General features: G+C 40.3%; 2 protein-coding genes and 1 long non-coding RNA gene across 3 annotated transcripts in view; 2 read left to right on the top strand and 1 right to left on the bottom strand.

Annotated features, from left to right (window-relative positions):
* The window catches only part of slc35f2 (solute carrier family 35 member F2), a 12,164-nt gene extending 4,639 nt beyond the window's left edge, over nt 1-7,525 (top strand). The window contains exons 4-9 of the mRNA XM_042009368.1: nt 2,145-2,272; nt 5,358-5,517; nt 5,828-5,984; nt 6,588-6,640; nt 6,720-6,874; nt 6,954-7,525. Coding sequence (XP_041865302.1) covers nt 2,145-2,272; nt 5,358-5,517; nt 5,828-5,984; nt 6,588-6,640; nt 6,720-6,874; nt 6,954-7,154 — 854 coding nt within the window. The 3' untranslated portion in view covers nt 7,155-7,525. The remainder of the gene's footprint in view (nt 1-2,144; nt 2,273-5,357; nt 5,518-5,827; nt 5,985-6,587; nt 6,641-6,719; nt 6,875-6,953) is intronic.
* A 1,492-nt stretch (nt 7,526-9,017) lies between these two features.
* Nucleotides 9,018-23,581, top strand: elmod1 (ELMO/CED-12 domain containing 1). Its single transcript, XM_042009284.1, has 11 exons — nt 9,018-9,147; nt 9,543-9,613; nt 14,455-14,600; nt 15,301-15,329; nt 15,430-15,527; nt 15,731-15,860; nt 16,014-16,147; nt 16,332-16,400; nt 18,925-18,975; nt 19,297-19,430; nt 22,029-23,581. Exons 2-11 carry the CDS (start codon nt 9,597-9,599, stop codon nt 22,202-22,204), a joined length of 984 nt encoding a protein of 327 aa, XP_041865218.1. The 5' UTR covers nt 9,018-9,147; nt 9,543-9,596; the 3' UTR covers nt 22,205-23,581.
* Nucleotides 23,582-45,703: 22,122 nt separating this feature from the next.
* On the bottom strand, nt 45,704-63,390 carry LOC121654563. Its single transcript, XR_006012974.1, has 3 exons — nt 63,380-63,390; nt 59,279-59,286; nt 45,704-45,786 (listed from the first exon to the last, which is right to left on the bottom strand). It is a non-coding gene; the product is annotated as an uncharacterized LOC121654563 (long non-coding RNA).
* Between the last annotated feature and the right edge of the window lie 8,699 nt (nt 63,391-72,089).

Below are 72,089 nucleotides of genomic sequence, written 5' to 3'. Positions count from 1 at the left end.
TTTGACCAAACCAGCACATGCACAAAAATAGATACGGCAAGGAGGAAATTATTTGCAAAGAGGCACAATGTGCAATCAATCCCTCCAACCAAGGCTGCCCTAGAAGAGCATGTCAAGGGAGCAGTATACCAAGGAGGTTACGTGTGGGGTCAAGTGCTGATGTCAACACCAGGACTACCTTCACCGCACACATGGGGCTGGTCAAAGACATCTGAAGGGTACTATGAACCCTTCTGGACATGCCTACCAGATGCATGCCAGTCCAGTTATGAATTGGTCTCTTGCAAATTCAAAAAGGGTTGCGTTGGGCATTGCAAGAGTAAGAAAGCTCAGTTACAGTGCATAGCCCTCTGTTTATGTGAAGGTGAGTGTGAATAGTCTTCCCTGTGATAGACCCTTGATTTGGCCTCACTTAATGTAAGTCTTGTGAGATGGAAGGAAGCTTCGTATAAATTCTAAAGTTTCTAATTCAAATTTTGCATAAAAAATGTATAATTTGACACGGAGAGCATCCATATCTAAAAATGGCAGCTAATTGGAATTTTCAATGAAAATGGTCAGTTATCCAAAAGACATTTACCAAGTACTATTTATTGTAATAGTACAGCTGCTTAGCTGTACTATTACCATATATACCACCCCCAACAGATTGTCTCCAACACGTCTATAAAAATGGCAACATAAATGGGTATCTGTCATGGCACCGATGAACCGGGTGAGGAAACAATGTCCCATGGAATCCACAGAGGTAATCACCAGAGAAACTGCCCAGATCAGAGCAGAAAGGAGCCCAGACCCTGCCATAAGGCTGCAGTGCAGGGCCCCCAGCCACCCAGACAAGGACCATCACCATGGCAATGACTCCACAATCAGAGCAGGCCTGATAGTGGAAGACCCCTATGTGGAAAACACTGGAGAAAAAAATAAAAATAGTTAACATAAAATAAAAAAATAAAGTTAAATAAAAATAGTAAAAGATGCCTTTGCCTCGACATTTCAAGTTTAAACACTTCTGAATCGTGATGGTTTTAACCTCATGGTGACTGAGTGTTTGAGTGGAGAAACAAGCTGCTAACAAACCGACACACGAACAGATGAAGTGATCGGTGTTTTCCTGCAGCTCTGATCTGGAACAAGTTGTCTCCGGCTTGTTTTTTTTTTTTTTTTTTTTTTAATGCATTTTCATAAGAACCCAAGATGACAGAAAATACATGGATAAAAAATAAATTGTACTCATGTCACAGGACAGTCTTCTGGTATGTCATGTTCCTCCATCTTCACTTCCCAGTGAGAATCTTCCTCCACATATACAGGTTCAGCGAACATACACACAAACCCAAATACTCCTAAAACTACAGTTTTCTACCTCTTCTGTCTCACATTTCTAAAATGTGAAATATATACATCAGGGGTAGCCAACGTTGGTCCTCGGGGGCACCAACCCGGCAGGTTTTCCAGATTTCCGTGCCCCAACACACCTGACTTTCACTAACGAGTCATTGTGGAGATACTTATAGGCTGTTGGATCCATTTAATTTGAGTCAGGTGTGCTGGAGCAGGGAAATCTGGAAAACCTGCCGGATTGGTGCCCTCGAGGACCAACGTTGGCTACCCCTGATATACATTTTAACTCAGAGAAAGTACTATTTCCATTTGAGAAAAAAAGACAGGGCTTCATGGAAAATCATGTAAGCGTATAAAATCAGCTTGTAAAGGGTTTATAAATTTAATCCATTTGACCCAAATTTGGTCGAATTCAACGTTTTGAAATCTTGAAGAATAGCTCAGCTTTAAGTTTTTGTTAATAAACTGAATCTAATTTGGTTTTTATGTTGCTTGATGCTGAGCTGCTGACTCAGAGAAAGTTTATAGAAAGTTTTTTGCAGAAAAAGTTCCTGATGGGGGAGGTAAAAAAACCCATCATTCTATATAAAATAGCAACCTAAATAAAGCTGTACGTATAAGTATGCTCATTTTAAGCTATATTGTCTCTATGAGTTTTTTTTTTGGGTTTGACCGGCCTTCTGAAAAATAGCTGTCCAGGTAAGAGCAGGCAGGCTGAACACTGAGACCTTCTGACCACAAGGAGACATGAAACACTTGGAAGCAGCTTTTCTTCTTTCTAAAGTGATTTTCTTCCACAGGTGACAGCAACATCCTTCAGATTTTAAGAAGCAAGTGGTGGAAGTATCTGGTGATGGGTCTGGCAGATGTGGAGGCAAACTATGCAGTTGTGAAGGCGTACCAGTTCACCACCCTAACCAGTATCCAGGTATGAAAAACTGTTGAAATCCATTAAATGAAATGAAAAATAAATTTTGCTTTAGGGTATAAATAAAGTTATATTGTTTATTTTGTTAATTTTTTGATTGGAAAAAAACACAACTTTAAGTTGGAAATAAAAATATGATCAAATATGATATAAAATATTTTATATTTTTATTTAACTCTTTATTTCTTTTTTATAAAAAAAATAATACACTGCTTAGAACAATAAAGGGAAGACTTTTTCAGCACATCTTAGATGTTGATGAATGAAATATTGCAGTTGAGAATCTTTATTCATCACATAGTGAAATGTGTTGAACAAAATAAGATCAAAATGTATAATGGAAATCAGGATCATGGTGGTCTGGATTTAGACTCAGAATAAAAGTGGAAAGATCAGATCTCAGTCTCACCCAACTTCTGTGGAAATTACCTCCAGACCAATCAGAATGAGGTTCAGTAGGGGGCGTGGCCTCCACCTGCCTGTAATCACTCTACAATGTCTGGGCTCCTGATGAGACCACAGATGTTCTCCTGCTCTCATCCGTGAAGCTCACAGTGAGCCGATCTGCCAATCCTGGTAGATGCTGATTGGGCTGCACGGTGTTGAGCTGTATGAGGACATGGGTCCTCATATCACCTTATTGAGTCTGTTGCTGACAGTTGATAGAGGTAAATTTTTAGGGCTTTAGCATTGCTTCTCTTGTTGCTGCTGTCGTGCCAAAGCAGTAAACCCCAAGCTAGCCGCAGTCGAACCAGACAGGAAGTTAAGACCCCGATGTTCGTTTTTCAAAACGGAGTTATGTGCAGAGCAGTGTGACATTTCCTGAGTACAATTTCACACTTTTATTATGGTCTGTAAATGTACGTAAATGTAGGCTTTATGTTTTTTTTTTTTTTTTTAAATGAATCCACTCATACAATATAATGCAACATTTTATAAAAAATATTATAATTCTGAAGGAATGGCAACATCATTTACATATAGCGGAAACCCTGTATTAAGTATTAACACTGCTTAGAAAACCCTGTATCTTCAGCTGTATCTCAATAAATCACTTTTTATTATCTTTTTTATTGGTTTTCAATAAACAGCCAATACAGAACAAGCATTTTAACAGAATAAGCATTAAAGGGCAGGAGCAGAAAATGGGATAAAGACTTGTACATATATAGCATCAAACCAGTGATTACCAGTATAATAAACCATTGTTGCTCTCATTACCAGCTGCCACTCAGAAGTTTGGGATCTCTTTCCACCAGTGTTGTTTTTGGCAGGCATCTCAGTTTTAGTCTCAGTTTTAGTCTTCAGGACAAAAATGCTAATTAGTTTTAGTCACATTTTAGTCATTTCTAAGTTTGATAGTTTTAGTCGAAAACTCAAAAAGGTTTTATTCTAGTTTTAGTCAGAAAAAGTATTAGTCTTTTAACAAATTAAATTAGATCAATAATACGTATTAAAAAGTGGAATTAAGGTTGACAGTTTACAACAAGAATTGCAATTCATAAAATAAGTTAACCTTAATGCTTTTGCATAATAACCAGATCCTTTACCAGACGGATAGCTTTAGCCGAGACTTTCCCATCAACAGGGATGTAATGCTGCCGTGTTATACTTTACTGTTGTTAGGCAGAAACCTTTTATTTCTGTATTTCAGCTTTTTTTCATGAATTGATGCCCTACTTCATCATACAAAAATATCACACAAGAAAATAGCAGATCTATACGTTCAACATAAAGCAACACATTGTGAGCTTGTTGTTTGGTTATTTTCATCAGTAATTACTAAATTTAAAAAGAATGGTTTTAGACTTGGAAGGTTTCCCAACCAACAGCAAATACTTTCTGATCTAGAATGATGCATTACACAGATAAAGTGCTAACTGTGGAATCAATTACTCCAAAAAGGCAAAGAGCAAGAACATCCTTACTTTGGTAACTGTGGCTTTTTTTCTGAGAATTTTCTGAAGTGAAATACTCCACCCTGAACATACACATGCCCAAAATATGAGCAATGGATGAGGAATACATGCTCAACTTGACCTGGTCTGCCAGTAAAATTATGATGGATTATAGTTAAAATTTGTCTATAAATCGTTTCATTGCTTCCGATCACCTTCGTCAACGCTGCCGTCATGATTTATCTATGAATGAATAAACTGCTGGTCTGTGTGGGCTGCACGTCAGGTGGTGGGTGTGGCCAAGGTGCAGCAGCATTGCTGACTGACAGATTGCGCTCACAATAGGCAGAAATGTCGTACATTTTTAATGTCAGACAATCAGCCCTTGAACATTTTCTTCTCTTCAACGAAATCTTACAAACGTCTCGTCATGTTTTTGTCATCAGAGAGCCTTTTTTAGCTCGTCACCGTCTCGTTACCGTCATGAAAAAAAGGTTTGTTAACGAAATAAATTCGTCATTGTTGATGAAAACAAAACTGTTTTCCACTTGGACTTAATGGGAAAGTGATTCCAAACTTCTGAGTGTAGTGTATCTCAGTATGATTTTTTCTTGGTATGTGTTTATGCAAGAGGCCACTGTCACGTTTATCCCATTACACGCATCAGTAATCACATTGAGCTGGAAATCAACTACCTCAACTGTCTCTGCTGTTAGAACAGCCTCTACCCTTCATAAGATGTTGCTGGTCATCAAATGTTTAAAAAAAAAGACCCTTTTGTCTGTCATGAAATGAGAAAATTTTATACTTATTTATTTAATTTATTTATTTATTTAATCAAATATACAGAGAGCCTTATATCCAGCAGCTTCTTAATAATTACTATTATAAATCCCCAGAAACTTCCAGGTATTTGACATGCATGCAGCATATGTATAACTGAGTTTCCGGTCTTCTCACTTCTCCAGCACACATCACAGTCTTGTAGTTTTGAGCAGTCCAGTAACTCCAGGGAACTCTGGACAAATACCCAGTTTTATCTTTAGATGTTTGGAGCAGTGAATACTTGCTGTTGGTGTTTTAAAGTCAGAAGCTTCTGTTAGCAGAATTGTTTCAGTTGAGCAGATTGTAGGTTATCTTATCTGACGTGTGGTCTCATTATCAGTGTTTCTGCTGCTCTGTTCCAGCTGCTGGACTGCTTTGTGATCCCAGTGCTGATGCTGCTCTCCTGGTTCTTCCTGAAGACCCGCTACAGGCTGGTCCACTTTGTAGCCGTGATGGTGTGCTTGTTGGGGGTGGGGGCCATGGTGGGAGCTGACATTTTGGCCGGAAGAGACCAGGGATCTAGTAAGGACTATTTACATCTTCAGGTTTCTTTTTTTGTTCATCTTAACTTCCAGTTTAACTTAGACACATCAGCTTCTTATTGAAATCACATTTTCATTCAGGAATCTGTGGTTAGCTGATAGCCATGGACACTGTGGATGAGGAAATATTTTTCCTGCTATTGGGCTGTTAAGATGAAGGACCCCCTTTAAATGGAAGTGTGCAGCCAAAACCAGGAGGGGGACAACCTTCCAGCCTCTTTATGGATCTTTATTAAATCTTCTAATGAATGAATGAAATGCCGCTTGTACCTTCCTTTCTCTCTGTGCAGCCAGTGATGTTGTGCTGGGCGATGGTTTGGTTCTGCTCAGCGCCGCCCTCTACGCCGTGTCCAACATGTGCCAGGAACACACGGTGAAGAGCCAGAGCCGAGTTGAGTTCCTGGGCATGATGGGCCTCTTCGGGACCCTCATCAGTGGCATACAGCTGTAAGTTAGATTGTTTAACTTCTCCACCGCGACTGTGGAGTCAAAGGTTTGTGAAGTCAGAAGTCTCTAAATATTTCATGTCTTTTGAGTTCCACTTGAAAGGGGCTGAGTCCAAATATGACTGAAAAGTCATCCTGTATCAAAAACATCTTCTTGGCTTTATTCCAGCCATAGAGGAGCATTATTTTTTTCTTTTCAGACGCACATAGAATTTTCTGATCTTTGGCTGCTCCTGATTGGACATTACTGTCAATCTAAGCTCTCTGATTGGTGGAAAGCTTGACAGGAAGTGGCTCCACCACCATTTCCAGGTTTAAATAGAGGTCTCTTTGCATCATAGTAGTGACAGTGATCTTTTTATGATGAACATGTGATAAATAATGCTGTTATCATGGATCATTGTGGACACTGAATAAACACTATATTTAGTGGCTGGATTGTAAACCTCCTGGACGGGATAAAGTCTAGCAGAGTTTTGAGGGTTAAAAGTTCTTCTGTCTTCATGTCTTCATCTTAACTTTTTGTTTTGAGAATTTGTGTTTCTGATTGAAATGAGAAATGTTTTATTTATCCCAGTTGGAAACATGTTTTTTTTTTTTGCAGAGCTGTACTGGAAGCTCCAGCTGTAGCAGCAATCAAATGGGATTTTCGTATCGGTAAGTCTCCTCGTTCTCAGCAGCTGAGGATTTCCTCACTGCGCCACCCTCTCTGACCTGCATCCGTTGTGCTCTGCAGCCATGCTGTTTGTGGTCTACACCTTGTGTATGTACGCGCTGTACAGCTTCATGCCCGTCGTGGTGAAGATGACCAGCGCCACGGCAGTCAACCTGTCTCTGCTCACTGCCGACCTCTTCAGCCTCTTCTGTGGCCTCTTCCTCTTCCAGTACGAGGTAGGTGGAGCATATGGCATCCCAAAAATATGTTTGATTATTGTGTGAATAACATTTTTGTCCCGTGTGTCCTCCCCAGTTTTCTGCCCTCTACGTCCTCTCGTTTGTCATCATCACAGTGGGTTTCATCATGTTCAACACTGTCCCAACGTACTCGGCACTCCCTGACAATTCGGCCGAAGAGGCCGCCGACCAAACGGTCGAGAACTCATCAGACCGCCTGTTGGGCGCACACGCAGACTCTCAGACACACACGGAGATGGTCTTCACTGCTCTCTGACCAGAGAGAGACTTTATTTTTCTATAATATAGATCAGTCTTTACTTTTTTATTGTTAGACATTCCTAACAAGAGAAAAATACATTTGATTTCAGGTACTGTTACATAATTTGTAATGTGTGTTTATTATCACATCAGTTACTGCTCATGGACTGGAAGCGACCTTTTGAAGATGAATATATATTTTTCCAAACTTGTCAATTATTTTTTTATTTTATTTGAGCTTTAAGAAATCACCAAAGTTTGTTTTTTCTGCCTCATTTGCTGCTGCAGTTGTTACTCATGCATTGAACATATTGAATTGTCAAAAGCGAAGCATGTTAGCATGCATCCGGTTTACTTTTTACCTACTTTACTAAACTTGTTTTTATACTCTGTGTTCTGTCGTCTGTGTAGTTTGCAGGATGTGGTCATGTTTATCATCTCTGCATCCAGCTGTGGAGCTCCAAGTTACTGTTCTTTTCTAGCTGTTTAAAAGAAATTGCTGTGGTTGCAAAGCACTAAAACAACAGCAACACGACGGGTTGTGCATGGGATTGGGAAAATGTAGCAGACAAACTAATGTTTTGACAACTTGGGCTCTTGGAAACGTTCTGGTCCACCCTCCAGACCACTTAGTGACAGTAATGAACAGATTGGATTTTGCCAACCGCCAAAAAATATGAAGAAGTTTCAGGGTTTACTGAATGCATTGAAGGGAGAAACCAAAGAGAAATGCAGGTAACTGGGATGAATGAGGGCAGATATCTTGCTCTTGGTTTAACAGTAAATGTGTTATTACATTTTCCTCACGTCTGAATTTGAGTATAGTAGGTTACATAGTTATAAGTTAAATAGTTAAGTTATCTAGAAAACTAGAAAATAGATGAATAAAAATGTTAAAATAAGCCTGATAGCACTGATAGCAAATTATGGACAAACCAGGTAAATTATATATAAACTAAATATAAAATGTGTTTTGAATTTTATATATAAAATAAAATTTTGTACATTTTTATCATTTTAATTGAAACATTTTTTAAACCTCATAACTATATGTTGTATACATGTATTTTTACATGTTTTTGATGTATTGACGTATCTTGTTTATTAAGCAAATGACACATTTTCATATTTATTCATTTACAAATCGCAGTGGATTTATAAAACCAGCAAACGTTTAATCCCAGGTATCTGAAAATGAAAGTCCAGTATTTCACATGATCAGAGTGACTTTTCCAGATCTAGAAGTTATTTATGTGCATACATTTCCACATCTGTGTTGTTATCCTGAACTGACTCACCTCATAATGTCACATCTATGAAGTAAGAAAGAAATTAAAGATGAAACGAGTTATTCCCTACCAAGGAAATGTTTTTCATTTAAACAAAAAAGGAAACTTTACATGGGATAGTTAGCATTTGCAGTTGCTTTTACTTAAGGGGGAAAAAAGCAGTCAATGTCTATCATTTCCAAGTTTACCAAATACATCCTGCAGACCATCTTTGGCCCCCGGGCCGTACGTTTGACACCCCTGACTGTATTAAAAGCTTGTATCTGCTGCCACCAAGTGGACAATAAATAATAAAGTAAATATATAAAAATGGATGGATAAAAATAAATAAAATAGACGAATCTTTAAAATGAAGAGCGCATTTCAAAAGGTTATATATATTTCAGCGCAAGGAGTCCAGGACTGATCGGTCCACTGGGTCATTTACTAGAAGATAGGGTCAGTGAACGCATCTCATCTACATCTTTTTCTAAATGATGTTATTGACTTGATTCTGTTACTAAATGTATTTTTGCTTGTCGTATTTAATAAAAGAGTAATGTGAGATGGTTGTTTAAAGAGCTGTGTGCAGGTGGAGGGTTGACCCTCTGCTCTCTGCACTGCAGCTTTTAGTCGGAGCTTCAGTCGGTGGGTGTCATCATGGAGGAGAAGCAGAAGACTGTAGCCGAGTAACTAAACGCTGCTTCATACCTCAGCTGCGCCCGTCGTTCACTAAAATCGGTAAGAGAGAATGTTGCATGTTTTCTTCCTGCATGTAAAGCGTGTTAAGCCGATGTTAGATGACGCTCATTGTCTGCTGGGATTATTCAGCGTCTCTGCTTTGGTTTGCTAATCAGACCGGAGAGAACCGCGCAATAATCACCAGGTTGTACAGGATTATGCCTCTCTGCGAAGGCTGAAACAAGAGGCGTCCACGGGGTCCGGGAACAGCTTTGTGTGTGGGTGTTTGTGACTCATCGAGCAGATCCGAGCCCGAACAGAACCGCTCCACACCCCCAGGAGTCGGGTTCTCTGCAGCGGGAAGCCGCACGTCTCCACGCGGGGGTTGTTGCCTCGTCAGCACCGCGGACAGCTCCGGAGCCTAAAACACGTTGTCCTCTCTGCTCTGTCCGCAGGCCAAGCACATCCGAACCAGCACCGGACACATCTGAGGGCTGACAGCGGCCACCATGAAGCATTTCCTCAGGTAATGTCCGCCACTAAGATGGAGGCAGAGCTTCATTTAGATTTCAGTCACAAACGTGAAGGAATTCATTGTAAATTCGGACGCGCTCCACAGCTCCACCGCCCCTCCAAACCCGTCTCGCTCAATTTATTTCCATGTATCCCCAGTTCTTTTATATATATATATATATATATATATATATTAACACAAGTGGTTGTTGGGAGAGATTGGTTTGAGTCAGGAGGCCTCAGTAAGGGAGCACGTGCAAACCAAGAGCTCTCCAGAGGTGTTTCTATTCATAGCTCTGCTCTGGCTTTTGTTGACTACATGTGCAGCCTATTTAGCTGCTAACGCTGTTGTGATAAAAGTACAAATACTGATCCTGCTGTCAAAATACAGTAAAACTGACACTGGACAAGGATTAGAATGAATTATTTAGTATGTTAAAAATGGAGGTTAAGAATGAAACTACACTATATCGGCACATTATCAGGTCAAACTGTTCAACTTCATGTTAACACAAATATTTAATCAGCCAATCACGTGCCAGGGACTTAACCCATCTAGTCGAGTAGACATGGTGAAGACGATTTGCTGAAGTTCAAACTGAGCTTCAGAATGAAGACTAAAGGGGATTTATGTGACTTTGATGTAGCATGGTTGTTGGTCTAAGTATTTACGGGGATTTTCAAACGCAACCATCTCTAGGGTTTACAGAGAATAGTCTGAAGAAGACAAAATATGCAGTGAGCAGCAGTTGTCTGAATCAAAACATAATAAAAGCATGGATCCATCGTGCCTTGGATCAACACTGGAGGCCGATGTTTGTACCTCCAGGCCACCATGAGGTGCACTATAAAACCAACACCTTACATTCACACATTTTGATGGTTTGTTTTAAACCTTTCCACATCCACCAGTACAGGAAGCTGATCTGATGATAGGACGGCGTCATGTTGTCCAGGAAAGGGAATTCTCTTGAGATTCCGATCTTGCTAATCTCTTGAGTATCAGAGGCCTTTCCTATGAGCAGGACTAGAGGTTGATCAAGATAACTTCAGGTTCAGCTCTACAGTTTCAGGACCATAAAGCTGGTTCACTTCTTACTAAGTTGTATCACCATGACAACTGATGCTAAAACAACCTATTGCAGACCAGAGGCCTATCCTATCCTATCCAGGATAAAAAGCTAAGCTGGGTTCATTGAACATCAAAACAAAGGTGTCCAGGCTTAACTGGTTGCACAGATCACAAACCAGGATGAGCAGACACAGATTCATCAAGCCAGGTAAAACCAATCCTGGATCAGTTCATGCTCATGGCTTCCTCAAAGAGACCCTCACGATCTATCACAGAACCACTGATTTGCTCTGGCAACGAGAGCAGTGTACTTCTCTTTGTTGGAACAGGAAATCTTCCTAGAAGAATATGAAGAAGTCAATGAGCAAATAAAAGAAGGGAAACACACCACAGTTATAAAACAAAGAGAGAAGGCGTTGCAAATAGAACACAAATACATACTTACTGCTGATGCTCACGCCGCTGCTGCTGGTGTAATGGTGTGGGGGATATTTTCTAGTACCAGCGTGGCCTTGTTTAACCACCACAGCCTACCTGAGTATTGTTGCTGACCATGTCCATCTCTTTATGACCACAGTGTAGCATCTTCTGATGGCTACTTCCAGCAGGATAATGCACCATGTCACAAAGCTCAGATCATCTCCAGCTGCTTTCTAGAACATGACAATGAGTTCACTGGACTCCAATGGTCTCCACAGTCACCAGATCTCAGTCCAGCAGCTTTGGGATGTGGTGGAACGGGAGATTCTCATCATGGATGCAGCCGACAAACCTGCAGCAACTGTGTGATGCTGTCATGTCAACATGGAGCAAAACCTCTGAGGAAGGTTTCCAACACCTGGTTCCATCTATCACACCATAAATTACAAAAGTGGTCTGGTACTAGAAGGTGGTCCTGATGAAGAGGATGACCCTGTACTATGTAGTCCTGATGAAGAGGACGATGCGGTACTAGAAGGTGGTACTCATGAAGAGGACGATGCGGTACTAGAAGGTGGTCCTGATGAAGAGGATGATGCAGTACTAGATGTTCCTGATGAAGAGGATGATGCGGTACTAGGTGGTCCTGTTGAAGAGGACGATGCGGTACTAGAAGGTGGTCCTGATGAAGAGGATGATGCGGTACTAGGTGGTCCTGATGAAGAGGACGACCCGGTACTAGGTGGTGCTGATGAAGAGGACGACCCGGTACTAGGTGGCGCTGATGAAGAGGACGACCCGGTACTAGGTGGTGCTGATGAAGAGGATGACCCGGTACTAGGTGGCTCTGATGAAGAGGACGATGCTGTACTAGGTGGCTCTGATGAAGAGGATGACCCGGTACTAGGTGGCTCTGATGAAGAGGACGATGCTGTACTAGGTGGCTCTGATGAAGAGGACGATGCTGTACTAGAAGGTGGGGGGTTAGGGTATAGAAAATGTACAAAGGTTGAAGCTACAGTCTGGTTTAATGAGCCACCATCAAACAAAGAATAAAGGAATGTTAGTGGAGTAAAGACCAGAATAACCTTCATGACAACACCAAAGAGAGTAAATATGGAGATGCATCACAGGAAGAGATAGATATAAATTTCTTCCCTGTTAATTCAAAATAATCCAGTACTACAGTATATATATCTCCACCTTACATGGCAGTCAAAGGTGTTAATACCAAAATGATTAAAGAAAGAATACAGAACGTTTCCTAAGATAGAAATGTTAAATAACTTTTGTTTAGAATTTCTATTGTTGGTTTTGGATAAAATGATCCTTCTTAATAACAGCGCAATTATTAAGAAAAAATGTTCCTGTAGATGCATCACATATCAAACAACAAAAGAAATAAAGAAATCAATAAATATTGTGCAGAAATAAAAATAAATGAATAAGACAGAATGGAAGAAAGGTGAGAGAAAACCATCAGTGAGTTTTAATGGTGAGAATGGCTTAAAAAGCAAAGGAACAAAATTGACCAAACAGTGAATTCATACGTCCAGGAGAAGCTCTTTATGTAAACAGAGGTTAACGCTGAGAGAGACGAAGACTTCTGTCAACTTTAAGACAAGTTCATGAATCCCGAGCTGTGTTTTCAGGAAGCTTGTCGTATGTTTCAGCCCTAGAAGTCATTGTCAAACCAAGTGGAGTATTTAAAAGTACATCCATAACTTTAAAATAAACTTTTCTTCTTTTTCTGGTTATTTACCATAAACCTCTTCTTCTTCTTCTTTCCCTGCTCATTCAGTTGTTTTTTCCTGGCTTTGCTGTGGTCTCAGGACATTTAGTTTAATTAACTTTTAATGAACACTGGAGGCCAGTAGATGCTGCCAGTAAGTTTCCCTGATGGCTGTGTTTGCCCACAGTAATTACACTAATGTGTAAAAACAATGTGGTAATACTTTACTGATGTACAAATGATTCATGTAGTACCTTTAATGGGGCTGGCTGATTGGAGTACTTAGAAGAATGTAAAGGTCTCCAGTCCAGTGATTTAGTCCCACATGAAGGGATTTTATTTTGATTTTACTCTCTGGATTTTTGGGGAGACTTTTGTAGGTAAATCAAACAGAAATTGAAAGAGATCAAATATATTTAACCTAAATTCATTTTAAAACCAATGGCTAAAGATAATTTTTTATTCATTTACAGATACAGAAAGACTTTAAGGTCAGGAAAAGAGCTGCTTCACCAGATCTAACACATTTTTAAAGTGTGAAGCTCCATGTGGAGACCCTTCAACGTGAATTAGCTAGTGGCAGACTTGGTTTGTGATTTCTGAATCCTCTCTCCATCCTCTTTTGCTGAGCGCTCACTTCCTTGAAGGTTAAGAAATGACAGTGTGTGTATCAGCTGTTTAATATGCCAATCTCATCCGCAGGCTTAGAAACAGGATTAATCCTTCTGGACGGCACTTTCCCTCTTTTCTTTGACACCAACGATAATGTTACACTGTGATCCTTCACCATCACAGGGATTTATTTCTGCCTGCAGAGGCTGGAAACTGCTTGTGTGGCTCACAGAGGGAGTTTCTTTCATAATGCAGGTGTGCTCTCTCTCTCAGCTTTGCTGCTAAAGATGAGCTGTGATTTTTAGATGAAAAAAGAGCATTTCATTAAAAAACAAGAGCACTTTTTTAGCTTTCAGTGCTGAGAAAAAGCAGGTGAAGGCTGGGAATCGTTCAGCCTACACAATCTCTTAATGGGTCACAATGCATTTCCCATGACGTTGCCGTTTTCATTTGCAGCATCCGCTTCAAAAATAGCTCACTTCGATCTGCTCAAGACTGTCCTGCTGCAGCAGAAGTGAAGCACAGTGCTCCCATTTTCTTTTCTTTAAACCTCCCTGCTGCTTTTTTCATTCCCTGTCATTTCACCTTTCTCCTGAGTCTCTCTGCACTGATATCAAGAGTTTTTACAGGTTTTTATTTCTAAAAAATGAGTAAAGAATGACATTAGATGGGATATTTTCTGTAAAAATGTCAACACATTGAGCTATAGACCTCATAAGAAGAAAAAAAAATGTTTTGAAAACGTTTGCATTGAATGATTATGTTTTAAATTACTAGTTAAGACATTTATGAAACCCACTCAGGTTTCCTTGTAAGACGAAATGAAGAAAAAAATGTGGACTTTAAAGAATCTGGATTAACTATGGTATGAATTTGTTTAAAAATAAGTTGTTAAGTAGAAATCTCTAGATTCAGAGGTAGAAAACATGTCATGAATCTATCATTAACAGGAAATGGTTTTTCCTGTCACATAAATCCGTCGTCAGAGCTGTTAATCCCGTTGTCTTCTCCTCTCCAGAGTGGTGACCCAGTTCTTCGTGTTTCTCTACTGCAAATGTCTGTGGAGGGGCCTGAAGTTTGTGGTCAGGAAGTTTACGGGCCGCTGCGAGCTGCAGCGAATCTGCTACAACAACAAACATGGAGCTCGCAGGACCCTCAAGATCGGTAGGCCGCATGCTGCCTGACACAAATTTTGGATATTAGCTTAATTTTTTTTCTGACTAATGCAAATACTTTATTAATGAAAAATTTATTTTTTTGTGTGAGAATTGCAACCCAGTAATTTCCATTCTATTCTCAGAGTTTGCAGACTTATGGCACCTGCGGGGAAAAATAATAAAGCAAGGCCACATCCTTAACACACTGCACACTGATGCCAATACACAAAAATAACTGTGCTATGAGCATTGTAATATTTCCTACATGTCTTCATTATTTTCAGCAGTTTACAGTTATTTTAATTAATCGTATGGGCATGACGTAAGAAAAGGAAAAAAAAACAAACACCAAACAGGCAAAATATTATTAATTTGAAAATATCTTTCTCATAGGTTTATTAGAAACAGTCTGCGAGGGAGAATGTCATTATTGTCATGTGCAAATGTACCATAAAATCACACAAGGCTGCTTGTGAAAGAATAAAAAGAAAACAAAACATACACAAAAAACACTCATTAGAAATAATACAAGCACTCACTGCAGCACCCGAAACAGATTAATGGATCAACGTGTTGGACAGGAATCTTTGCGTGTGTGTGTGTGTGTGTGTGTGTGAGTGTGTTCTCACTGCCGTGGACTCAGAGAGCAGCTTTGACATGCCGTCATTCCATAGTAAATCCTGCTACTATTCACCTTTTTCTTCCAGAGTCGTCCCTGCGGTATTCCAAGAATGAGGTAGATATTCAACACATCTATACATAACATAACCCATCCTTAGTCTCCCAACATGTTCTGTCGTCTATTTTCACTGCTGCCGTCTTGTCGTCCCCTGCAGCTGCTGCAGGCTGCCCTCAGTGTCCACCCTGACAAAGTAGAGAAGACCATCGATGACATCATGGCCTTGAAGAAGATTAATCCTGACACCAACCCACAGTGAGACACAGCAACACTGCACACATATCACGCTTCTGCTGCTCTAACAAGTCTGTTAGGGTGTTGGTAAAGAAAGATGACACCTGCATCTTCACTACTTTACACTTTCGTCTTCCTCATTGACTTTGGCAGGACAATTAATTTCATTTATTGACCTGAGTTCCCTCAAACAGACAGCTCTTCCTGTGCCTGTGTGTCCCCAGGCTGGGCATCTCTCTGCAGGCCAGCCTGCTGCAGATTGTAGGCTACAGGACTCTGGTGGCAGAGGTGGAGAAGCTGCGCCGGGAACCCTACGACTGTGAAAACTCTGAACATGAGGACATGCTGATGAAGGTGCTAAAACAAAAAGCAAAAACAAAAAAACACAAACCCCTTTATTAAACCTTAGAAGCCTGGTTCAATTCAATCTAAAACTTGACAGGATAAACCAGAATTAGATCGTGTAATGAGTTCACTGCACTAAGACGTGGCGTGTTTGTGTTGTAGCTATGGAAGGAGCTACGCCCTGATACACCCCTCACCGGCCGCATCTCTAAGCAGTGGTGTGAGGTCGGTTTCCAGGGCAGCGATCCCAAGACCGATTTCAGAGGCATGGGCCTGCTGGGCCTGCACAACCTGCTGTGAGCTCTCAGTCTGCAGAACACTTACCATCCCAGCTGAAAACCACACAGTGTTACACTTTAATAGGACACTAGCATGCCAAAGATTAGACATGACAACCTTTTACAGTTTAAAAATGCATTAATGAGTAAATAAAATCAGCATTTATGCAGATAGGTTTCCCCTTTTCTCATCTTTCTGCAGGTATTTTGCAGAACATGACAAGGCTACAGCTCTGCAGATGCTTCAGGACTCCCTGCAACCAAAGCACAAGTATGTTTATCTCACCTTTACATGCCCATATTAGAGTTTTTTGGTAGAGTGTTCCTGCTTAATCTGTATGTTTACCTGAGATTTGATAATTAGATGCAATGCTACTTGCTGGACTACAAGACCACTGGTCACGACCTATGAGCCTGCATGGTTATTTGCTTTGTTTGCCTCTGTGATGAGCCTGTGATGGATTAGCAGCCTGCTCTGGTTGTCCTCTACCGTTTGCCTGATAGCAGATGGGTTAGGCTTCAGCCCCTCTTTGACCCTGAGTTGGTTTATGTGACCGTAAAGAAGGAAAATGACAGCACCCCAAGGCTGCATTTTACCGTAGGAGCCTTAACTCTAAAAACTCTGCTAGATCACTATGGCTTATATAGTCAACCACTCTGTGGGGTAAACTGTGATGGATGGTTTACCCTTTAGGTGATCTATGGAGGTTTTTCAGGCATTTATATCCCATCCAGGAGGTTTACAATACAGCCACAAAATGTAGTGTTTATTCAGAGACTCTATCTGGTAAATCCACAATGATCCATGATAACACCATTATTTATTACATCATCATCATAAAAAGATCACTATCACTTCTAGGGCTGCAACTAATGACTATTCTGATGGTCGATTAGTCACCAACTATTAAAACGACTAGTCGACGAATCGGATTATGTATCTCATGATTATTATAAATGGATCTCATTTCACTTTCAGCTTTGAAATCTTGCATAAGGTTGTTAAGTAAGTCCGACGTGCCTCCACTTTAAATGTTCGAGTATTGCAGTCGTACTTCCGTGGTACAGAAGGGCCGCTTTACAAATCTCACATGTATTTAATTTTTTTTGTAAGTTTAATGTGAAGTTATCGCAAACTTTTGACGTTCTCTGCCACCGTTTTGCTCCCTAGTCAGCCGCCATTTTTTACCCCTGGCGGGCTTATTGCGCATGTGCAACTCTCAGCAGAGATAAAAAAAAAGAAGATGATGTCCCACTCTGTATTTTTTTCTCCCTCTTTGCAGATGTGCATTGTGCAACTTTCAGCAGAGATATGATTAGAAGATGATGTCTCACTCTGTAGTTTCTTTCTTTTTTTTTTTTTTTTTTTGCCGACAGTAGTCGACGGCTAAATTCGTTGTTGATTATTTTCATTGTCGACTATTGTTGACAATGTCGACAAATCGTTGCAGCCCTAATCACTACTGTGTTGCTAAGAGACCTCTAGTTAGACCTGGAAATGATGATGAAGACACTTCCTATCAAATTTTCCACCAATCAGAGAGCTTAAATTGACGGTAATGTCCAATCAGAAGCAGCCAAAGATCAACCAGTGAGCAGAAAGTTCTATGTGTGTCTGAAAAGAAGAAAAATAATGCTCCTCTATGGCTGGAATAAAGCCAAGAAGATGTTTTTGATGCATGGTGGCGATAAAAAAGCAGCTGAGTTGGAGTTGGTTTAGTGAGGATAGAAGGTAAATAGTAGCAGAAATAATTGAAAATGAGAAAAAAAGTATAAATATGTAAATAGTTTCTGTTGTGTGTTTGTTTTAATGCCAATATTTTTTCTCCTGAAAGCCAAGGCTTGAGAGAATGATGTGCTGATGACAAAAGGCTTGGTCACTGTTGATCTGTGTGTTATTTCTACAAAGTTTTGTTAGTAATAAAATTTGTTTTCTTCTTCTGGTCGGCCTTTATGCTGTTATAGCTAGTCATACATTCATTTTACATCATTTTAGCCTCATTATCTGACAACTAAGGCTGAAAACACTATGTCTGCATGTTTACTGGGATTAAAAGCTTCAGCTTCTACAGGAAGGTTTATAGTTAAAAAAACAGGCAAACAAAAATAGCAAAAAATGTTTTGGAGTTTTAAGGGTTAAGTCTATTTTTAGATCATCATTTTGGTTTTTGTGCTCCAAGAACAAAACAAAACAAAAAATAAGAAACTTGACTTCCTCTCTATATGTGGCCAAAAGCAATTTTATAATAGTATCCCCTCTACTTTTATCAGCCAGAGCTCCGTCTTCACCACTGCTTAGTTCTGTTCACTCTTCCAGCTTGATGTCAATCACTGCACCATCTTTTTCTGACTGCTGCTGTTTGCATTATTTGTCATTCGCATCCCAATATGAGCTGTCTCATTTCTCAATGATTCTCCTTTTTTCCCCCTTCTTCACCTCCATTCCTGCCCATTCCCTCCCTTTCTGTCTGTCTCGTGCACTGTAGGAGCACACACAGAAATCGAAGGTACTTCATTTCACTTTCATTCACTTTTTTGCATTCATAACTTTCTCTTTTGGGTTCATGCATTTAAAGCTCCATTAAGCATAAATTTACTGTATGCAATCAGTACGTCCTCTGGGACGTTACTCCACTCTGCTTGACTTGGCCAGATGCTGTACAGAGAAAGAGTAATCAACAGTAAATTTTTGATCTGTTCTGATATTAGACTTCCCCCAGCTCCTTGTTGGTTTAGTTTTTATCCACCTTGTGGTGCTCAGTGTTGCTTACATGACTGGTGTGTGTCCTTCACAGCGAGGTAAACAAGCCTGAATGGGAACAGAAGAACATTGATAAAGCTATCGGGTAAGTGTGTGTGTGTGAAAGAGTGTGTGCTGCTGTTGCAGCTGTGTGAACATTGGCCCAAATACAGAGCAGGTTATTTATATGGGCAAGGGAGATTGTGAGTGTTAAAATGAGCAGGAAGTAGTCTACAATAGATAAACCTGCCCACAGCTTTGTCTACATGTTTTCATTTGGTTGTTTTCTGCAACTTGGCTGATAGATGAAACAAAATTCTACTGTTTTTGTGTGCAAATGCTTTTAATGAAAGGTGATAATTACAAACCTCTATCAGCAAACAACATTTTAAATAACTTCAGTATTTTTCATCACTACCCCCTTCAGCTATTCTTTTGCCATTGTGGGCATCAACATCACAGACCTGGCCTACTCTCTGCTGGTGAGCGGAGCTCTGAAGACCCATCTGTACAACGTGGCCCCAGAAATGCCAAGCCTGCTGCACTTCCAGCAGACATTCTGTAAGTAGAGTTTATATACAGTAAAAACACAATGGTATAATTAGTAGAAGTGTATCAATACATAGATCTACACTAACAGTCCACTTCATGAGGCCCACCTTCTAGTACCAGGTGGAAACATGTTGGAAAATGTTTCCAGGTGATGGAAACCTTCCTCAAAGGTTTTGCTCCATATTGACATGACAGCATCACACAGGTGCTTGCTCAAACCTATTAAATTGCAGGTTTAGCTCGTTGACCCAATTCAGGTCCCATCAGCCTGTGAGTGGGGCATTTTGAAGCCTGAGATAGTTTCAGGCTTCTCCACACCCCTCTGATGTTCTTCTGCTGCAGCTGCTCCTCCACCTTCCTCTTGTAACTGGCCTTCCCTTCTCTGATCTTTCTTCTCAGCTCCTTCTCCTTCAGGAGAGCTTTAATATCAGGGGTAATCCACGACTTGCTGTTAGCGAAGCAACACACTGCCCTGGAGGGAACAGTGTTTTCAAAACAGAAGTTTAAGTATTCTGTGATGCAGACTGTGGTGGCATTAATGTCCTCCCCATGTGGGTTGTCCGTCCACACAGTGGTGTTGAAGCAGTCCCTAAGAGCCTCCTCACTCTCAACTGTCCATCTCCAAACTGTTCGTCAGACCACAGCCTGTCTGTGTACAACAGGTTTATAAGCAGGCTGGAGATGTAAAATATGGTGATCAGCTCTCCGCAGAGGAAGGAGGGGCGATGCAGAATATGCCTCCTTGTTATAATGTTATGATGCGTCTCGTAATTGTGAGCAGTAGGTGACGTGACGTCATTACCAGGTGACTGTCCTCTCAGAGCTGCGGCTCCCTCCTCTCCCCCTCCCTCTCCTGTTACTTGTGATAATGCAATGCAAATCTGATGTGAACATTATTTAAGGCTGAGATAGAGCAAAATCCCAGACGATTTTGAAATTCCAGCCAGGCACATTTTTACCTCTCAAAAAGAAGACATGTCCAGGTTAAATAAGATGTGTGGTCACCGTAACGTACACTGCTATCATACTGTGATACTGTGGCTTTATGCTAACTGCCAACAGTTCAATGTGTCTGTTGCACAGCTGCTCTTTAACAGTGCAGTACCCTGGTTTACATCGCCTCACATTCACAAACACAGCTGGTCCCCTTCTTTCCTCTTACCTATGTTCTGATTTGTGTACAAATACATCTATAAGGCTTGCATCCAAAATATTTACAGAAGCAATAACCTATAAATAAGTTAAAAACACTAAAAGAAAAAGAAAACACGTAAGAGATGTTGCAACCAGCCAACTTGCGCTGAGGGAGGAAAAAAAAAACCAAAACCTGGAATACCTGTTGCCTTTCTATCATCTCCAACCACTCTGCCCATTCTTCTCTGACCTCTGACATCAACAAGACATTCTGGTCCAGACAACTGCTGCTCACTGGATACTTAGCTTGAACTTCGTCTTTACCATGTCTACATGACTATATGTATTGAGTTGCTGTCCTGTGATTGGCTGATTAAACATTTGTTTTTATAGTTGATACTAGATATCAATTATATAGGTGGACCTAATAAAGTGGGTGGTGAGGATATATTGATCCAAACAGTAAAATGTCAAATAAAGGACCCAGTAATCTTTTTGACAAGATGTTCTTAAAGAACATGTTGAATTATGTCCAGTTACTTTGTTGTAACAACCAGAATGCTGGTATCTCATTGCTGATCTCTAAACCTGTCCAGGGTGTACCCTGCCTCTCACCTACTGCTGTGGTAGGCTAATCAGTATAGTGGTTGAATGAATGAATGTATAAAGTCATAGTTCATAGTGAAAGTTCTGGAATCTAATATGGCCAACCTGTGATCCCACAATATGAAATTTGATGAGTAATTTTACTGCCGTCATAAACTCTTTTTCTAATTTAGTGTATGCCTTAAACACTTTAAAAACTCCTGTCTCTAAAGGGCTAATAGAGGTGTTAAGCAGATAAATATCTCAGGAAGCCATCGGCTGATGATGATGATGGACACCTCTATGAATGGTCAGAATCAGGAAAATCCAGGGATAGCCCCCACATTCACCTTAGAAACACCATGAGGATCCAGAAAGAAGTGAAGTCCAAGATAGTCTATGATAGGAAAAGTGAATCCTTCACTATAAAACCTCCTTCATCTCCATGGAAACCAGGACCTTCATGTTTCATTTCAAACAAAGGTAGAGTCATAGGAGAAGACATTAGCAGAGTTTTTAGAGCTGGAATTAAACTGTTCACCACAAAACAGCAAAAATAAGACATGATTTCTGATTCTGGCTTCTAGCTCCCAGAGTTTCTGTCCCAGAGTGATGAGACAGTCATCTTTGTAATCAGCAGAGTCTCTGCTTTCATTCATGTGACACCTTGTTAGTGTGGTTTGCTTGAAGTGGAAAAATTAGCAGAAGTGGACAGAGCTGTTCTCACGGTTTTCTTACATTCCCATATAACTGATTGAGGTTTGAACTGTTTGGATGCCAATGCTTGGTGGAGTCTTTTAGCTGAGCTTCTCCTCGTCATGTTGCTATGCTACATGCTAGCATTCATTTACAACATAAAGAAAATAAAAACATATGTCTTTGTGGCAGGTTACCTGATGCAGGAGTTCCACCGCTTCTGGATAGAGGAGGATCCCAGCGATATCATGGAGTTCAACCGGGTTCGCTCCAAGTTCCACCGGAGGATCCTGCGACAGCTGAAGAACCCAGACATGGCTCTGTGTCCCCACTTCTCTGCCTCAGACCTTCACCTGGTTAACCTCTAATACCCCCCCACCCCACCACCACCACAGAGGTGTCCGGCTATGAGAATGAAATTCAGATCGCAACTCATTTAAACTGCTGGACTCACCTGAGGAGACTCTCTTCCTTCTCAACTCCTCCCAGCTAACATCATGTCGCATCACTGCCAACTGCTCACTGTATAAACACACACATACACACACACACACACACACACACACACACACACACACACACACACACACACACACACACACTTCATCAAACCTATATCTAGACCTTCCAAGTCTTCACCATTAAAATGTGAAGATTTCCATTATGGGGGGGTCACTGTTTTTTGTGGTCAGAGGTAAGGCAGAGTCCCCACAATGTGATATTTACCCCCTTAACTAAAGAAAACATATACACATGCATACACACGCACACCCACACACACAGACACTGCCTCTGCGCCCTCACTGCAGCATCAGACCACCAGCATCAGAGACGACTATAGCGATTGTAGCTGTGCATGAGGAGGCTGCACCACACGTCACCACTCATTGTTGCTTTAATGATTCATGATGATTGTATCTCAGCCGTTACACCTCGGTTAGAAACCATTGATCACACACCAAATTATCTTTATGATTACATCATGATAACATCTGGCTGTGACGCGAGCTGGTTGTTTCTATTCAGGTGAACAGATATCCAGATTTATAAGAAGTCTTAATGATCTGTTGTTAGAGAAAAGTTGCATTCAACCAAACTTAATAAGGCCACCCCACCTTTTGTCTGTATGAGCAAACTGCCACAGATTGTAATGTACTTTTTATGTTCACCTGAAACTTCTTGCCAAAATATGGAATGTGGAAACTTCAGCTATCGCAGCAGCAGTTTGATTTTCGTGAGCTTTTGCAAACCTGCTAAAAGATGTTGAGTCAATAACAACAAGTTTTTATATATCTTGCACAGAATATCTTGATTGTTTTATTTCCACATAAATGTGCAGAAAAATAATTTAAAATTCTGGTTTTTGGAGCATTTTTTCACAGGTTTGCGAAAGTTTTTGCCTTTGATTTTGAACCCATGTGGATTTAATTGTGAATGTTTCTCACCTGCACACATTCATGATTGTTTGATTCAGTTTTCTTCACTGAATGTGACACTTCGTGCACCGTCGTATCAGCCAAAGCAATAATTTACATTCATTTCATGGCACATTTGCTTAAATGTGTTTATTTGCACCACGTGTGCCTCAGTATTTTGCTTTTTGTCTTCAACTCAGAGTTGGAAAACTAATCTGTAAATAGCTGCTACATGTGGAGATAAAAAAAAATATTAGTGGGAATTAATCTGTTATACACAGGGAGAAAATATTAGCTACCAAAACAAAGGAGAGCAGATGGTGAATGTTTGAAAAGCTAAAGGTGGCGGTGTTTACCGGCCAGTCAATGCACCAGGTGCACAGTTCTCATTATTTTACACAAATATTTATCATAATTTTTTTTTTAACAAATCATTTCAGCTTTCTAATATCATACATATTTTTTTTTATTTTTTTAAACTTTACTGAGATTTTAATTTATTTATATAATCTAACCAGTGTGGCTTTCAGATTCCTGCAGTTACACTGGGAGCAGGACTGAGGATCCCTGGGTATACCCGCCTATTACAGTCATTTAGTAGCAGAAAGCGACTTACAGTGATTAGGCAGTAGTGTAGGGGACCCAACTGGTAGGTGTTAGATGCTCTGCCAACTGAGCTATCCAGCCGTATAAAATAATTGACTTTAACTTTAGCTCCATCTCTGACGTTTGTCAGATTTTCACACGTTGGCAGCCCCTAATGACGGCTAATTCAGAATCCATCTTGCATCCTGTCTCTTCTCTGAACTCTCCAGTCAGTAAAAGTCTTATCTTGACTCGTCTTCTCTTTTGCTCTGTCCCTTTTTCTCTTTCTTTTCTTCTGTAAATGCCGTGTTGGGTTTTATTGCTGAATCAGCCACAGTGTTTATATCCAGTTGCTGGCGTGTAATGCAAAAAGAATCTATAATAACTAAAATTATTTACTTGATTTGGGGTTTTAATTTAGAGCCCTGATCTGCACCATGACATTCATCTGAATACAAGATTAATAAATCAAATTAATCAATGTCTACAATAAAGATAATATCAATATTGACTTTTTGTTTTATTCAAGACAGTTTTAGAATGAGAGCTATCCACTAATTCACGAAAGGATAAAATATAAAAACATTAAAATAGCTGTTTTGTGTTAAAAGAGGCATATTTTAAGTCCCACAGATGTCTGTAGCAGCTGTTTGATTTGAGCTCAGCTCTGAGTCACATGTTCAGTTTCCACTCAGTAATAAGCCCACATGTGACGCCACTTCTTACAGCTTCTCTTGAACACACCATCACTGTATTTAACAATCATTAAAATCACTTGTGATGCTCTGACAAATGTTCTTAGAAAATAGACAATATCAACAGTATTTTCCTGCCATGCTTGCACTGTTTAATGTGTTGGAATAGTATTGAATACTTTGGTTCCTCTGAAGTGAACGTCAAAGCTTTTAGCCTGTATCAATGAATCTTCCACCTCCTGCTTGCAGTTTGCGTTGCTTCACTATGATCAGCTTTGCACTATTTTAAGACGAAAAGCTGTTTGGTTTATGCTAATAATCGAGTCATTTGTGGTGTAAGGGCCAATGAGTCCAAGATTACTGTAGATGATCTTAGATTTATGCTGCTGTATATTCTGCTTTGAAACCTCTAAAAGCTTGATCTGCATGATGTTTTCATTGTCGCTGCTCTAGCATTCTTCAGTAAGGCACTCCTTGATATTGTAAAGGTGTTTAATTTGTCTGTGCTGTACTTTTTGAATCCTCAAACAAATTAAATGAATTAATAAATGTTAGCTATAATGAAAGTGAACTGTTAATGTTTTGGTTTGTTTGCCTGAAAAACAAATGGACATAAAAAAAAATCAGAGCAGGAAAATTATTAATCTAAGCTTCATGAACAGCAAACAGCTGCTGCTGGATGACGCCAGAAAGTCAAATCAAATGAGCCAGATGGCTCCAAACAAAATGACTTGATAAAGTTATGTAAAGGTTGTTGAACTAGCAATAACATCACTCAACCAAGTACATGTCCTCAAGCACAGAAAATGGAAATAAAACCATCTTTCTCTTTCCTCATCCCCTTTACCTCAGGAGTAACCCTCACCTGTTAACTTTGTGGCTGTTATGATTGTAGTCGCTCTATGAAGTTTAAACTGCTTTTAAAAGTGGCTTCAGCGTTAGTTGAACAGTTAACTGATAGCCAGCTGGTGCTCAGATGAACTGCCCCGTCCACAGCCTCTTCTCAACAAATCCTTTTGTTACAAAACTGTAATCATAATAATAACTGTGTCAAGATGGTTTATTTATTTATTTATTTTTGCTGACTGTTAGATTATTTTTAAATAGATTTTTTTTTTTTGTGAATATTAAATTGAACACATAGGTAGCTCAGTGAGTAAGTCATCCGACTTTCACGCAGGAGACCCGGGTTCACCTGGCCGGGGCAATTACCAACACCTAGTGTGGGTCCTTAGGCAAGACCCTCTGTGCTACTGCCTACCTCATATGATGAGAGACAAGGGAACACGAGACATACTGGCTCAGACGTCTCCCGGTCAAACAAGGTCTGCGTCAGGTGCTGGGGAACCAGAGCACCCTGGCAAGAACAAGGCTCTGTTGGAATGCTACTACTCCAGTAACCCATGCAGAGAATGTGGGAAATATGGAATCTTTGAAACCCACAGTCAACACTCACTGCCAAACAACTAGCAGCTCAATGTTCCAACATCCACAGATGGCAACTGCTATCACAGCTTGAGATTGACACAAATGCTACGGCAAGGGGGAGCCAGGACACCAGGTCAGGGGGGAGTTAACAACAACTCCCCATCCAGAGATTGGGTAGCCTCAATAAGCACAATCACGCTGAGCAATCATGGCAAAAATAAACATCAGGCAACCCCGACCCCAATTACAGAGGCTGAGTGGAGCACCATTGGAAAGTCTCCTGAAAGATGTGAATGCAGCCTTGAGAACGATTCCTACAATGACCATCACTGAAACCAATGAGCTGATCTACACCTCAATATGGCTGAGTGCTTGGCTATCAACCAAAGAGCAACCATAAAGATACATATCCACCATGGAAGAGGAGGTTGGAGGCTAAAATCAAGGCAGCTTGGAGAGAAGTGAGCCAACTATCAGAGCTCCAGAAAGGTGCAATGAAAAAACAGTTACCCAGGAGGTACAGCCAGATGCCCATACCTGAAGCAATAGAAACTGCCAAACGACTCCAAGCCTTGGCCACCCGCCTAAAGAGGTACACGAGAGAAATTGAAACAAGGCGAATAAACCGGCTGTTCTCAACTCAACCAGCTAAAGTGTGCTCTCAGTGGCAGGGTAATAACAACAGGGCAGACCCGCCAATGCTGGAGACTGAACAATACTGGAAAGGCATATGGGAGAAGGAGGCGTCACACAACAGTGGTGCACAGTGGCTGATGGATCTAAGAGCAGACCACAGCAACCTCCCTGAACAAGAACCAGTAACCATCACAGTGGCAGACATTCAACAAAGAGGCTCAGGTATGAAAAACTGGACAGCACCAGGGCCTCACATGGTTCACACTTACTGGCTGAAAAAGCTAACTGCACTCCATGAGCGCCTGGCAGCACAAATGACCCAGCTGCTAAAGGATGGGACCCACCCTGAATGGCTAACTGAAGGCCGGACAATCCTGATCCAGAAGGATCCCCTGAAGGGAACAGTTCCATCCAACTATCAGCCAATAACCTGTCTCCCCACCACATGGAAGCTCGGGACTGCAGAACCAGGAATACCAATCTGTGCACTGCCTGGATTGATTACAAGAAAGCCTATGACTCACACACATGGATCATGTAATGCTTGGAGATGTACAACATCAACAGGACTCTAAGAGCCTTCATTGCAAACTCAATGCGGCAGTGGAAGACAGTTGCACAAGTGTCCATCAAATGTGGCATATACCGAGGAGATGCCCTGTCCCCTGTGCTGTTCTGCATAGGTCTGAACCCCCTCAGCCAAATAATCACCAAGACTGGCTATGGATACTGACTCAGGAATGGGTCCACCATCAGTCACCTCCTCTACATGGATGACATCAAGCTGTACGCCAAGAGCGAGCGAGACATTGACTCACTGATCCACACAACCAGGATCTACAGCAATGACATCGGAATGTCATTCGGACTTGAGAAGTGTGGGCGGATGGTGACAAAGAGAGGGAAGGTAGTCCATACAGAAGAGGTCTCACAACCAGACGGCAGAATAGCAGATATTGAGGACAGCTACAAGTACCTTGGAATCTCACAGGCAAATGGCAACCTCAAACAGGCCACAAGAAAAGCAGCCACAGCCGAATACCTCCAACGAGTAAGGCAAGTCCTAAGGAGTCAGCTCAATGGCAAGAACAAGGTCTGGGCAATTAACAGCTATGCCCTGCCGGTCATCAGATACCCTGTGGGAAAAATAAGCTGGCCAAAGGAAGAGATTCAGACCACAGATGTGAAAACACGAAAGCTCCTGACCATGCATGGAGGGTTCCACCCCAAATCCAGCACCCTGAGTACACTAAGCGCAAGGAAGGAGGCAGAGGGCTAGTGAGTGTCAGAACCATGATCCAGGATGAAACATCCAACATCCTTGAATACAGCAGGAAGATGGCCTCAACGGACGAAGTGCTCGGTGAATGTCTCAGGCAGTGGAAAATAGATCATGTGGTGATGGAGGAAACATCATGGGAGGAAAAGCCCCTCCATGGGATGTACCACCGACAGATAACTGAAGTGGCTATCTAGAAATCCTACGAATGGCTAGAAAGGGCTGGACTGAAAGACAGCACAGAGACACTGATCATAGCAGCACAGGAGCAGGCCTTGAGCACCAGAGCAATACCAGCCCAGATCTACCATACAAGACAAGACCCCAGGTGTAGACTGTGTAGACAATCCAGCACATAACTGCAGGGTGTAAGATGCTGGCAGGGAAAGCTAAGATCCTGTGGGACTTCCAGATCCAGACCGACAAAATAGTAATGGCAAACCAGCCAGACATTGTGGTGATGGACAAACAGCAGAGAAAAGCTGTTGTGGTTAACATTGCAATACCAAGCGATTGCAACATCAGGAAAAAGGAACATGAGAAACTGGAGAAATACCAAGGCCTGAAAGAAAAACTTGAGAAGGCCTGGAAAGTGAAGGCAACAGTGGTGCTGGTGGTCATCGGAGCACTCGGGGCAGTAACCCCAAAACTGGAGGAGTGGCTACAGCAGATCCCAGGACAAACCTCAGACATCAGATCCAGAAGAGTGCAGTCCTAGGAACAGATGGGACCATTTTATATATATATATATATATATATATATGTAACCAAGTTTTCGGCTGGATATGTGATGGATTCCTGGGGAGTGTGGAAAGTCATGTGCCTGTCGATCCTGTCTGTCGAGGACGCTGAAGACATCTATACATTCGGATTCATGATAACTGGGTTTCTGCTGTTTGGAGTGGGCGGTTTCCTGGCATATCGCAAAATTCGGACACTGTCGGCGGTCACTGGCAAGCTGCCGGATTTCTGTGCCGGTGTGTGTCGAGCTATGAACAATCAGACTTTGGCGTTGCAGGAGCTAAATCGTAAACTGGAGGCTATTCAAGCTCTGGATGGCAAACTGGTTGCGATTTCTGAGCTTGTACGTAAGGTGGTCACCAACTTGGAGAAGTTGTCGGCTCGGCTGGATGGAAATTGACCCACAATTCGGATGATTGGAGTCGCCAGTGGGACCACTGATAGACTCAAGGCAGAAGAAACAGCTCTGGCCTGAACCAAAACAGGCTGCTACATCTCCAGTACTCGGTGATGTTTCTGGGGAAAATATTTCATTGTCATTTTTCTTAAGTGGCTCTGCGGGAGGAAGAATTCGGATATGACATCAATGGCACCAACAGCATGGTGGAACCCCTTATGACCAGCAAGATGTGCAAATTCTGCTCCCGCCTCCTCCAGCTCTTCTGCCTGGGGAAAATGAATGACTCTGTGGAGGATGGTCATCATTTTCTCCATAACATTGTGGACAAACCTGCAGACAGTGGCAGTAGCCATTGCAAAGATGTCTGCAGTTGCCCTGTAGGAGGCACCACAGGCAGGCCAGTAAATGGTGACCAGCAGGACCTCAATCTCATGGCTTCATCTACGTGGTTTTTTCTAGAGCAACATTAGGACCAACATATTACAGCTGACCCTAGATAGTCTGAAAGCCAGTTTTAAGTCAGCTCCAGGAAAAAACAAGTCCAGGACTGACACATTGATGAATATTTTTCTTCTAGCTGTTGTAAGATGTGTATCTATACTTGTGTATTAATTTCTTTTAATCAAAATGTTCTTATTTATTACTGCAACACGTTGACTGTATTGAAAGTTTTTTTAAAAATCCATCTAAAGCTGGACTGATAATCTTGAGATGTAGTTTTCAGTCATTTATAGGAAGTTATGTGCTTAACTGTGCAGAGCAGGAAAGAGTGGCGTAAACTTATGGATATGTGTATATATACATAATATATATTGAAAGTATACAAACAATATATATAACTATTCACTGTCTATTTTTGTTCTGCGTATCAAGTCATATTGAAATAGATTTCTACAGTTTGCACTGTTAAATATTGGAAAAAAGAGCAGTTCCTTGCTTGTTGCCTTGCTGCCTTCTCTTCAGCTTCAAAGTAGAGCATGCCATTAGCAACTGCGAGCATTACTCAATCAATTTTTACCATTTTCAGCAAATGTTTTGTGTGTTTTTTATTTAAATTTTTCAAAAATGTCTTTGACATAATTTAGTACATTTCCATTCCAAATGCAAAATGAGCGCATTTACATCATTCCGTCCTCGAAAGTTTGTACTTCTGACAAGTCCATACTAGCAAGTAAACAGGTATGTTCTAAGCATACTTGGTATTTAGAAACAACCCAGGTTAGGTTAAGAGAGGATGCCAACACAGCTGAAAGCACCTTATCCTGTCATGATGATCGTTCTTACTGATTGTGAATGTGCAGCATATTAAACTCATCAAATTCCATCAAATGATTTCTGTACCTTCATGTTCATACTTACATTGATCTAATAACAATTTAAAAATGGATAACCGAAATCCCGCCCCCCGATCTGTCTGAATGTGGATGTTTCCAGCAAATCCTCTGACTGGTTTGATTGTCTTCGTGCTCCAAAGATGATTTGAAACACTCAGTGTTGCATGTGACAGAATCAAGACTGATGCATCTTTCTAATTCACCTGCATCAAACTCATTTAACAAAGCACACAACCAGAAGTGGAGCTTTAATGATGTGGCTGTGATATTAACTGGCTTTCAATAAATTCATGCATTGCTTGTACTTTTTGTACATCATCATCATCATCATCATCATCTTCATCATCATCGTCATTGCTCCTTTCTACCTTGGCTGTTGCAGGTGTGTTTTGTCTTCTGCCTGCAAGGAACAGACTATACTTTTATTGTCTTGTGTCAAACATTTTTACATTAAACCTGGTTGACTGACTGAGTTGATAACCAGTGTTGTAGTACCTCTTAATGAAATCTCTATAAATCAGATTAATTAACCCTTTATTGGGTGGCGAACCATATTTGTACACTTCATTGGACATACAAACTGCCTCTGCATGGTAGTCCATGAAATCATAAAACCACACTGAGTTCTCCACACCAATCATCAAAGATCAGGCTACATCCCAGCTACTTTGCTGAGTCTTCAACATAAAAATGAGAAAAAACTGTTAGTACTGACCACTTACTGCTGTGTAACATTTGTTAGTTTAGAAAAAAGTATCTCAGTTTAGAATCTTGTACTATCCTCCAATGTTATAATAACACTCTTTTCTAAGGCTGAAATTTTAAATTGAATTTTTCAGTGAGTGCCTGATGAAGGGAAACCCCAGCTTACTAAAAGAAACCCTGGATAATTGAAACTGCTCTGTAGTTCAGGTCCCTGCTGTTTCACAGGACCAACTCTGCAACTGATTATAAAAGCTGTAATGGTTTCTACCCATGCTTCTGCTTCTTTAAGAACAATGAAGTTTTTATTGGAGAGTTTAATGATTTCCTGATGTCTGGTTTTGTACCAGATGAAGTCTGAGGTCTGAATGGGTTAAATGTAAGCTGACCATAAGAAATTGCCACATGGACTTGTGAACATTGCATCGCCCCCAAGTTCATGTTGCCCTGAGCTGAAAATTATGACTCATTTGCAGCTTTCTCTGGTTTTTATAATTTTTCCATGTCTATGTCAGTAGGGGGCAGTAGGCTCACATATGAGGACAGACTGAGACTGCAGAAATGAAACAAATGAGCAATGCAGAAACAAGACAAAAAATGTATTAACTAGAATGTTTAACAGGTAGAGTTTATTTTTAGACGTGTTTAATTTACATGCATTTAACAGCAGAGATGGTATGAATGTGTGGAGAGTCTCAGGATGAGGTTTAATCTCAGTGGTTTGTGTCTTTAAGGCTGCTTAGAGCCAAAAATACTGCTCATTAACAAGCTGCAGCTCCTTATCATAAAGAGGTCTTAATATCCAAGTAAATATTCATAATGAGCTTGTTTATATTTACACTTCCACTGCATTTCTAAAGCACTGAGTTCAGTATATAAGTAAAAATTGTCATTTAGGTTCAAGTCAGAAGTAGGTCTGGTTTGTTGGGAGCCTAAGGGCATATTTACAGTGTTTGCACAGATGAGATGATACTTTCAGTTTTAATGAAGATCCAGGATCCTTGGAATCAGACAGGGAGGCTCACCATGATCCATCAGTCATGAAAGACCAGACTGATGTCTGCAAACTGCAGCTAATTTCAGTAAACCCCTGGTACTGTCAATCTCATGGCTTCCATCCAGTAACTCCTACACAGCAGTGGAGCTGTCACTTGTCCAAATATAAAGTCAGAGCAAATTTTAGATAAACAGCGAATTCACAAAATGTATTCAGTGTTTTTTGTTGTAGAATCAAATATTTGCCTTGTACAACTCAAACAGCCTATAACCTTTGTTGTTAATGTAAAATGCAAAACATTTCTAGGTGCTGCTTCTCAGGTTGTTTCATATTGTGATTCCCTGAAGTTACAGATTGAAAAGAGCCTTAAGTTTAGACATTAGTACCACAAGTGACTGAGCTGGAAAACATGAGAATGAGAGTTTGAAGTTCTTATCAAGCATTGCTTTGTTTAGATGTTGTATTTAACTCTTCTTCTCTCTGAGATGTCTTTAGTGTGCACACACTCGGGGATTCTAGCATTAGGATTTTATTTTTATGCTCAAACTACGGTGGCCGAGAAGTACAAAACAATATTACATCGAGTGAAACACTTACATTTTCGCGATACAAATTTACATCCAGTAAAACACTTTTACAAGTTTACCCAAACAGAATTACGAAGATAGGTGTTTCACCAAAATATGTGACCCATCAGAATCTGTGTATACAGGGAGCCCTCTGCACATATGTCTTAGAAGACGAGTAAAGTCTTGAAAACACTTTTATTGAGGTCTGGGTTCATTATAATGTAGGTACAGTAAAGTAACACATTTTGATAGCTATCAGAAATATGTTTTCAATAAAAGTGTTCAAGACTTTGCTTGTCTTCTTAGATGTACATGCAGAGCAATGCACACCATTGCCCCCTGTAGTCACAGATTCTGATGGATCACAGATTTTGGTGAAAAACCTATCTTTGTAATTGTGTTTCAGTAAACGTGTAAAAGTGTTTCACTGGATGAAAATTTCTATTGCAAATATGTAAAAGTGTTTCACTCGATGTAATATTGATTTGCACTTCCCAGCCACCGTATCAAACTATAAGATTAGCTCTTAATATCATATCTGAACCTATTTTCAATCATAACCAAGCATTTACCATATGTAAGTAAAACACTTATTTGTTATCAACATTGTGACTTATAAAATACACTAATTATGAGTACATAAAGTAAACAGACCCCTAAATGTATTTGAGAGTATTATAATTAGTTTATTCCCACAAATTTGCCTGAAAACAGGGGTCAGTTTGTAGAGCTCAGATGTCAATTTGTTAATTATCTGATCCTACATTTAGTGGTACCATGCAATTCCCTTCTCAGTAGATCTGATTGTCTTTAACCAAATTAAACTAAATCTTACCAGACAACAAGGGCTTTAAAGGGAGCTAATGGGAGATTGTTCCTAATAAGATGGCACTCCTGTTTCCTCTTCCCATTCACTGTAGGCTTTAAAAATAGATGAATGAAACCCTAAATTATGTTGAAAAACAAAAAAATGCATTGTGGGTTTCAGGGCGAGACTGGTAGATGAAGTGACCGTTAAAGGAATGAATGTTGATACTCCAGTTTAATTCAGCTCAGCTTTATTTATATAGTGCCAGTTCAGAACAAAGTCCAATTATAACCCAATTAAAGAAAATCAATGATATGACCCACATTACTCCAATGTATAACTGCCAATTTATAAAGAAATAATGAACAAGGAAATCAATGGACTGCATTAAATCTTCTCTTTGATTCCATCCTCCATCCTGGCGACAGGTGACATTGGAAAAGACAAAAACTCTGACTCAGGGATGGCAGCCTTCTGCATCAATGGGTTGGGTGGAGAGGGCAGGAAAGAGGAATCAAATTTTATCCAGGGAGACCTGCTGAAAGAGGAGAAATACAAGTTAATGATGCCAGTACTGTCATATATGTGTACATAGAAAATAAAGAGCATAGAGATGAAAAGGAAGAGCTCAGTACATCATGAGATGTCCCTCAGCAGTCTAAGCCTATGGCAGCATAACTAAGGGATGGCTAACCATCCCTAACTATAAGATTTATCAAAAAGGAAGGTTTTAAGTCTGATCTTAAATATAGAGAGGGTGTCTGCCTCCCAACCGAACTGGGAACTGGTTCCATGAGAGAGAGGCCTGATAGCCAAAGGCTCTGCCTCCCATTGCAGTTCTAGAGACTCTGGGAACCACAAGTAGACCTGCAGTCTGAGAGTGAAGTGCTCTGTTGGGAATATAGGAAACTATGAGATCTTTGATTTACAATGAAGCCTGGTCATAGAGAGCTTCATATGTGAGAAGAATTTTAATAAGAATTTTGACCTTATTAATCCTGAGTGGGAAATTCTGTTCTGTATTTTACCCATCTCTAGATTTAAAAGCAGTAGGCAGCCATATTTGCAGTGCCCAGGGAGCAGTTGGGTGGTTGAAGGCCTTGCTCAAAGGCCTACAGTTGTTCGCCTCTGTTGGTATTCCAGGGACTCAAATCTGGGTCCTCCAGAGCCAAGCCCATCTCTGTAACCATTAGGATACCACTGCCCCAAATTTAAACTCTATTCTGGATTTAACAGGAAGCCAATGAAGAGAAGCCAAAACCCTCACCAGCTGGAGTTTTTTTAGGGTATATCTGGGACAGCCCAATAAAAAGCAGTAGTCCAATCTTGAAATATCAAAAACATGAACTAGTTTTCCTGCCTCACTGTGACAGGATGTCGTAGGCGTAGGTGAAGGAAGAAGTGGTTCTATAAACCTGTTTTATATGTGAGGGGCAAATTATGGTAAAAATAACTCCAAGGTGCCTCACTGTGCTGGAGGGTAATATCATCATTACATAGCTAGACAGTTTTGTCCTGAGATTCTCAGGTCCAAATACAACAACCCCAGTAATGTCTGAATTTAAAAGTAGAAAATTCAGTCATCCAAACTTTTATGTCTTTAAGACATCTTTGTAATCTCACAAACTGATGGTTTCATCAGGCTTCATGGAGAAGTAAATCTGAGTATCATCTGCATAGCAAAGAAATGTTAAAACTCCCTTTTAACAGGAATGAAAAACCTCTATCACAGGTCAAGTGTCCAGACTGTGTACTCAACCTGATTCAGATTAAATGGATCCAACAGCCTATGAAGGTCTGCACAATGAGTCAGGTGTGTTGGAGCAGGGAAACATCGAAAACCTGCAGGATTGTGGCCCTCGAGGACTGACTTTGGACACCCCTGCTCTAGCAGAAATCAAACTTAGGAAGGGTCATCAGGGTCCGGAAGGGACTTCAACTCCAGATTTTAACTTAGTGCTCTGTATAACAACTAAGGATAAGGAAAATATCACTGATTTCAAATCCACAAAATAGCTAAATATATCAAAGATGAAGGGGTTCGAATACTTTCAGAAGTATCCAGATTTTGCTTTGAATCTTTAAGAAGCATCCTAAAGATATTTCCTGCAATACTTCTAAGATGTTTGGTTTGGGCTCATGATTGCAGCAGCTCACTTTCCTTCGTCTTTCTAAGTTTACTCTGCAGCAAGTCATGAAATAGTTCAGAGTACATATTTTGGACTCCTGCAGTGGAGTTCAAGGCAGGATTTGCTGTTCATGTGCCAAGAATTTCAGGTGTTTAGGCCATAAATATCAAGTAAAAGACAACGTGACGCTGATTTGGCTGTTGTGAGATCATTAGCTTGTCCTGAAAATGAAGAACTACTGTAAAGTTTGACACATAGTTAACAAAAGTAAGACTTCAACTTGTATTTTGAAAAGAGGCTTTTAGAAGGATAGAAGTACACCCAATACAAACACATTTTCTGACAGTTTATCAGAGGGATGTGTTGCAGGAGGGTTTCTAGTTTGTTTCCTAACATCAGAGACAGCATGCAGGCTACAGTGTGTAATCATAATGCAAGGGCAGATACATGTACGTCACATCAAAGCAGTGGATTAAAGCGGATCAGCTCCAGACAAACTCTGGTGTAATGAAAGTTAAGTCAGAACTGCAGGGCAGAGCTCGACACATTAACACAAGTGTTGGCAATCCTCAGTGTAGTCAGCGTTTTAAAAACTTTCTGCCTGCAGAAACAGTTTACTGAATCAGACAACAGAAATGAGTTTGAGGGGAAAACAACTGGGATTTATGGAACACAACCTTGTTTACATTAGCCCTTTTCAAACCAGAGATACAGTAGTGCTGCCTGCCTGACATCTCCCTTATCCCAACTCCTACCAACAGCACATGCAGCACTTCTTTTATCTGAGCAGAAGCAAAATGAATGAATGAATGAATGAGTGAATGAATGAATGAATGAATGAATGAATCAGTCCCACACACACACACACACACACACACACACACACATATATATATATATATATATATATATATATATTCAATTCCACATGTTTAAAAAGGAGTTGTCATGGTTTGGTTTTGGTTTGCCATGTTTAGTTCGGTTATGATATTGGTTTATAGTTTCTATGATTTTTTATGTTTGGTCATGTTTTCAGTTTTGTTTTTGGTGTTCAGGGTTTATTTTTGTGTTTCTTTGGTTTCTGTTCATTAGTGCACCTGTCTGATTGCTTACTGAAGTCACCTGTGTTTAATTTGTCAGTCTGTATTTCAGTCCTGGGTTTTCAGTTACTCCCTGTCAGATCCTTATGGTTTATCCCTGTTGTGTATGGTTTCATCCCTGTAATGTTTGGTTTCCTGTTCCTGAGTTTTTTGGGAAATAAACCCTCTAACCTAGGCACACATGGACATGTTCTTTTTCCCTTCCCGGCTCCATGGTTCCAGTAACCCCAGTCACCTCCACCATTACCCGCCTGAGTAAAATCAATTCTTTCAGTTCGTTATTGATAATAAAGGTCTGTTAATCCTTCTTCTGTCTCTGTGAGGTCCATGCGTAACAGGAATAGGAAGAAGTCCAACATAATCCCTTTTAAATACATACGAAAAGAAAGTGGCTTCCACTGTTTTGTTCTTTTTATATATTTACATAAACACAACATATACACACATACAATCATACATCCTATGTACCATATATATACATATATATATATATATATATATATATATATATATATTTATACAATGGTGCATTGTAGTTTTGAGTATGTTTTGTTAGTCACAGTTAATGGGCATAACTGTAGTTTTAGACCAGTTAATAGCGTAGTCAGATATTGATGAGAATTTGTTAATAAGTGTTATTGTCTGGTGGAGAGATGTCAGTGAGTTCTGACAGAAAAGTAGTACATCATCAGCATAAAGACTTATCTTATGTTCGATATTATTGGCATGGATTCCTTTCATTTCTTTATTTTATCTTATGGCAGCTTATCTTGTTCATTTGGTTCTGCAGACGCTGGCAAATTGTCCTTTTTTCTGCAGTGGTTGCACACTGCCTTCATTGCTGGGCACTCTTGCAGAAAATGCCATTTAGTGTCTTCACATCCTTTGCATTGTATTTGTTCCTGCCATGTTCTCTTAAACCAGGGATTACGAATTCTGGTCCTTGAGGGCCGGTATACTGCAGGCATTGGTTGTTTCCCTACAGCAACACACCTTATATACAAAAGAAAAAGCACATTTGTCCCCATTTTTACAGACTTTTTTTAGAGTGTACAAAGACATTTCACTGACATTACCTAGTTTTCATTTATGCCTGCCAAGCTGACATTAACCCTTATTTTGCAGGTTGTTAATTTAAACCCTAAATACAGTGAAACATTAATATGTCAATCACTGGCACCAAACCATTATTTTTTACTTTAATCATTTAATTTAATTTCGCTGCCAATTCTTTTGTGTGTGGATGTGTGATATTTTCATGCATAACCTTTACTCATAATGACATTTTTATTAACATGAATACCCTCTGCATATCTTAAGAAAGAGAACAGAAAGCCCTCAAACATTTGTCATCATTCAAGTTGATTGTTTGACATCCAGATTATGTAAAGGGAACAATATACATCCCAAAATTCTGTAGGTTGTTTAATTAGAAAATAAGTACTCTTATACTGTTCTTACATTATAAAAGACAGAAAACGTATCACAGGTGCTAGAAGACAGCTTATTTCCCTAGGTCATTATAAGAGAAGTTTACCCTTATAATGAAGGAGGAGAGGTTGGATAAGACTGAGCTCCAACAGCTGAAGTGTCATTAAGTGATATCTGACAAAGAGGCTCTGCCTACCCCAGATCCCCTCTCACAAACCTGAGAAACATCCTCTAAAGCTTCCAGATTAATACAGGAGCCATCCAAATGGTGTCAACACACATTACTTGTGCTTTTCATGTTTTAGCTCATTAACTTCAAAGTGTGAAGGATGTGGCTTGATCTCAGATTCACTCCATCATCCTTCCACCCAACCTCAGACTCGAGATGTGGGGAATCCATCATCGTCAGGAACTTTTCGGTGCTAGAACACAAACTCAAAGTGTTTGTGGCAAGTTCTGACATGTGAGATGTTTCAGGTGGGTGGGCTGCATTAATGTGCTGTTCTCTCAGAAAAGGTCTCAGTCTAACATTTTAAATAAAGAGCCATTTTTTATATTTATAGCTTTTAGTTAAAACATCTTTCCATAATTTAAAGATGTTTCTACCAGTGCTTATGCACTATGTTCATCTTCACCACCAAGGATGGAACAATGGAACTTCAAAAATTTAATTTTAATTTGTATTCAGTTTTACAGTGTTTTCCCTTACATCTGTCCTCTTTTTGTGGTGTTTGAATGTTTTATCTTTCTACACTTTGTCACTTTCACTCACCTTAATTCTGTTCTCACAACTCTTGTCCTATGGCCTTCATGCCAGCTGCGCTTTGAGCCAATCAGTCTGGTCTCTGTTCTTTAAACAGCCCATTCCAACTCCTGGCTAACTTTTATATAACCCTCCTTTTTCCTACACCATATCTTCACCATATTAAATGGATCATTTATGTTGACTCCTTATGTCAAACCCAGCATTCATGATGAGGCAAGAAACCCACTGAATGTGTTGAAAAGTTGACAAATCTGTGATTACACCATTTTATTCCACTTATAACACTGAACTAATGTGGATATTTTCTAATAGGATTACAATGAATAAGCTGAAATTGATTATGTCTGTAATGTGTCTTGAGATGGTTTAGTTGTGAATTGGTACAACACAAATAAAGCTGAATTGAATTGAACCCAAGGTCAGGTTGCAGATGCAACAGGTTCAGGAGGAAGACCCAGACACCTTTTTCTCCAGCACGCATTTCCATGCCTGAAGGGATATATAACTCCTCCAGCAAGTCCGAGGTCTGCTCCGAGGTCTGCTCCCAGTAGGAAGTGCCTGGAAAACCATCAAGAGGAAGCAACAAGGACACATCCTACATCCTGACACCACCTCAGGTGACACCTTTCAATATTGAGGAGCAGCAGCTCTACATTAAGCTCCTTCGGTGAGGTCCTCAACTGATCTCAGTCTGAACCCAACCACCTTTTAAACTATATTTGTTTAAGCTGCTTGTATCTCATTCTTTAGATCACTACCTACGTCCTATGACCATAGATGAGGATTGGAACAAAGATAGATCAGTAAATCGAGAGCTTTGCCTTTCAGTTCATCTCGACAAACCAGCGCAACGCCGTCATTACTGATGAAGCCTCTCTGTCTTTCTCTTGTTCTGTCATGCCATCACTGTTGAACAACATCCATAGATACTTAAACTCCTCTGCCTGGGGCAAAGACTCATTTTCGGGCGTGAATGTCTGAAAACTGAGAGGAGGGAAGCAAGGAGGGGGCTGCAATGACAGAAGAAAGCAGCAGAGAAGGAAAGAGGTCATATTAAGAAATGAAATAATAATGACAGCTTGGTTCTAATAGCTGCCTAATAGTTGTGATGAGGATTTTTTAGAAAAAAAAAAAGTTTTGCTGCCTGCACATGTAGGCTAATGTTTACAGTAGGTCTGAAGTTAGGTTTGTATACGGTAGAAAAGTTAATATGAATTAAAGATATTCAGCGGAGTAATGTAAGAGAATTAAAGACTAAACAACTGAGCAAGGTTGATGGAGGAGATGGAGAGAAAGAAGAGCAACAGAAATGTGACAGTGAGATAACGCAAGGCGAGATGATAAGGGACATGATTAAGTGGTTTTAGGAGACCACAGCGGTGAAGTAATTAAAGAGGGAGAGAATCTGCAAGATGAGAAAGGAGAAAGTGAGAGACAAGACTACAGGCAAGCAGGGCTCATACAGTGAAAGGAAAATATCTGATCTATCAACCAACATCTCCAGTCCAGCTGATCCATATGGTTTAGGACCTCCATACGAAGTTATATCTGAACAAGAACAACAATGCATTTAAAGGAAAATTGCTCTTCCAATAAATATTTCTGTTCATCCCAATTGTTATGTTTGCTTTAATATGAATATTTGGGACTTTTGGAGTGAGAGTAGATAGAAAGAGATTTTTACTATTTTGTTTGTATTTTAGGCCCTTTCTTAAGGTTAAATTCCTAAATAAAATAAATAAAAAAAAAAAAAAAAAAAAAAAAGACCTTCTAGGCCAATTTCTGTCATGCTTTTTGCATTAACAGCCATAACAGTTCCAATCTGTGTTTTGACTAGTTCTTATATTGTATGATTAGTTCAGTTGTTTTTCAGTATGTATCAGTTCCCCCCCCCTCCATCTTCTAGCATATATCTAAGAGCATTCAGTGTGGGTGGGATCGTCTTAGCAAGGCGGCTAGTAAGTATCGTAAAGTAATTTGTTTCGAGTTGCGCCGTCCAGCTTGCTCGTGATTTTTTGTTGGCCAACAAACACAGAAAAGTCTTCAACTCTGTGTTGGACCACGATGATTGTTTCTGAAACAGCATCTCTGCTGCTGTGCTGCCATCGTTGTTATCCACAGACGCAGCTTCGGATTTTTAAAGATGGCGGGGTCGGGAGTTGCTCTCAAGACTCATCCCATGATGTCAAATTCTGGCCAATAGACCATTCTCAGCTTTCGTCACTGATCATGTGACTTGGACTTCAACGTTCGTGGGTGGCAAAAAAATAAACAAAGCAGGCAAACTGCTACCAGCTTGGCTGCTACAGCTAGCTTTTCGTGTCAAAAAAATATAATTGTCCATACATGTTGTGCCTGACATCCCAAGAATAGGATTTTATTTTACAGACTACCTGCTGACTCTGAACGACGGGCTAAATGGGTTGCCGCCGTCCAACGAAATAACTGGAAATTGAAAGCTCTCAGCTGTGTAGCGAACACTTTGTTGGTGGTAAATTTATCTAAAATGTTGTTTTGTACACTTTCCAAGTCTATTTATGGTGAGCTGCTCTAATTTTGAATATATTTATTTATGAAAAATGAAGGCAATGCGTTACTAAAATGCAGCAAAATTTCTCACATTGTAAATGTGACCACGGTGAAACTGGTTGGATATTCAACAAATTCAACCTCCACCATGGATCACCATGGTGATGGCAGTTTTCTGTGTTAATGAAAAGATGAACATGCATTTTCCTTTGTGGTCTCAATAAACGAGTCCAGTCTTTAAATAGCAATGTTTTCTAACAGTAATTGTATTGTTAACTCTTGAATATATCACGGGACATCCCTAATTTTTACATCGCATTAACGTTATCTGCAACTGCTGTTTTCTTACTCAGCTTTGACATGAAGAGGAAATACTTTGTTTGAGGAACTTTCCACAGCTGAAGGTCTGATACCCATCCAGCCATGAAATATTTATAAGCCTCTAATCTCACTTGTTTGCTTTTATTTCTGCCCTTATAAGTTGCCACTGTCGATTGCCTATCTAGTATGTCAAGGTAAGGCACATTGGGATGCAGTATCTCCTTCAGTTGGATGTTTTTTTTAACCATGAATTTTGGAAAATCATACAGATTTTGAACACCAACAAGTGCACTTTTTTTTTTTAATATCCCTGTCTGACCACATAAGTGCTGAACTGGTTTAGAAAGTGTGAAGTCTGCTAGTGCCATCCCTGATGAGAAACAGTTAATAGCCATTATAAAGGGAGTGGGTCCCAGTTGAGTTTTTTGCCACCCAACGTGGCAGTGTAAAAAAACAGTGTGCCTTCACTGAGAATGGTCCATAATGGCCTGCTATCTTGACACGTCACAATTTTCGGTTAGGCTCCACACTTTCAGAACCCTGGTGGTATAGGTGCTAAAAATGTATCTAAAAATCCTGGTGGTGGGTAGGTGGGAAAGGACCATTAGACATCATCAGTCCAAGACCACACCTAACACATGATGAGTCATTTATGATATGGTTTACCCACTACTGTTAGTTTATTTCAATAAACAGTTTGAGATGAAGGACTTGATTCAACTTAAATGTAAAAGAAGACTTTTAAAAATTTCTGTAAATTCCACTTGAAAAGTTGAATATCTCTAACTTTTGTTGAGTAGTGTACGTTATTCTCATTGGTGAGTCTTTAAGCTGCTGGCATGATGACCTAACACATATACATGTAGCGGCTGTAGCTCAGGAGGAAGAGCAGTTGTCTTTCGACCGGAAGGTAGGCGGATCAATCCCAGGCTTCCACTGATTACATGCCGAAGACACTTAACCCCACGTTGCCTCCCCAATGTGCCTATCGAGGTGTGAATGTGTGTGTGAATGGGTCAATGTGATAAGCAATGTAAAGTGCATTGAGTGGTCAAACTGATTGAAAAAGCACTATATAAGTACATTTATATGTATGTATTTATAAATAGTGTACAGTCCACAGCTTAAAAAAATACTTGCAATTATTTAAACTACTGAGAAAATAACAATAAAACCAATGTTTAGTACCTTATTGTGGTAAAATATTTATTTCCACACAGTGCATTTATGCTCACCTTAATTAAGCTCAGGTCTTAGAGCTTTACTGATATGTATTTATTTAGCTGTTTATTTTTGTATAAATGCTGCAGGAACTACTGTTATTAAAAAAATATTCTCAGATACTAATGATTTTAAAATTTAGTATCTAATTAGATAATAATTAGCATAGGTATCAATACTTAAATGCCACTTTGATGTCTGCTGGTTCACGGAAAATACCAGCTACCTCTAACTATTTCAGTTAGAGGTGTCAATACTCACACACACTACACACAGACACACACATACACCCTCCAAACAGACACATATTTTATTGTCAAACTCCATTGCAGTTTATTTCACACATCAATTTTTTTTAACAAGAAAAGGAAAGTGCATTATCTCAGTGGCTGGTGTGAGCCTGCTTGTTGCGGCAGATCTCAAATCTGGGTTGCTGTTGTGAATTGGCCACTCTGAGTTCATTTTCAGTGTCCAGCTTTGATCTGTATTTTGTCTTGATTGAGGCCACAGAAGAAAAGCCTATCTCACATAGGTAGGATGTGGCAAAAGGTAGAAGTATGGCCAGGGTTCTCCTACCCAGCAGCGGGTACTCTTTCTCCACTCCAATCCAAAATACAGACAGCGTCTTCGACTTAAACTGCAGCCTCATTGTTGAATCAGAGGTGACATCAATGAACTGTTCCTCTGATGTGCTGAAGACGGTAGGTGATGTTGCACTGAATGGGTCACAGATCCAGTCCTATTCTTTCGAATCCTGCACCGAAAAATATTTCTGGAAATGTTTCTGAAGGGCAGAGATGTGTGTTTTCATGCATGAAATCACTGTGTTCTGCAGCTTGTAGTCTTCAATGAATGACTTCAGTTTCTTAAATGAGTCCACTTCTCATCTTTTGCTCGCTGCTGCTACATCTCAAGTTTTCTGATGAATGATGTAACTTCATCTGCCAGATGTGGAAGGTGTGTGTTTGTGCCCTGCATCTGCAAATTTAGTTTCAGAAACATGTCACTGAGGTATGCGAGTTTCATGAGGAACTTGTTTAAGTAAGACTTGTGGGCAAGATCACTTCCCTCTTCATTCAAAAAGATGCAGATCTCATCTCGCAGTTCAAAGACCCTGGAGAGCACCTTCACATGTGACAGCCATCAGGACTCTCTGTGAAACAGAACAGTGGTGTGGTCAGAGCCCATTTCCTCGCACAGTTCTGAAAAATCTGGGCTTTAACAGGTTGTGTTTTTATGTAGTTGACTGTGGTAATGACATCACTCATGACATCATTTAGCTTGGGACTCAGCTAGATGAAAGTGCTTTGCGTTGTATCATGCAGTGCGTCCACTGCACATTGGGGAAATTGCGCATTTTCCAGCCACTTTCTGTGCAGATCCCCACACAGTCCTCCCATTTCAGTTTGGCATCTTTCAAATAAGAGTCAGTGATTTTAAACATTTCTTCTGCAGTGGCTCTGCCAGGAACTTGTTTGCAGAAAAGCAATTCCTCCCTCATCTCATCTCCATTTATGAATCTAATCACATACATACATTGCTACACAAGCAATCCTTGTAACTGTCGGTAGCTTCATCCATCTGCAGAGAAAAGCGGCTGGCACTCACTTTATCATTAAGCTGCTCCTCTATGTCCTTTGATATGTCATAAATGTCACTTTAAGACAGACAACACACTGCGGTCTCTCCTCATTACCAACCCTTGTGAAGGTGAAGCCAAAGGCAAGATATACTTCGTCATATTTTCTAGTCTTTGGCTTGGATGTAAGTTGATTTGGAAGCATATTTGGCGATGCTTCATCTTCTGCTTTGCGTTTACGCAGGAGCCCCGTCAAAAAAATGTCCATTACGCTAGCAGTACCAAAGCATTAAATTTTTCATTCATTCATACCGCGGCGCCCCCACAATGGCTCCGTGCCCCCCCTAGGGGGCGTGCCCCCAATTTTGGGAACCACTGACCTATTTTAGATGTCCCATCTGTGCTGTTGGCCAACGGGGTCAAATGTCCTTGTTGGCGGCCATCTTGCCACAGTTAACTCGCTCACTCATAACATTGTTTTAATGGTGCATGCACTTTATAAATAACCATAACTTGCTCAATTTTATAGCAGTTTTCAAAAGGTTTGGTTTGTTATAAAAGCCAGAGATATAGCAATGACAATGCATACTTATAACCAGTGATGGGAATAACGGAGTTAAAATAAACGCCGTTACTAACGCCGTTGCCTTTTTTAGTAACGAGTAATCTAATTAATTACTTTTTCTATCGTTACAACGCCGTTACCATTACCAAAATGCCGTTACTACAAGTTACTGAGTGAAGCTACGAAGTGGTCGTCCCACTTGGTTTAACGCTAGCTTGGCTGTAGTGAAAACAGGGGTAAGCGATTAAGTAATGATGATTGGAGGAAAATTTTATAAGCCAATCAGAGACACCAGGTGGGCGGATGTTTACACACAAACCCAGCACATAGAAGCACACACACAAAAAATCAGAGATGGCGAGTCCGGAGTCTCAGGGAAAGACGGCGTTTTCGAGGTGGAAATGATGAAGAAAATTCTTGAAGTACAGTTGTACCAGTTGTGGTCTTTTGAGGTGCAATAAATATTAAAACCTCTGTTCAGGTACCAGTCTTTGCTGTTCTACTCTATGCACCTGGCCTGTGAAACCTGTTCTGAAAAAAAATCAAACTTCTTTGACATTTTTAAACTTTAAAAAAGTAATGAAATAGTTACTTTCCCTGGTAACTAGTTATTTTTATAGTGGAGTAACTCAGTTACTAACTCAGTTACTTTTTGGGAGAAGTAACTAGTAACTGTAACTAATTACTTTTTCAAAGTAACGTGCCCAACACTGCTTATAACTAAAGACTCTAGAGCAGAGTTTTAATTATGGACTTTCAAATAAACAGATGAGTGCAGTGAATATACACATGCACAAAGTATGTTAAATCAATATATATATATATATATATATATATATATATATATATATATATATATATATATACACATATATTAGTGCTGGGCAAGGATTAAAATTTTTAATCACGATTAATCGCATGACATGCTGCGATTAATCACATTGTTACACGTAAAATGTCTCTTTCCTTTAAAAGAAGGCGTATGGTTACATAAAGAAAATGCAATAAATTTTGGTTCACAACAGTACATCAGGGGTCTCCAACCTGCGACTCTGGAGCTGAGATGCTGGACTTTCTGTGGATCCAAACATGTTTATAGTTACATTTACAGACCTGATGCTACACCTGGAAATGAGATGTTAACTCCTTAACTCCCGGTAGCAGAGGCTGCAGGTGCAGAGGTGTTAAGCTGAACAGTCAAGCTAAGAATAAAAGGTTAGAGAATTTATAGGCCAGAAATCTGGATAATGAAGCACTAAAGGTGCATGGATGGAAGTTATTGTGCATATTGTATATATTTCTCTCTCCTCACCATCTAGAAGCTGTGAGATTCAAATCCTGCTTTCTGTCTGTTCACCTGATGCTGATATTCATCACATATTGTTCCTTCTGTGTTTAGAAGGAAGCAGCTTCACAGCTTTAAATTCGTCCTGCTGATTTCTTTACCTTTTAGTTAGTAAATCCTGAACATTTCATCCTTCTTTGTCATAAATATTTGGTTTTAAAAATATATTCAAAGAAATATTTTAACTGTTGCTGTTTAAAGCTCATTTTGTTAAACCTGCTGCTAAACCTGTTTGTGTTTAGCCTGCAGCCTTTCCAATCCAAAGAGCCATTTTTCCCTCAGCCAGCTAAATAAAACTCCTTTAGAGCTGCAAATGTTACGAGACCTTTTCAAAAAGGCAAATTAATATATATTCTTAATGAGGAGCCACCATAGGATATTTGTTTTTTTTGAAGAAACATATTTATATTCCCCTTTTTAGGTTTTAAAATAAAGAAAAACATAACCCTTTATAAAAAGAGGATAGACAGACTTTCTTCTAAGGGATGTAGATATGTGGGAAAAAAAAGTCCCTGGTTTCCAACCTAATGACAAGAAAGATAGATTTAAAAAAATATTTTAGCCACGTATTTAGAGGCATTGTGGAAGGTCCAGAGAGCCACTAGCAGCTCCAGAGTCGCAGGTTGGAGACCCCTGATTTAGTGTTTGTAAACCAAAATTTACTGCAATTTTTTTTTAATAGCCATAGGCCTTGTTTTATTTATTTATTTATTTTTTTTAGGCCTTGTTTTAAAGGAAAGAGACATTTTGCGGGTAACAATTAATCGCGATTAATCGCAACATGTCATGCGATTAATCACGATTAAAAATGTTAATCCTTGCCCAGCACTAATATATACATATATATATATATATATATATATATATATATATATATATATATATATATATATATGTATATGTATATGTATGTATGTATATGTGTATATATATATATGTATGTATGTATATGTGTATATATAAGATTATTAAGAGCCATATACCTATAAAACTGCCCTTGGCAAAGCAAATGTGTTTGGAACACAGCAGTCGGACCATTATTGTTCTGCTACCATGCTGAACGGGACAAGTAAAAAAAAAAAAAAAAACACACACACACACACAAAAAAAAAAAAAAAAAAAAAAATCAAGAGACATCAGTGTTGTCTGTGTGACTGCAGACAGTGATTGGGACAGATGATGCAGTTGGAAGTCGGTGATGACCGATATAAAGGCGGACAATCACAGTAGAGTGTTCATAATTGACACTGGAGCAGATGTTATTGATATTCTAGCTACGCTACATGACCACTCCCAGTTCAACAAGTTGATGATTGCTGTGTGCACCCAGAGGGACGCCTTTAAATTTTGCTGCCACTGCGAGTGAAAACAACAAGACTAAAGTGCAGGTTTATGTGGTGTATGGACTAACTCCCACAGCATTACAGCTGGTTGCCAAACTCAATAATCTCAGCCTTGATTCAAAAGACAATGTGAAAAGAGAGTTTCTCAAACTATTGTACTCAAACCAGGAGCAAAGCCCTTTTCCCTCTCAACACTCATGCATCTCTCTACTGTTTCTACCTAAAGTTAAAGAGGAGCTGGGTTGCATGGAGCAGCAAGGAGTCAAAAGTGTAGGAATCTACATAATGGTGCGCTCCGATGGTGCTGGTGGCCAAACACAAAGGAAGAATGGAGAATTGCACAGATCACACCAACCTCAACAAACTCCTCAAGAGAAAATCCCCCTCTTCTATCAGCTGAACACATTTTCGGACAGTTAGCACTGGTACCCAACGTGTTCTCTAATGCTAATTTAATGCTAATGCTGTATATTGGCAGGGCCCCCTGTCCCAGGACTCTTCTGCTGACCACATTCATAACAACTGCTGCTTATTGGATGTTTTTTTCTTCTTCAGACCATTCTCTGTAAACCCTAGGAACGGTTGTGTGTAAAAATCCCAATAGATCATCAGTTATGGCGGCTGTAGCCCAGGTGGAAGAGTAGTTGTCTACCAATAAGCTGTTGCAATATTTGGGGTAAAATTTCTTACACATCTTTACACATTACAGGTTGTTATGGCTCCTGAAAGAGATCCAGAACCTAGTTAGTATGATGTATTACTACTCAAGTGGCCAATGTTGTGTTGAAGAGAAATTTTTCCTTTATTTCCCATCAGTAATTACAGTTAATGTGTTCTGTTTTTATGGAGACAGTTGCCCTGCAGTGGCTCAAACCGAATCTAGGCTATAAAACTAACATGAAGACATCATAAAACCTCCAAAGGACTATGAGCTTATCTTTTAGTTCATTATTTTGGCTTCACAGCCATTGTGAATTGTTTTTGCTGAGGAGATGTTTTCAGTAAATAAACCTCTGCAATTCTGTCCAGCGCTAAACAGAAAACCAGACCCTCAGCAACTAACAGACCTACCCCCTGATGATGCTCAGTGTCTACTTGTTTTGAAAATTTCTGCTGATTTATTCATTGTAACAACCTTCACAATGCCATTTTAGTCCCCAAACCAATAAATAAGGTTTTAAAACCAATGTTTTAAATATGACTTTTTATTAAACATAAATGCGACATTTCCCCTTTTCAAACTCCATAAGTTAGGTGATCATGGGACTTCCACTGCAGTGTTAATTTACAGTTGCTTAAAACGTCCATGTGAAGGTGCTGGTGGGCAACATAAATCCATCCCTGCACCTTCAGCAGACTGCAGCAGCCTGCTCGACCTGCAGCACTTCCACCTATTGCAGTCTGTAAATCCACAACTGTGAGCCTGAAGTCTCATAGTTTGACATGCCGTCTTGTTTTCCAGTGAGTTAATCACACACACACACACACACACACACACACACACACACACACACACACACACACACACACACACACACACACACACACACACACACACACAGTTTAAAGGGTAATCTGCTTGTTTTTGCTGGCCTCAGAATGCAGAGAAGGACCCTATTTTCTGTAAAAATCAATGCTCTTTCTCTCTGAGACAATGTATGCCAAGAAGAAGGAAAAGCTGCCACAGATTTGATATTTTCAGCTCTAATTATGTTAAATTCATCAATGCTGCTTCATTGATTACCCTCAAACAGCTGCAGGAGTTCCAGGCACAACATGAACCTCATGCAGATATAATGTTATACAGCAAGAGCAAAAAACATATTCATGAATCCAACTGTGTGTGTATATATATATATATATATATATATATATATATATATATATATATCAGTGATAAAAACACAGTGGGATCATTTATATCTCAATTTGTGGGTAAAAATGGGCCAATCATGACAAAAGTTTTTCATGTAAGATGTGACCATCATCCAAAGTTTCCTCTTAAAAGTCATTCTGAAAGGTCATCATGATTAATCCATTAACAAGTCAAACATCACCTTATTTAATTTAAAATAATTAAAGGTAATTTGAAATAAAGCCAAAAATTAATCTAATTATGAGGTTTTTAAAAATAATATTGTGATTATTGTATGTTTAGGATTTTTAAATGAGCACTACTGAACTTTAATTAGATTTGTGCACTCTAATTAAGACTAACTCAGCATCCATCTTCATCCTGTCTCTACTCTGAGCTCTCTCCAGCCAATTAAAGTCAGTCCGCTGTTGACTCTGGTCTTCATTGCTAACCCATCTATCTAACAAAGTCTTACAATCTTATATTCAACCAAAAAGTCTTTTTAATGTTGTTTTAGAGTGATATACTTGGCCAGAGTAGAGTGTGAAATTTTATTAATCATGTTTTAAAGGTGAAAATTTATTTCATACAATACAAAATTTTAAAATTTGTTATTTTACCTGCATATTAACTTTAATCACCTCACTGAGACTAGTTGAGATCATGCAGTCTTTCACACCCCGTTTTAGCTGTGAAAACCTATTTTAAGACCTCCACGTACCAATTCACACATACACTGAAAAAAGGAGTTACTGCTCCTTAATATAAGGAAAACAGAAGATTTAGGTAAGAATTCTTTAAATAATGAAAAAAATCTACTAATCCTCTACACAAATGAGAAATATCTTAAAAAGAAATAGTAAAAGACTAATTTCAAGTCCTTTAACCCCTTAAACTCCTTCAGTTTTCACCTAAAACACATTTTAATGGATAAGAGACACGTTGTGGCCCAACTATTTGACTGGACTACTTTTACTGGACCCTTGCTGATGTAACGGGATAATTTGCTACTGGAGTATAGTATGGCTTTAAAGATAAATTGCATTTGCAACTGGTTAGAAAGTGTTTACTGAATCTACAGTTGTGATTGTAGCCTGGAATGGCATACATTATTCACATCTCAGGAACCTTAGCTTTCCAATGGGGTATAACATGTGGAGGTCCAAAAAAACAAACAAACAAACAACAACAAAAAACAAACAAACAAAAAAACAAAACTCAAAACCAGCCTGTTAATGTTTCCTTTCAGTGTAGTTTCTCACTTTGAGAGAAAAGATCCCCAAAAAGAGAAACTAAACAAGAATTCAATAACTGGTATTGCAGTGGTACACATGGTACAGTTGTTGGCAATGGCTCAGGTGGTATAGCAGGTTTTCCAGTAAATGAAAGGTTGGAGGTCACTTCATCCTGGTTGTTCTGGCCTTTGGTAAAAACCCTTCACCTCCATTTAGTACAATTATGTCATGAATGGCAGCAGAGGTGAGGACCCAAATGCAGGACGCAGAACAAGGTTTAGTTCTTTAAACTCAGGACAGGGAACCACTCAACAAGGATGAACCAAAAGGTTTGAAGAGTAAACTGAAAACCATGGGGTATATATACACAGAGGAACAAGTTGAGAACAGGTGAAGTGAATCAAAATTAAACCAGGTGAGCTAATGAGCCAGGGACAGAAAACACAGCACATGTAGAAAACTGAACTAAACATGACAAACACCAGAACCATAAACCAAAAATCAAGACAAAAATTAAAACATGACACAAACAATGACCTTAACAGAAAACTAAATCCAAACACCAGAGGGGTATTCCACGAAGCTGGATTAAGGGAAAACCTGGCTAATCTTGATAAGTCTGGTCCATTTGAGCCAGAGTTCTGTTCCATCAACGTGGCTTATGTGAATGCCCGCTGAGTAACCATGGTAACTCTTGCACCAGAACTAGCCTGCTCGGGGGGGCAGGCTAACGTTCAAGCTTAGCTTAGCTGTGTCTCAAAGGTCTGATACAGATTCCCAAAAGAAAGTTTCACCTGGTAGAATGCTGCGCTCTCGCCACTCATTCTTGTATAAAAGTAATGAAAAAAAAGAAAACTAAACTAAAACAAAAGAAAACAATATAACTAAAGAAACACAACTTTACACGTACTGAACATGAAATTAAATGAAAACGGACATGGGATTCATTAAAACTAATTAATACCTTATTAAATCCCCTCCCCAATTTCACAAACACCCGACCTCCACTGCCTCTGGTTGGCTAACAGTAAAACTGGGATCAGCTGAGCCCTGTCCATACAGGCCTAAGGTATTTAAAGAGTGAGATAGAGAAAGAAAAAGCTAAACTAAAGAAATGGACGGAGGAAGATATAGATAGAGACAGAGTTCCTTTTTGGTTACCATGGCTTGGCCTTTTATTAATGTTCCTGCAGAGGATGCACGCTTAGGAGGACCCCCACCAGTAGCAGTGGTCTCTGACGTTGTCTTGGTATCTACAGTGCAACAAATTTATATCGTAACATGTTTTGAACAAATACCCTTCTTTAAAGGCTACCTCCCACTCTGAAATATGTTCTTGTACTTATTTCCACCTTATTTTCCACTCTTTGGCTGTTAAGATTGCTTCTGTTGAAATGTAACAGTGCAGAATTAATGTAGGTTCCACACACACAGACACACACACACACACACACACACACACACAGACACACACACACGATAATCACAAAGATGATGCATATTGATTATTGGGTTATTAATAAACTGAGCAGGGCCAGTACATACAGAGACAATTCAGCCTGCTTTATGTAAACAGATTTATACCACAAGAGGAGACCAGAAATAAATGAGGACAGTGAAATTAACAATTGACAGCAGTGACGTCAGGAGAGGCGTTATGATAAAAAAGAAAGAGAAAAAAAAAGTAGATAAAATAAATATTAATATTGTCCACTGATCTGTGTTAAAAAAGCATTTTCAGTATGACTCTACACAAAAATCACTGGATTTGACTATTTCTCGATCAAATCCATTGCAGAAATCCAGAGTGAGGCAGTGGCGAGCTGTACCTCCTCCTCTGTGTGATCCAATACAAACTGGGTTGCATGACGCGTTTCTGTTTCTCATATCGCCAATATGAACTTTACAGAAATATTTGTTTTACACCACGACTCTCTACAGTCTGTGTAATGTCTTTAAGGTATGTGTGAGAGGGTTATTTCTGCTTATCGTACAATAAAGTGCAGAGAAAAGTCACTGGATGAGACAGGCAGTACTCTGCCTCACCTCAAGGGGGCATAGTTGAATGCTGTTGGATGAATAGTGGAATAAGATGCTCTTTTCGGGTCTTACAATTGTAAATCTGACTCCAGAGGACTAAGTGCCTCACCAGCCATGAACTTCACAACACGTCACTAATCTCCATCAGCATTCTTTGTTCAGCTGCTGAGGAAATGACAGCTCTCGGCTTGCTCTCTTTTTCTGCCAGCTCCTCTTTTCCACCATCCACTCGTCAGGGCTTTCTACATTCCTCAGCACCTCCCACATAGCCAGGCTATGTAAGCCTCACTTGAATTAGCCTCAAGTAGATGCAGCTGAAATGTGTTAGTGGAACGGCTTGAGCCTAAATTCAGAGATGGTGTTAGTTTAAGTGAGGCTTTCCCAATACAGCCTGGCTTTCTTTAGCTACGTTTGTGGAAAACCCCGCAGAACTAGAAACCTAGATCTAACCAGAGCTAAACATGACCAACCAAAACCCTAAACCATGATCAACACAGAAATAAAAGCTGAAAATCACAAACTATAAACCAAGATCAAAATATAACACAAACAAAAACAGACAAAAGCCAAACTCAAGAACCATGACCAACACCATGAATTATGACAAATTAGTGTTTGGTGGTAGTTAAGGAGAGGTTGTTCACAGGGATTGCATGGTGTAGCTCCTTTAGCAGGGGCTTTGATAGTTTTTTTTTAAACAGAAAAAAAATAAATAAATATTTGAATAAAGAATAATAATTTTGTTCAAATTTTCTTGCTTTAAAATAATTTCTCTGAAACTGAGAAAGAAACAACTGAAAAGAATCATTAATAGGATCATTTTAAGGGTTTTCCACTTAAAAAAGTGTCATGGTTGCTGCTCTGCTGGGCCTCCAGTCCCTCATCATGCTCATCTGCTCCACCTGTGGCAATCCTGATTGCTCACTCTCTTCACCTGCTCCCCTCCCTACTTAAGCTCACTCCAGTCCTTGCTTCCCTGCCAGATGGTCAGCATTGTTTTCCCTTGTTGATGTCCAGCGTTTACTCTTGTTTTCTGATTCCTGTGTTTGACCCAGTTACGGCCCTTGGACTTCTCTTGCCTCATCCCCTGTCGGACTGCTCCTGCCTTGTGCTCTCCTGGATTTTGACCTGTTTTGGAACGACCACGGATATTCGCCTGCCCCAGCTAAGTAGTCTGCCTCCTACCCCTGTTTATGACTCTTGGCTTCTTAAATCTCTACTTGTTTGGATTGTGGATCATCCTGACTGTTTCTGGAGCTCTTTCAGGATATTATTCCCTGCTTTACCTGAGGAAGGCGCCACCGCTTCCTACTGGACCAAACCCTGTTCATCTCCTCCATTACCCAGACTGAATAAATTACTTTCTTAAATCTATCACTGTGTGTGTGGCTGAATTTCCGGGTCCTCAGGGAGACACCATTACAAAAAGGACTTAAAAAGAGGGTTTTACAACTTATTTGAACTTCTTAAAGTCTAGTTGCTTTTTCTAATTTCAGTAAATCTTACCAAGTGTAATTATCTTCCTGCAATGGCAGATTATTTCACTGGGTTATAGTCAGAATCTTCATAATTTAATTAAAAAAAAAAAAAAAAAAAAAAAAAAAATTAAGATCACTTTTGCTGTGCACCACTTTTTTTTTTTTTTTTTTTTTTTTTTTTTTTTTTTTTTTTTTTAAAACCTTATTTCATCTAATTTCCTTTTGTATTCCTTTGCTAAATCAGACATGGTGTGCATTCAAAAACGGCCAAAGTGTTATCCAGTTGAAGTCATGTGATGCTCTGGACTGAAAAAAAAAAAAAACTTAGGTGCAGTTTCTCTGCCTCAGGAAACAGCAGGGTAACGATGGCTGCAAGAATGTATATAATGTCATTGTGCCACCAAAACAAGCCAGACGTGTGGTGTTTCCAGGTCAAAAACTTGTGTGGTGTTGCTTTAAGGAAAAACTTTCACCTTCTGTTTATTTCAAAGTTAAAGAATAACAATAACAGTTAACGTCTTTGTTATAAAATATTAAATTTTGCTTAGCTTGAAGATGCTTTGCAGGGGTTTTCCTGCAGCAGCATCATTGTAACATGACTCCAAACATTACTTCTGCATTATAATATACTGAAGTTACCATGAATCACCATTACTCATGATTACTTCCTGTCATAGCACTCTCGAGTGGTGGAGTGGCGGTGTAACGTGGTGCAGTCTAGACCTGGTCTACTCAGTTCGGTTCGGTTCTAATGTTTCCTTGCTCCACACGTGACTCATTAAATAGATCCGACAGCCTATGAAGTTCTGCACAATGATTCATTAGTTTGAGTCCAAACTAATGAATTTGACTAAGGTGTGTTGGAGCAGGGACACGATGAAAACCTGCAGGATATTGAACCTAGAAGACCAGTGTTGGGCATCACTGGTCTAGACCCCTAAAGGTAATGTGAGGAGGATTTTGGTGCCAATGGAGGGTCTGAAAAATCATGCAAACTATAAAATATTGCTTTTATGGCTAAGGAGGACGCTGCAGGTAGGTGACTTGGGTGGCAGGTAAGTGACGCTAGGTGACGTAGTTCCGGGGAGACGGCAGATTCAAATTAGGCTCGCCCAAACATTTATGCTTTCATTCAATTGTATTTTGTGCAGCCTAATCAAAATATTGTTTAAAGTAGGAAAATAGTGTCTTTAAAAGGTACACTCTGGAGCACAGCGGGGAGGATTTGGCCAGCCTGACAGATTTTATAAATCGTTGCTACAACAGAATCGTCATGGGAAAACCAAACAACACGTCAACCCCCTCCACCTCATCTAAGGCCAAGAGACAGCGAAATGAGGATTCACCTGGAGCTATTTCACCACCGAGGAATGACTCAAAGGCTGTTCTGATCTCCATAGATAAGAAACTCAGTAGTTTTGATGCGCGTTTGAGCCTGGTAGAAATTCTCCAAAAGGAGTTCCAGGCGCTACGTGAATCATTAGAATTCAGCCAGAAGCAGGTGGAAACTCTGGCTGTAGAAAATACCGGTCTTAGAGAGTCGGTAAAATCCCTCACCGAGGGCTTGACCCGTCTCTCGGAGGAAAATAAGAAGATGAAGGAAACGGTGATCGATCTGCAGGCGCAAATGTTGATGAGCCCTCCTTCTTTCACTCCCTCTTCGCCTCACTCTATGGTCACTGAGATAACACACTAATTATGGGAGGTGATTTTAACATTATACTGGACAAACATAGTACCACAGGAGCTCATCAAGTCTGGAAATCCTCAGAAACTGTTAAACAGTACATGAAGGATTTTGGTCTCTGTGAAGAAAAAAAAAAAAAAAAAAAAAAAGAAAGAAACTTTGAGAATCTCAGAGTTAGAACTCAAAATTAAATCCTTAGAGGATGCTTACCATGTCTCCCCAGAAGAAGACATACTAAATGCCATAAGGAAAGCTAAACTTGAACTTAATGAAATAATAGATAAAAAGACACAATTCTTGGTGCAAAGACTTAACCTGGAGAACTTTGAGCATGGCAACAAATCTGGAAGGTTCCTGGCTAATCAGTTAAAAACAAACAAGGAGAAAACAACCATCTCCTCTGTCAGAGATCCAGAATGAAAACATCAGCCACAACCCTGACAAGATAAATAATACTGTCAAAGAATTCTATAAAACATTATATACATCACAACTAACTACAACAGATGACAATATTAATAAATTTCTTGGTAACATCAATCTTCCAAAATTAAAACATGAAAATAAAATGGTCTTGGATTCCCCCCTTTCAGTCGGCGAACTCCATGAAGCTTTCCAGCATATGCTCAACAATAAAGCTCCAGGGCCAGATGGTTACCCAGCAGAATTCTATAAAGAATTCTGGACAATGCTGGCACCCACTTTCTACAATATATTAGAAATAAAGGAAAAACAAAAAATACCTTCAAATATGAACCTAGCTAATATTACTCTACTATTAAAACCAGGAAAAGACCCTACACTTCCATCCAGTTACCGTCCAATTTCATTAATAAATGTAGATCTCAAAATAATTAGCAAAGCTTTGGCCAGAAGGATAGAAAAAATAACCCCTCTAATAGTAAACCCTGACCAAACAGGCTTTATTAAAGGTAGACATTCCTCTATTAAAATGTGTCGATTAATTAACATCATAGATTATTCTACTCTACATAATCTTGAATCCACAGTCATTTCTTTAGACGCTGAAAAAGCATTTGACCGAGTAAACTGGAAATTTTTAATTGCAACGTTAAACAAATTTGGGTTTGGGTCATCTTTCATAGATCTGATAAAAATATTATATAACAACCCAAATGCATGTGTGAAGACCAATGAGCCAATGAAGACCAAACTTCTCCAAGCTTCTGTTTGCAGAGAGGAACCAGAAAGGGCTGCCTGCTTTCTCCATCCCTCTTTGCTATTTTTATTGAACTCCTAGCTGCTGCCATAAGACAAAATAAAGAGATTAAAGGAATCCATGCCAAAAATATAGAACATAAGATAAGTCTTTATGCTGATGATGTATTACTTTTCCTCCAGAACCCACCGGCATCTCTCCCCCAGACAATCACACTTATTAACACATTCTCATCAATATCTGACTACTCTATTAACTGGTCTAAGACTATTGTTATGCCCATTAACTGTGACCTACAAAACACACCCAATACTACAATACAGTCTGGAAACATTAGATATATAGGCATAAACATTTCCCCCAGGTTATCAGAACTAACAAAGCTAAATTATGTCCAGCTACATAAAGCAATAGAGGATGATCTCTCATGGTGGAGGCACTTACTCATATCACTCATGGGGAGGGTTGCCACAATTAAAATAATGGTTCTACCTAAAGTCAGCTACCTGTTTTCAATGAAACCCACTAAACCATCCTCCAGCTGGTTTAAGTCACTGGACTCATATATATCTAAATTTTTATGGAAAAACAAGTAATCACGTATCAGTCTAAAAACTTTACAGCAGACTAAAGATAGAGGTGGATTAGAGCTACCCAACTTTAATCACTTTTTCTTAGCTTACAAGCTGCAGTATATCTCCAAATGGCTTAAACCTAGCAGTCTGGATGAACCATTGTTAGATGTAGAGCAAGCATTATGTGAGTGTTTTAAAAGCATCAAAATCAGTACCTCTTTAGTGGCTTGGTGGGAATTTCTAAAAATAACCAAATCCTCACTTTTTCCATGTAAGTTTACACCCCTCTGGAACAACCCTGACATCCTGCAAAACAAAAAGCTGATCAATTTCACTCAATGGAAAAATAAAGGAATAAAACAGAACATATAATAATGGTATAAAAAATATACCATTAATCGATTAAACTTACAGCTACCTATTAGGGTGGCAGAATTCATGAATCTCAATGCCCCAAAGCTATTATCAAAAACATATAGACTATTATGTAAACTAGAAGATTCAATCTGTCTTCCAACTTCAAAATGGGAGGCTGACTTATCCAGTAACTTTAATAAAGATAAATGGTCACACATATGTTTAAACACCTTTAAAATGACTAAGAATTCAAATATGCAGCTGATACAATTCAAAATTCTGCATAGAACTCATTATACAGGACAAAGGATGTTCAGGATGGGTCTGTCACAATCAAATATCTGCCCACACTGCAATGAAAACACACCTAACAACTATCTCTATCTTGTAGTCCTGCACACCTGTCCGCAGGTTCTGGCTTCAGGTATGTGTGGACATGTCAACATGGTTTAAATGTAATATTCCTGCAAACCCCGCACTGTGTCTACTAGGTGACTTGGGTGACATTAATATGGCAATAAAGTCTGCACACATGATACGCACAGCATTATGCATCGCAAAGAAAACTATCCTTGTGAACTGGAAAACCAAAAATAATCTGTGTATTCAGCAGTTTAGGAATCTCTTAGTAGACCACATCAGTAGTGAGACAATGTCTGCCTACTCAATAAACCATTTAGCTGAATCTCATTCCCTCTGGTCCCCTGTGCTTAGCTCCATCACTTAGTGTAGGTGGAGGACTGAGACCTCGTTGCTTTGGGGGTTGGAAAATGGCCAGGAGTGACTGGTGGTTGCGGGTTCTTTGTGGTTTCTCATGGTGCGGGACCGGGCTGCTCTGCGATGGGGGTGGCTCTGGGTCTGGCCCTGTCGGGGGCTGTGGGGGCCAGCGGTTGGAGTCGCCTTGTGGCGGGGGGTGAGGCCACTGGTGGCGCCTGGGTCGGTGGGCATCGGTCCTGGGCGGGGATCTGGGCTCTGGTGCCTGGGGGTGGACCCCCTCTCTCGACGTGGTGGGGTCCGTATGTGCAGGGGGTCTAGGCCTGCCCGGATGTGCTGCCATGGTGTGGGTTGGTGCATGCCCTGGTGTCTAGTTACCGCCCTTGGACCCAGGGTAAGCCACCCAAGTGGCTTCTTTAGCTACACCCTGTGGCGACTCGCCTCTCAGTTTAAATTACACTTAGACATCAAAACACCAACACAACATACAAACAACTTCTGGTGGGCGTGTCACGTGGTGCATGGAGGGCGGGACTAGTTTTATGACTTTGCTCCCAGCACAGTATGGTCGCTGACCCCCAGTTTTACTTGCAAAAAACACACTCACCACAAGTAGTCATGAGCGGGGAGGAGGAGGAGGACAATGGGGACTCCTCACACCCCTCTTCCCCAGGGCGCCGCAGGGGGCGGGTAGGGGTGGTGGTTGCCCTGGGGACCTTAGCCCTTAATGAGGGGCTGCTGATCTTGGGGGATGCCCGGTCGGCCGCATCTGGGAGGTGATGGGGGGTGGATGGGGATGGCGGTGAGGGCCGGATCTGGGGCTCGGCATTCTCTGGTCCGCCTGGGATGTCTCCCACAGGGCATGGTGGGAGGGAGGGGTGGGGGGGTGCTTGGGGCTTGCTGTCCTCTGGTCCGCCTGGGGTGTCCCCCACGGGGCATGGTGTTTGGGTTATGTGTGACGTGACTGTGTGATGGTGAGTGTTGTGGGTACGGCACAGGGGAGGGTGTGAGTGTGGGGTTATATGGGGTGCAGATTGGAGTAAGTGGAGGGTGGGGGGAGGGGGTCGATGGCGCCCTGGTTCCCCTGCGGCTGGAACATTGAGGTGTGTGCTGGCCTATGCCTGGTGGTTGTCTGGGGGGGGGGCTGGTCCTCCTAGACATGGTGCGGGCCCTCTGTCTGTGGAGGGTTGGGCGGCCGCCTCTAGGCTTCTGCTTGGGCTGCCCTGGGTGGCTGGTCCCTGGCGGCTGCCGATCTTGGCCCACTGGACCTGTGCCCCAAGATCATGGGGGGCTCTTGCTGGGGCTCTCCTCTGCCGCCCTTTGGGTGGGGCTGGAGTCGTCTTTGTGGTGGGGTAGCTTTGGTTAGTTCTCCGGGGCTGCTGCTGAGGGCCCGGGTCTCAGGGCTGCCCTGGTTTGCCTCTGACCTCCATAGAGGCGTGGTCGCATTTGCACGATCTCACTCACCACTCTTCATCACTGATCACTCCTTATTCCTCATGCTCTGCATGCTGACACAGTCACTGAGTTGTCCAGTGGGTTTTTATACTAAGAGATAATTCTTTTTTTTTATTTTTCCTGTGAGTTAATATGTGGTCGCTGTTATGCTACTTTCATGATATGTCTTTTTGATCTGGTTAACATTTAAAAATTCTTAATGACTAGCAGCTGTGTTTTTTTTTTTGTGTGTTTGTTTTTGTTTTTTGTAAAAGTTGTAGGAAATTTTCTGGTGTGTTCTTGTACAAGTGTAACAGTTTGTTGTCTGGTGATGTTGGATTGAAGGGACGTTTCTTTCTGTCTGTGATGTTTTAGTCTCCTTTCTTCTTTCCCTTTTGCATCTTTTTGCTATTTTCCATCTTTTTCTGTCCCCTCCGGTCAGGTCCAGCAAAATTACATAGATTCTGTGATTCAAAGTAAATAAATAAATAAATGAATCAGATTATCAAGAGGAGCCTTACCCACAGGCCTCCCCTTGGCAGAACAAATTTATTCAGCACGATACAGTAACCAGATTATCATTTTGCTTGCTATGATGCTGGACAGGACAGGTTAAAAAAAAAAAAAAATCTTTTATGTTTTATATTCTTTATTGTAATAGTCTCCTTAAAGCTCACTCAGTTTTTCTGGTTACACAGAGTAACTCATCTCCCTCTTCATAGTTATCTCCTCCTCAGCTGCTTCCAGACCAAATTGGAAAAGATTTTTCTCTTTAGCTGTGCTGCTTTGCACATCCCTGATTTTAAACTCCAGTGGTGGAGGTGCTGCAACTTTCAGTCACTAGATCAGAGATGGGATCACTGAGATGATTTAATTGGATGGTGCTTTCATTTCAGCTTGAAGTTTCATTTCCAAGCTACACTAGAAAAGCAAAGCAATAAAACCCAGAATTCAGTTCAGCGTTGCAAGATCTTTGAAGCTCGAGTTCTTTCATGTGAATCCTGGTTAACAGTTTGGAGAATCAGCTAAGGTTATTCAGGTTGGTGGACTCGCTTAACTTGCATGTGTAAAACTGTGCTTTGGCACACCACTAAGCATGCTTTGTGGATGCTCAGTTACCTTGCACGGCACATTTTGCTTGACATGAGTGAGTGAAAAACAAATTGAAGTCCAGATATTCCATTAACATCATTAGTTTAAGTATTTACATTCAGTAATTTGTAAAATGCTTTTAGCCAAAGTGACTTAGAAGTGAGGAATATTTAAGTTTCAGTACACTGAGAAAGCAGTGTAAGCATTAAGTATTAAATCTATTTAAGAAATAGAGTACAAATGCAAAATAAGTGTGTTATGAGTGTAAGGATGTTAGGAGAGGAAGTGTTTGAATAGCTGAGCCTTTACCACAATTTTAAAAAGAAGGAAGCTTGTGTCTTGTTCTTCTAATGTGGAGCCACAACTAAAATCAGTCTGGTAGAAGTAATAAGGATGGCAGTACCAGGTGATGTTCCTAACCAAAACACAGTGGTTGGAAAGGATCATAAGCCTTTACAACTAGATCACCAGTGGAGTTCACTGAGGAGTGGAGTGAAATGTTGCTTTTTGGATGATTAAACAGCAGCCACACCTCAACATCCTGGGCAATCTGTGGGGGTTTCTGTGAGGTGAAATGTATCAAGAGTCGGGAAGCGTTCCAAGCCCAACCTGCTTTTTCTTTTATTTAAGCTTGCATGTACTACATCACTGTCGGTTACATCGCTGCCAGATTTTCGGTTTTACGTCTGCTTGTTGCCCATCACAACTTGAGACTTTTTCTTTCTCTTTTTAGGTCTGTTGCTCACTATTCTGTCCAAATAAACCTTATTTTAATTGTTGTGAATATGTCTGTTCAGTTCACCTCTTTGTCACTGGGAGCCATTACAGATATAAAATAATTTGCTAACAAATGTGACATTTCCACACAAAGACGGTTAATTTCATAGCTTGTCTAAAGAGATTAATCGTTTTATTTATTGGATGACTGTCAGAAATGAATAGTTTAATCATTTTAATAATGTTATTAATCTTAAAAAGATTAGAAAAACTAATCACTTTATGCTTGTGATCAGCTTTCGGTTGTGGAAAACAAAAATGTTAATTTATACAATTTTCTGGCAGTTTTAGATCACGAAGAAAGTATTCAGGAAAGCCACACTTTTCGCACATCAGATGATGTTGGCTGAGGTTTGACATTAGTCTTTAGGGAACTAAAAAGTTTTCAGCAAAGAATTAGTTGTCTTAGAGTGTAAATGTCCAAAACTACAGTTATCTAGATTGTAGTTGAGAATTCTGATGACCTATGAAATAAATTGATTAATGATCAATGAGCCAGTGGAATCAACCCAAAAACCAGAAATCTTTATATGGATCATTTGTAAGATTTATTTAAGAACAAACACATTGAATTATTTCCATTTGCTTTGTTGCAAAAAACAAAAATGTCTGAAAGAGGCCCTACTGTCACAGTGCATGGGTAATGAGGATGAAGAGGCAGGAGGCAGACTGGTGCAGGAAATAAAGGTTTAATAAGAAAATAACTTCAGGTAACAGGGCTGGGAAACTAAAACAGAGGCTGCAGGGGCTACAGTCATGCTGTGTAATTCTGTAAATGAGTCATTAGTAAAACTTTATTGTCAGACACATAATTTCAGTCATTGTCAGACTTGATAGAAGTAAAATCGGATGTAGTGATCAGTGATGGATGTTCCTCGATCAGACATCAGCTTGCATCCGTTGCTGGCTTTTCTGTGCTAAGGCTACTAGTTGAGGTGTTGGGAGAAAAGAAGATAATGGCTAAACTCTGATCCATGTTGAAGGACAGTCTCCCTCCCCACCGCCCCAAACCCCTCCTGAACATTGACAGTCCTGCAGAGCTCCTTCAGAGACAGACTGCTGCACCCAAAGTGTGATGCAGGATTGATTCCTGCAGCAGTTAGACTGGAAACCAGTTCTGCTCCTAGCAGACCATAAACACATTCAATAAAAGCCAAATTAATATTTGTTTGTTTGTTTATTGTTATTTGCACTTACATACATAAAATCATGAAGAGCAGTAAAAGAAACATGTAAAAAATGTTCCCAAAGGGCTTGTAAGCAACCCTCCCCATCTTAACCTATATCTAACTATACTTAACACTCAACATCCCCTCTCCTGACTGGAAAGAAACAGAAGGACAGTGTACAAGATAATAACTCTTTCACTGATAGTCCTCCCTGGAATGCTCCTGGTGCAAAGCCAAAGAGTAAATTATCTCCCAGGGAAATGGGAGGACGAGTAACAGGCAGTGCCCAGTCTGCTGAGATTAGCGACCTGACTGACTGGCCTGCTCTGCCATCCAGACCAAGTACCTTATCAACCCCTCTCCCTAGCAAGACACAGTCATGGCCAGTTGTCAAAAGGAAAACTAACAACAAATGTCCTCCTCAACAACCAGATTTACAACTACAGAACAGATCTGCTCCACTGCTGCAGGATTCTGGATCACCATCTGTTGACCAGAATGAAATCTCCCTACATGACAGGGTAAGGCCAAAAAACAACTCAGAAAGTAAACATAAACTGCTGGGCATAAGACTGATTGTTGGTGACTTTCGTGTGAAAGACGTGAGAAATGTGTGGACAACCTACAATAGTGCTGTGCTTTCCCAAGGATATGGTATCAGATGTGAGAGACTAAATTACGCAAATTGTGGCTACAGACCCAACTGTGGAAAACCTCATCCTGCATGTGTGTGAAATGATGCTGCGAAACAACAATCTGAGGTGCTGAAACGGAACTTTGTAGAACTGTTGGATACAATCAGTTGTCTGGCTGCCTGGATATTCATCAGTGGCCCTCTCCCTCCGATCAGAGGAGTGGAGAGATTCAGCAGGCTGCTTAGTCTGAATAAATGGCTGTCGGCTACATGTACCACACACCCAATTTATTTCATAGACAATTTCAACTTCCTCTGAGACTGCAGGCACCTTTTTAAGACAAATGCATTCTGCCTGAATAGGTCAGGAGTGAGGCTATTTGCCTCCAACCTGTTTTATTTTCTAAAAAGACTGTTTTCATCAGACAAGGACAACAGACAAGAGAGACCAAAACAACATAAGGCAGAACCTAGAGGAAACCTTGATGGAAAAAAAAAAAAACACCTCAGCCACCTCCTGAAGAAACCCTCAGAGCTCCCATTGAGGACCCACCCCCTTCATCTCATCGTACTCCATCCAGGTCACCCTCCCTCTCCCCATCCTCCACCCCCTCCTGGACTTCACCTCCCAGATAAAGGTAGCTGGTCACTATTGTGACCAAAGTGACCCCATGACCCAGACACATCTTTTCACTCTGAAACATCCTACTTCATCCTCCCCCACCAACTCCCTAGAGAGAGCTCTGACACAGTCGCCACAGCCGCAGCACCCACCTCCCCTTCTTCCACAGCGGAACCAAACTCCTCATCTGTCTCCACAGCATGAGAACAGCACAACATCTGACTGACATGTGCTGGTTCCAGGCTGCAACTATGTGGGTACTCATAGCTCTCTCTAGGACAAGCCATGGCCCGAAATGCAAGTAGTTTCTTTTATCCCTGTTTAAATAGGCAACAAGAATGAAAGACTGATAAATGTTTAAAAAAGCAAGATTCATCCAATAAATTCTATAAATTGATAAAATCTTGTGCTCATTCCTCATCAGCCTCAGCCTACCCATAACAAAAACTGGACAGACAATGTTTTTAGCACACTGAAGCTAGCTTTGCTAAATGTCAGATTTTTGACTGGAAAAACATTTTTAATCAATGATTTTATTACAAAGCACAAACTTAATTGCATGGTTTTAACAGAAACCTGGCTAGACAGCAAAAATGATTCGATTGTTCTCATAGAAGCAACCCCTCCAAATTCAGTTTTATGAGTAAATCTAGATCACATCACAAAGGTGGAGGGATGGCTGTTCTGTTTAACGACTCCCTCCAATGCAGCAGATATCTTATAAAAACTTTGCCTCATTTCAACATGTGGCTCTCCAGATGACCTCCCACTCTCGTGTGTTGTTCCTTGACATATACAGGCCACTTAAATTCTGTGCAACATTTGTTGATGAACTGCTGTCGATATTCTGTGTTGACTTTGACTGTGTAGTTATTGTCGGTGACTTCAACATTCATGCTGATAACCCGGAGGACGGAGGGACCAAAGAATTTTGTTGTGTTCTTGATAATTTTAGTCTAACTAAGCATGTGAAACTGGAATGAATTTGCTTTCTTTCTTTACTGATAAAATTCAGAAAATCAGGCAGTCAGTGCTTCCATGCCAGGGACAGGACGATAGACTGTATTTAAAAGATGGACGGAGCCTCCGTGACGTCACCCGTATGTGTCTGAAGAGCTGAATTGAAGCTCATTGGGCAGTTCCCACTTTCGCCATCTTGGCAGCGTCACACCTGTCGTCATTCCTGGAAAATCCAAAAATGGGCAAAAAGGTGAAGCTGACAGGGGAACTGTGAAGGTGGGGGTGGATGACTGACACCCATCAAACTCCGAGCTGCCTGTAGCTAAGAGCTAACGGCAGCTAACCAGCTAACGGAGGTAGGCGGGCTAAAGCTAAAGCGCACTGTTAGCCTTGTCGTGCTGCACTCGTCGTAGATGTCATGGATGGATCAGGAAGACAACAGGTTATTTTGTGTTGGCATATGCACAGATGGAGCTGATGCCATGACTGTCTGGTTTAAGTGCTCAAATTAAGGAAGCAGCACCTGAATGTGAGTCTACGCGTTGTGTTATTCACAGGGAAATACTGGCTTGCAGAGAAATGTCCCCGGAACTTAAAATCATTTTGGATGATATAGTTAAAGTTATTAACCACATCAAACCACACGCCCTTAACTCATGCCTGTTTGGGCAGCTTTGTGAGGAGATTGACGTGGAGCACAGAAACCTTTTCATATACACAGAGGGTCACAAAATTCACTTGTGTGACATACAGTACTTAACCTGCTCAATGAACTTAATCTGTCACTTCAAGGGAAAATGACAACTGTCTTCAAGTTGGCAGGTGAAGTTTCTGCATTTAAAGCTAAACAGGATTTGTGGAGACGGTGTGTGACGTATAATTGACATGTTTCAAACATTTGTGGGGATTTTGGAATAGACTGAGCCAGAGCTTTCATTCTCCCAGCTGGTGCACGATCTGCCAAGGAATGGATCTGCGACCCATTTACCAACTAACCAGGGGAATCCACCATGTCCATGCAAGAAGAACTGCTGGAGATCGCAGATGATGGCGGCCTTAAAAGTATGTTTCATACATGGCAGAATACCCTGAGATCACCACAACAGCACTGAAAACCCTGTTGCCATTTCTGACATCCTATCTGTGTAACAGATTTTTTGCAGTGACAGCAGCCAAAACAAAATTATGGAGCAGACTGGACATAAGCAACACACTGTAGGTATCATTATCTTCCATTACTTCTTGATGGGACTGTCTTGTTGCAGAAAAACAAGACAGCATTATGGTAAGTTGTATTTTTCATGCACTTTTTATTTATTTATCATATTTGTTTTTGTGGTATATCTTATGTTGAAGACATGTTTTACCTTTACCATTACAACCAGAGAGTGTAGGGCTGAGAGGGCATTACTCATGTTGTGATGTTGCCGCGATGTTACAAGGATGCTGCTAATAAACTTGCATACACAGTGTATTCTCGTTTATTATTATATTTAGAAAATACCTGTTTTCATGCCGGTCATTTACACCGGTCTGTGAAAATGCTGTCTGACATTAAACCAGTAAAAAGGTTAGGGACCGCTGCTCTATGGGACAACCCAGATCCAGGTAACAGCCCCCCTTAACCATTTTTTTTGTGCCTGACAGTGTTCGTTCCCAGGTCATTGGATGGGGACACGCTTCTTGGTTGACTTGTCATCCTGGGTCGGCTCGCACCTTCTCCTTCCTCCAGAGGTGCTTTTGGTGGCCTTCAATGGAAAAGAACTTCTGCTTGCACCAGAGGGAAGACTTTCACCCAGCCACCTGCCGGTTTCCTCTGCCCGCTCCCTACTCCCAGCAGGCCATGGTTGTGTGTTGCTGTGGATTTTGTTACCATCCTCCCTTCATCTAGCGGAAACACCACTATCCTCACGATTGTGGATTGTTTCTCTAAAGCAGTTAATTTTGTGGCCATACCTAGAACAGGCTAATCAAGATTTGGAGTCGGCTCTATGGTGTGTTGCTGCTGCAAACCCTTCTTCCTGAAGTGACCATCTCAGTTGGGCTGAATATGCCCACAACTTCCTCATGTCGTTGGCCACGCGGGGCTCTCTCCATTTGAGGCATATCTGGGGTACCAACCACCTCTGTTTCCAGTACAGGAGGAAGAGATTGCTGTACCCTCTGTTCAACACCACCTTCATCTCTGCCGGAGGTTATGGTATGAGACTAAGGCTGCCCTACTCAGAACATCTGAATGGAATGGACACCTGGCTGATCACAGGTGTGTTCAAGACCCTAATTACGGTCCAGGTCAGAGGGTTTGGTTGTCTGCTAAACACATTCCCTTGAGGGTTGATTCCAGGAAATTGTGGCCCAAGTATAATGGATTGTTTTAAGGTTGTCATGGTTATCAACCCATTCGTCATAAATCTTTGTCTGCCATCTTCGATGAAGGTCTATCCTGCTTTTAGTGTGTTACAGTTGAAGCCTGTTCTGAACAGTGACCTGGTCTGAGTCTCACTGAATGTTTGTCTCTCTGTGTTAGTTCTGTAATGGACAAGGAACAGCTTAAGTTCCCTTACAGCCTGAAAAATCCATTATCTCGAGAAAGCAAATTTTGTTTTCTCGAAATAACGCGATAAATTATATGGTTATAAGGAACAGATAAAGCAAATTAGTAAATGAAACAAGGTGTTGAGAGAACAGGAAGTAAAAAAGTGTACCACAGAAGGAGATGGACTACAAAATAAATCAGGAAACCAGGACAGCAACAGTAAAGCCAACAAAAAGCAAAACCCATAGAGCATGACAACTACAAAACACTGGCAGATTTTCTCAGTGACTCGCCCCCTAACGACGGCTATTTCAGCATCCATCTTGCATCCTACTGCATCGTGTACTATTGTCTATCTCTTGCTCTTGTGTCTTTATCTTTATGTCTTTACTTTGATCATGTTTTCTTGCCTTCTTTGCTGAAGCCACTGTTTACATTCAAAATGGTTGGAGTGTTGATATCTACTTGCTAGGTTGTGATGTGGTGTGTAAAGCAAAACTCATCTGCAACGTCTCCCTGCTTCCCAGAAGCAAAAGGCTTTTCAACCTTAGGACACTGTTAGGCAGCGATGGCGAAAGTTACATAGTGCGACTTTACTATAATTTGATGAGGAAAATGTTGGCATTCAGTCTTATGGTACCTATGATAAAGTCAGATTTTTCAATCTTGGGGCAGCTGTAGCTTAACCCCACGCTGCCTCTGATGTGTTCATTGGTTCATTCATCAATTAACACATCAGAGGAAGCATGGGGTTCAGTAGCTTTCCCATGGACACTTATGGTATGTTCACACCTAATAATCCACTAGACTCCACTAGTGTTGCTTTGACCACTGGGTCATTCCTCATCTGACTGCAACCTATTTCTACTGGCTATCTCCCTACATGCAAGTATGTTTTGGTTATATTTACTCACAATGCTCTGCGCTGAATCCACAATGTCATGCATTGTAATCTGTTTCCTAAATTTGATTCACTTGAAGCGGACTGAGACCTCGGCCTGTAAGTGGACCAGAGTTTGCTTCTTTGATCCACATCAGAATTCAGTTCCCCAAAGGAACTGGGCTTTCCAAACAAATGAACTAGGATTTTAATCACAAGGGCTGGTGTGAATGCACCCATAAAGGTCATTACATACTCTTAACAAAATTAAGTCATTTTATTGTCACAACCCTAGTTTTGGAGTTCTCACGGCCTAATCTTGACACATCAGCTAAGCAGAACTCTTTTTTTGAACTGCTAACGTGTATATTTGTGTGATTGGTTCGGTTTGAAGCAAGTGTGGTTAATCAGAAAATATGAAGTAGTAAGGTTTTTTGTTCTCTTTCTTCCTCATGTGCTAGATTCAACAAGACAGAATGAGATTGAAAAAGTAGGAAAATCTGTACAACAAACAAGGCATGTAAAGACAAGGACACTGCTGCACACACGACCCCGCCCTGTCACGGACAATGCTTCTTGTGAAGTACAAAATAACCAAGCTAATTGCACATTAAAACACAAGTACACACACACACACACACACACAAACACACACACACATATATATATATATATATAATTTGGTACAGTCTGTTTTTTGTTTTTAATTCAAATGTCAGATTGAGCTCAGGAACAAATTGGAATAAACTGCTTTTTGTGATTTTATATGAATGGAAGCAATTGTGTAAATCCTGAATCAGAGCAAATCAAAATTGCCTCGTGTCAGAATTTGTGATATTGGCAAACATCATCATTATTCAGTCAATCATTATTATCAATCATTTATCATTAAATGGATATAATATCTTGTGATTAAACGTGTAAACCCCCATTTCATACAGTTTATCATGTGGTCTGTAAAAATCACAGCCAAACAACATTCCAGGTTTCCTGCTAAGGATAAATTCCTGTAGTGTTTCCAACAGTTTAGAATACTGGTCAATAATTCCCAGAAATGCCATGTATGATCCAATTTGGAAGTATAGTGCCTTGTTTCTATCTATATGATTCTGGGTTGCTGCTAATACACAACTCTCTAACATAAAGGCATTTTCGGTGTATTGATCTGCCCTTCAGGTTATGTTTGTGTCCTGGGGAGCTCTTGCTCTTTTACAGGGAATATCAGGTGGTGGTTTCACAGGAAATGGTTCTGTGTTTAGGCAACTGCAGGGAATCACACTGCCATAAAAATTCCTTTTGATTGTCTCGTTGTGTTGCACTTTTTATTCTTCTGCGTCTCCTTGTTCACAAACACATTGAACACTCAACATATTCTCTCCTCCATGCTGCATCTCTTGTTCCCATCATGCTCCCTCTCTCCCTCACCTCCATTACCATTACCCCTCCTCCTTTTCCCATCCTGTCACGTCTTATACCTTCTTTCTCCTCACCTCTCTCTCTGTCTCTGATTAAGGTTGCTGGTGCATTAATAAAATACAGCCCCCCCACCCACCTCCCTGCCCTCCTCCAGTGGGATTAGGCAGAGCAATAATTCCATCTCCAGCACTGGCCGCTTTGAAGTCGACTGGCAGGAAAACCGGCAGCTTCTTCAACTTCCCATTTGCATAATCCCACCACTTCACTCATACTTGCCCATCAGAGTGGAGGATGAGCTCATATCCGGAACAGAGCTGCATATCACCATTATAATAATCCAGTCATTTCTAGTACAGTAGCACCTCTCTCTTTATCACCGGTACAATCACGCTGTCATTATCAGCATCAGGATGGTATCAGTGTTCCAACCCACTTCCTCATCACACAGCTAATTTTCACATCTTTATCATAAGTAATTAGCATATGCAAATGATAATTTTTGCTCACAAGCTGCAACTGATTGTATTTGTGTTGCATTATCTGCCTGAGCAGTACAGTTTAGGTAATTCCCACAACCGTGACGAGAAGTACCTGCATACTATCAAACAACACAAGAGGTTAATGTGCAGAAAACAGATGTTGTAAACACAAACAGTCATCTTCCTTTGAGAGAGATGAATTGGTGTGTGATTAAAATACAGAGGGTCCTATAGAAAGACAATTTCTTTACTGTTATTCCATACTAACCTCTAATAATAAGAATTCATGATAGTAATTTAGCATCAGGAAATATATCTTATTAGTTTTTCTAACAATATAATCACTTAAATCCTAGCACAATGTCAGGATGTATTACATAGGAAAACAGACTAATCGCATTATGGGTGCATAAATAAAAGGCTCTTGTAGGTATTTAGCATGAAGAGCCCTCGTGTCTCAAGTGTAGCCCAAGATAATCGATAGGATGTTGTCAGTTCAGAGAAATACCTTTTACCCATAGTGCATCCCTCCTAAACACAAACATCTAACACACAATGCAAAATGAGTCCCCAGATAATATTAGTCAAATGTGATGTTGAGTAAGAACTTATGTAATGCTGACAGCAGCAGTAACTTTGAAAAAAAAAAAAAAAAAACTTTAAGTTTTGTCCTCTGAGACACAGCCTTCATGTCCAGAAGAAGAAGAAGACATTAGTTATTACCTAAAGGCTTTAGGAGAAGAGTGCTATCAGCAAAGCCACAACCAGGTGCAGAGGGCTTTAGTGCTGAGGCGTAAAATACTGTAATCCCACCATTCAGCAAACTCTGCCGTCATCAAAGCAGGAGAGAAGCCACAGCTGAGTCAGCGAAGTTCATGTCTGTAAGGTGAAACTTTGGAGAAGCCTGGCCAGTGGCTGCAGTTAACATATCATGACGATGTCGGAACTGTTGATACGGATGGCCACGGGGGATCTAAAAGGAGGATGTGACAGCAAAAGATAAAGGGAAAAAGGTGTAACAGGTGAATGTTTTCAAGAAGGGGTGGCGAACTGATCCAAGAAGATTTCAGTTACACCAGTTCAGAGTTCCTCATACTTACATACAGTGCAGGCTGAGCAGGAAATCCGACCAGTACCCTCTGCATCAGATGTACTTTGGCTTTTGTGGGTTCAACACAGGGCATTGTGGGTAAACAGAACCAAAACAGACGACTC

This window comes from Melanotaenia boesemani, chromosome 15 (genome assembly GCF_017639745.1).
Source record: "Melanotaenia boesemani isolate fMelBoe1 chromosome 15, fMelBoe1.pri, whole genome shotgun sequence".
In the NCBI taxonomy this organism is placed as follows: Eukaryota; Metazoa; Chordata; class Actinopteri; order Atheriniformes; family Melanotaeniidae; genus Melanotaenia; species Melanotaenia boesemani.
Note: the sequence above shows the minus strand (reverse complement) of the source record. Positions and strands in the feature narration are given on the sequence as shown.

Coding starts and splice junctions, on each gene's coding strand:
- elmod1 (XM_042009284.1), top strand. Junction 15,528..15,730: donor AATCCTGACACCAACCCACA/GTGAGACACAGC, acceptor GTGTGTCCCCAG/GCTGGGCATCTCTCTGCAGG. Junction 18,976..19,296: donor AACATTGATAAAGCTATCGG/GTAAGTGTGTGT, acceptor TACCCCCTTCAG/CTATTCTTTTGCCATTGTGG.